At 36.3% G+C, this 72089-nt stretch overlaps 1 long non-coding RNA gene across 1 annotated transcript; it reads left to right on the top strand.

The window, feature by feature from the left end:
* Positions 1-30854: 30854 nt before the first annotated feature.
* On the top strand, positions 30855-63640 carry LOC129044314 (uncharacterized). The gene is made up of 6 exons (XR_008504649.1): positions 30855-30967; positions 31213-31414; positions 35219-35421; positions 48692-48864; positions 49403-49601; positions 63295-63640. It is a non-coding gene; the product is annotated as an uncharacterized LOC129044314 (long non-coding RNA).
* Positions 63641-72089: the final 8449 nt, after the last annotated feature.

Here is a 72089-nt window from a genome sequence, read left to right as displayed (position 1 = left end):
TTCAGGATTTGTGGTCCAATTCTTGCTCAAATGCCTTCATACGTGTTAAGTCTAGTCTGATAATAGTCTTTGCAACTAAAAATTTATTGTAAAGTAGAAACACTCTACATTTCAACCAATTAGATCAAAGTGAAAATATGTTGGTCTTCATTTCTCATTGATTATGTATCTATAATTTTTACCAAACCACATTTCTCCCAAGAGATCCCTAAGGAGTTTGGCAAGTAAAATTTCCATGCTTCACTACCCACTCACAATGATACCAGTTTTCTCCTCCAGTTCCTCTGGAAAAACAAGTCCGTCCTCCAGTTTTTCTCCTTCAAGGCTTCCTATTGATTTCCCTCTTAGGACTGCCTCTCTTCTATTGTTTTTCAAGGTCTCCACCGGAATAAACTATGTAGGAGAAAGAACTTATTATCTTTCCCTCATGTGTGAGGATGATCACTCAATTAAAATGGGGAAACTGAAAAATCATCACACTGCATTAGATAAGCAGTTTCTTTATTGCATTATCAGGTTTGCTTCAGATAAAATTATAGCTATCACCAGCAATGTACTTGTTACCTACATGGCAAATGTTTCCAGCCAGTATGTAACAGTAAAATATGATCCAAATACATTGTTTAAATTCATATTAATATTAATTTATTCTACATGTTGACTCTTTGTCAAACAAAGGTTTGGAGAAATTATTCGTCTGCTGGAAGTTCTCAGCTGGACTTCAACTATTTATTTTCTATTCATTTTTAAAAGGATTTACTCTGAAAGGTTTCCTTTTTATTTAAAAAACTTTCATTCAGAAGCATACTGAATGAGGGAAGAAATACGGTATAAAGAATTTTGAGCAGTGTTTGTAATTTTTACTAAATGATAAATATTAATTATTATTTTAAAATACAATAAAAAGTTAAAGCTCTTAGTTTCTAACTATCGTGCATAGCAATCTACCGAGTTAATACAAATTCAATTTGTAATAATTATTTCTGTAATACACAAATTATATGGTACAATATAATAAGCGATAATAGTACATATTACAAAATGGTCTGACATCTTAACAAAAAACATCCTAACACATGGCTATTATACCGGAGGAAAATAGTATTGTGAAGTAGCTACACTTGCAATTCACATAGAAAATGAACCTTAATGCATTAACGCCTTTGAATAATTTGCAAGTAAATGAACCAAAAAACTACATGGCACGACATAGGTACTTATGTTATTTGAGGGTGAGGAGGGGTAAAGGTAAGGGGGAGAAAAATTAGAATAAGATCTTGTGTTAGTAAGTGCTTACATGTGTGCTAAATCATCTTATAATATTTAACCAGCAGATGTCTGAAATGCAATTACTTTCTATTTATTATTTTGCTGATTTGTTTGCTAATAAAATGTTATTGCCCAAATGACAATGTTGAATTAACTACAAAATGATGCTCTTGAAGATTAGCTAGATTAAATCGTAGAATCCAATAACTGAAGAATTACTTCAGAGATCGTCTAGTCGCTCCTAAGTCTCCCAGTAGCAAAATCCCTTTACATCATTACATAAAGATGACTGTACATTCTGTCTATAGCAAACCCTCTATCCAATATCTGGATCTCTTCCTCACTAAGAAAATCTTGAGCTTTATCAAGGTTGCAAACATGCCTAATTAAATCTTCACCATCAACCTTGTAGTTTAGATTGGCCATATCATACATATCTAGTTTAAAAGATAAATAAATAAGCAGGAGTCTCTTAGAGGCTTCTGGGAAAGCATGTTCTTTCCTAACAAAAAAAGGATAAGTACCTTATCTCTACCTCAAATACTGATGTAATGGAGGAAGCTACTATGATAACCATTTTGTTGCCTTGAGAGAAAGATCAAAAGAATGGCAGAGACTTGGATCCTGACATCCTTGGGCCCTAAAACAGCATTTAACTACTCCCAAGTAGTTTGTTATGTAAAAACAAAATAAAAATAATCTATTTTTTAAACCATTTATGATCTGGATTTCTCATTCTGCCATCTAACATTCTTGGCTTATAAACTACCATTAAAATGTTCTAGAAGTGGTATATCCACAAAACAACATCAAACATACATTATTACTAAAGTTCTTCCACCTGGACTTCTATAGATACTTTCAACTTCATATGTCAAAAATTAAGATAATCATGGTCATCTTGAAATCTTGTTTTTTATTTTATATTTCCTGCCTTGCTTAAAGGAACTGCCTTCCTCCACATCACTGAAGTTAGAAACTGAAAGTCCTAACTTCAGATTTGTTCCTCATAGGCTCAGTGCATTTTCTGCATTAGCTCATTTAATCCTCTTATGAACCTGACAAGTCAGGTATTCATATTATTCAATGTAAGACCAAAACATGGAGGTGCTAAATATTTTTCCAAGTTTACACAGCTATTAAGTAACAGAGCTGGGATTTGAACAGAGACAATTTGATAACAGAATTCAATTTTGATACATCCTTGCTTCTCTCTCATTCACTCACCATCTTCAATAGTTACCAAATCCTGATTTCGTTGTCACAATACCTGTCAAGTCTGTCTGCTTTGCTCCCTTCTGGTTAGCACTGATGTGTCCTCTATTCAAACAAAAAACTACATTACAGCAATAAATAATCCAAACAAGAGGAAAGGGAATGTTTATGTGAAAGCACAAGTGGGAAAGGAAACTAACACTTATTGAGTCTTTATATTATACAGGGCTCTGTATTAGTTCATTAAATTTTCATGTCTCTATGAAGTAGTTATTGTTGTGCCTATTTGATAGATGAGAAACTAAGTTACACAGGTAGTCATCAGCAGACCAACTGGGTTGAAGGATAGTGATAAGAGGTAAATGATGAAGGTGTCATGATATTGTTATTGATTGGTTTTAAAGGGTATCAATTGTCCACAAAAGGACAGTAGTTTAGGATTTTTGATAGTGAAGTTATATAATTCTGTGGCCACTGATTCTAAGTCTCACTGGAGTCAATTGAGTAAATATATAAGACTGATCACAGAAGTTTAATTATCTGAGCAATTTACCCACAACATGTTTTAAATATGTCATAGTAGCAGCTTCAAAATATTCTCTAGAAGACAAGCTTAAATTGATCCATGTAGGTCCAACTCTAGTCACAACATTTCAGAGAGAAAGCAAAATCCTAGGCTGCTTGATTTCTAAAATTTAGAAAACATTGCATTATAAGACTGCTTTTGAAATCTCAGTAAGAAAAATGTTCGTTGAGAGCGAAATCAGATAAATGGTCTGGTTTTCTGCTCAGTTGAATGATACCAGTCGCTTCACCAATTTGCTAAATTTTAATATATTTGCTAACTTTAGTCCACATATTTTTTCTTTTTCCACTTCTCTTCCCCTCTGCTGCTTTGTCCTCTTCTCTTTTGTGTCTGATTATAATATAATAAACATACCACAGAGCTGTGCTATTCCTCAAAAATGTAAATGCAGAAAATAAAATCGTTGTTGAATGTTAGACTCAGGCAGCTTCCTGCCATTTACAAACTGCTAGGCTCATTTTCATATGAAGCCCTGGAAATAGAGGGAGTTAGACCGCAAAATGAAATGTCCTCACAGGCTATTCCTGCATGGAGGACCACTGACAAATTTTACGGCCTTGGATCCAGAAATAAACACCATTCGGTGACTGTTTGTACAGTCAGGCCATTAAGTGCAATGATTTGTAAGTCCTCAAGAGATCCCTTAAACTACAGTGCCTTGTGTTTGCAGCAGCTTGGCAGGAGTTGTATTTTTTTTTAATCCTGCAGCTCACTGGCCAATAAAGTGTGTGCATGGCACAATACCTCTCCAGTAAATATGAAAGAAAAACATTGCAACTGCAGGGCTTCACAGAGTCTCTGAGCGATGTCATGTATGCAAAGAGCATTGAAGTCTCATCTATTTTGTTTTGTTAAAGCAACTTTCTTCATGGATGAGGATGCTTACCCTGCATTAAACATCCTGTAATCTGGAACTATGGCCAAAATAGTCTAATAGTTATCTCTAATACTTCTTAAGAAGGTTTTACAAAGTAGAACCTTACAAAGATAACAATGTTCTGATGATAATGGCTCAATCAAGATTCTAAAATAAAGATTACCAGTATTCATGAAGGAATTTTCTTAAGCAAGCAAAGATATTTACAAAAATATATATATTCAGTGGGGTAACCTCTGCCTAAAAATTGGTGAGTCCGTTCTCCAGTTAAATAGTGGGCATTATTTTCTAGCATTGTCTAATCTGTGTTCGTCCTATTTTGGGTGCCCTGTGCTGTTTATATAGTTTGTTAGTTTGTGGAAATTTGCTTGTAGGTGCAGGTTTTATTGTTGTATTTGCTTATATGATTGCTCAAAATTCACTTTAAAATTTTCTCACTAAATCAATATAGAGTTTTTCCTTCCAATTCTCTCTAGAAAATCCCGGATGCCTGCTTTGCATATTACCCAAGTAACGGCTTTTTCTGATTGATTGATTGTAATTCTGAGTCTTGCAACCTTTTTACTTTCTGATTACTTTATATGCTGATTTCTGAGTGTCTTCAGTATCATCTAACAAACTGAAGTCAGGAAAACTGAAAATACTTTGGATAGAAATAATTTTAATTGGGGTCCAGGCTGAAAATGGGTTTTCAATATTGGACAGAAATATATACCATCAAATACCATTACCTCTCTTTCTCCCTTCTGTTCTCACCCCCAACAAGTGAAGCTCAGGAGAATATTTCTAACTTAAACTGTGTCATGTACTGGGAGCCCAAGTTCACGGACGTACAACACCTTACATACAGTTGGAATTGAATTAAAGTGCTAAAATTTAAATGTGAAAGTATTTACTAAGCCACAATTTCAAAATGTATCAGTCTTTTCTTTGAGTAGCTATTATATATTAGGCACTGTGCTAGGCTCTAGGGATGCAAAGATAAGGTCCATGACTCAACGAACTTACTGTATAGTGAGAAGAAAGATAGATAAATAGAGTGTCAATTGCTAAAATACATACATATAAATCTAATGACTGTCTAACTTTTAACTCTATTCTTTTATTGGGTGCACAAAAGAATGTAATTCACAGAGTGAAATGAACATGTTTATAAAAAGGGCTACACTACTAAGAAACAAGGTAAAGTAAGACATCGTATGTGGGTGTTGGGGTGGGTATTTTATTTAAAACTTGAAGAAATTGAATGAGTAAGCTTAACCCTCTACCCATCAATATCTCATAAGTGAAAATAAGTCAAGAAGTATGAAGAAAATTGCATAGTACAAGAACAGTGTCCAGCAAAAGCTTAAGCTTGTAATACAACTATAAAAGTGGTCTGGCAGTTGATAATGAAAATGCAAAAATTTAACTTAGATGAAAATAAATAGCATAAACATTCAATTGATAATTCTATTGTTACTTTGGTCCTTAAGTTTTAAAAACTCTTAGTGGAACATATATTTATAAGCATTTTTTAAGCAACTCCTCTGTGTAAAACACAGACACATGTGCAAATATTGATGCCTTTAATACAAGTGTTCTGCTTTTCTTTTTCTTGATGGAATCAATATCTTTATGGCTGTTAATAAGAATTTGCCATTGGCTAGTCATAGTTTTATTTCAGTTTTCATATGTTAAACGTGAAGGCTACGTCTCAGTGTGGTTTGGAATTTATAGCTCACTTTGTATCATGTAACATTCACATTCTCTCCTACAAGACCCTTAATTGCTTCCTGTCTCATCTTGTGCCTACCACCACAATCCTTGTGAATTTTTGCAGCCGTCACACATTTGTTTTTGTCCCTCTGCCCTCCTCCATCCCAAGTTCATTCAACGACTTCTTGGAGTCCAGCACTGCTTCAGAAGGTTGAGCCATGGAGCGGATTCTACGGTTGGCTCTGGAAATCTCAACTGATGCATTTGAGCTTTCCTTAAATGCACTTGCCTGTCATGTGTAGCACTTAAACAGCATCTCATGTGAGGAAATCATACATAGTTTATTTAAAAGCCCCTCAGCTCCCTTGCAGCAATAACCAAGCACAGGCAGCTAAATCGTTGAGTGCCTCTGTTGTTTTTTACAAATCATAACATCAAATACAGCATGAAGTACACGGAGGAGCACCCAAAAATAATTTATGCTGATGAACCCCAGCTATCAACATAAGTAGCACTGTCTCTGCCTGCCTTGTTGAACATTAGATTGGGCTACAAGAGGAGGGAATCAGAACTGAGCAATAGCTTAAGTCTCTAATGGGTTTATGGGGTATAATTACAGCAGGTATGCATATATAAATCATGTTTAACACTTTCAAAGTACAATCACATTTGGTATTTTCAAGAGTAGAGAAATCAATAAAACAGAGATACTAGGGATAGGAATAGCCCCAGGAATTACAATTCTCCATTATGATAAACAAAACAATAACATTGATGAAAGTGAGTTTCTGACCTTTTCGGGGTTCTAATATTGAACTGAAAGTATGACTATTTTACCAAAATAACAACTCAAGAAATAAACCCCCAGGTGTAGAGTTGTATATGTGATAGCTACTAAGCAAGTTCAAAAATCAGCAGAATTTTACACTTTTTCCCTCTCCTACTCTTCCATTGAAAGATAAATGTCCAAGCCATACATTGTCTATTTAGGCTACAATAGGAAAGGCTGACCCAGGCATAGCACTAATTAATTAGAGAGCTCCATCAGTGTCAATTTCTCTAAGTCCATTTAAAAATCAGTTATCTCTATAGTAGCAACCAGAAGTCATGTAAGTCTAAAAAAAAGAGCTATGAAAATATGTTCAGAAGAATGTAGTGCCATCAAGGTTCTGAGGTCATATTGTCTTGGAATCAATACTAATAGATTTTGAAACAAACAAGAAGTGAGTCACATCTGACACAGTAGGTAAGATGTCATATTGTGTATGAGTGAGTTCTTGATTTCATATCAGAAGGCTTCACTTATGTCCTTTTATTAGACATATCAGATTCTAAGTTGTGGAAGAAAACACACTATTGGAAATGAGGAGAAGGTATGCCAGCAGGGCCATGGAAATAAGTTGTTGTATGAAAAAGTGAAGAGTCACAGGGGATAGTATGCAAACATAATTTTTAGGAAGCTGAATTAAGTTGTGTAACTAGAACTCACTTAGAGAGAAAATCCTTCATTTATATACACTGTAAAATCTATAACCCAGGCATATTTAATTCCTTACACTTAAAAAAAATAGGATTTAGAAATGCTTCAACATATTGAAAATTTGAGCTTTCTAAACACTCTCTTAAGAAAGAAAACAACACATTTCCAAAGCATGTTCTTGGACTAGCTGTGCAGAAGAAAAATGACTAAGATTTAAACTACAAGTCTCTTTCTTTATTCTTTAAACATGAACAGATTTTCACCCAGAAATACAGGACAGATCCAAATGTTGATGTTCAGGATTATAAAATTTTGCTAAGACTGTCTGCAGCATGAACCAAGGTTATGGTTTGGTTCATACTTGTTTTCCTTTATGCAATAAAAAGAGACATCAAAAATTATAATAGCTTGCTTCTTTCTTTCTTTCTTCTTTTTCTTTCTTTCCCCGCTTTTCTTGCATTTTTTCATCCTTTTTTTTTATTCATAAAGATGTCACATTCTCCCTATATCTTCAAGTTTCTCCATGGCCTTCCCTTGGGAGAATGTGGGGTGTTCCAAACAACAGGAACAACATCCATCGAATATATTTTTATTAAACATCCATTTGTATTTAATCACAAGGGATACAGAAGGCTGTGCTGCTATCGCACTGGGCCCAGAGGAAAGAGTATAGAGCCAAAGAGAATTACGTTCTTTAGCCTTAAAATATAATCAAATTTGCCTTGCTAGGTTTGGACTTTCTAGGAACCTGCGACCCCTTTCTTCTTTCTAATTTCTCCTTTTAGCTGGGAATGTTTATCTTATGCCTGTGCCATCATTGTATTTTGGAAGCACATACTTGTTTCATTTCAAACAAGATAAATCATACCTCAAGTTCACCTCTACCTGATTTCTATAATATTTAGATGAAACTTTGATTAAGAGTTTATGCTGGAAGAGGTTAGTAGTTCCTTGGTATTGCTCCTCATATGACATTCATTGATATCATTGTGGTGTGGCCTTGCTACCATTAGGGGGTGGTTAGTGGCCTAACTGTCCACTTGGCCTCCTCTGATATCCCCCTACTAGGGAGGACTAGAGATGATTTATTATGGCTAGAAAGGAATGTCCTGTCTTCATACTCAGTTGTATTATGGTCTGTTGAAAGTGGAAGCCTATATGCCCACCTGTCTTTACTGGTGGGAAGGGGGTGGAACCAGACTTCTTCTGTGGTATTTGGAGTGCGTTAAGATTTTGAGGGCTGTTGGAATGGGGACTAATGCATTTGATTGTGAAAAGGATATGAATTTTGGGGGTACAGAAGGTAAAGTGATATGAATTGAACTGTTTCTGTCACAAATTCCTACCTTGAAGCCCTAACCCCCAATGTGACTATGTATGAAGATAGGACCTTTAAAGAGAAAATTAATATTAAATAATGTTACAAGGTTGGGATCCTAATCCAATATGACTGGTATCCTTATAAGAAAAGGAAGAAATACTAGGGATATACACACTCAGAGAAAAGGCCAAGAAAGAATGCAGGGAGAAGGTGGCCTCCTGCAAGCAAAGGAGAAACAGGAGAAACCAGACCTTTTGACACTTTGATCTAGGACATCCAATCTCCAGAACTACGAGAAATAAATTTCTGTCCTTTAAGATAGTCTGTGGTATTTTGTTACAGCTGACTAACACAGTCTGAAAGGTGGAGATAGGAAAGCAGAGTGGCTAGGGATCTTGGGGTGAAAGAATCAATATGGTAAAGTTGACAACATAGGAATGCCAGTGGATGCAGACAGAAATGACCCAACAAAAGCTTACTTTCTATAGCTAAAGGACCAGGAGAGGGGTCCTATAGCTAAAGGACCAGGAGAGGGGTAGTCTGGTCTCTTTCTAAATATATTTTAAAAAACCTTTTAGATAACTGCCACACTCTGGCCAAATACCACAGAAAAATCTGGTTCCACCCTGTCCCCACCAGCAAAGGCAGGTGGGAACATACACTTCCACCTTCATCAGGTTGTAACAAGGACATTTCTTTCTAGCTGTAACAAGTCATCTCTAGTTCTTCCTAGTTGGGTCATATCAGAGGAGGCCGAGTGAATACTTAGGCCACTAGCCACCACCCAACGATCGCAAGGCCACACCACAATGGTATCAGTGGATGTCATATGGGGAACAGTATCAAGGAAATACTACCTTTTCCAGACAAGGCGGTTTTATCAGAGGCCTATAGGGAGCCAGTATTCCTACACTCACCAAGCAGTAATGAGGAGCCCTTCCTTCCTCTGGTGTCAACAGTGACCAACTCTAGAATATTGACTTCTATCCTCTATCCCAACCTGACATTAATGAGGCAGTATTCCTCTCTACTCCGCCATAGCAGTATCAGAGGAAGTCAAGTGAAACTGAAGTTCAAATAACATCCAAAGTCTTTTAACTTAATACCTAAAATGGTCATTTTTAAACAGAAAATCACTCATCATAAAATGAACAAAGAAAATGTCAAATTAAATGAAAAAAGACAAAAAATGGACACTAACTTGGAGAGTACAGAGGTTAGTACCGCCTGATAAATATTTTAAAGCAGCCATCCTAAAAGTGTTTCTAAAATCAATTACAAAAATAATTGAAAAAAATCTAAAATCTCAATAAATAGAAAATATAAAGAAAAACCAAATTAAGAATTAAGAGATTAAAAATACAACAAATAAACAAACTCACTGTGAGAGCCCAATAACATAATAGAGGACACAAAAGAATTAGTGAACTTGAAGAAACAATAGAAATTATTCAATCTGAACAACAGAGTGAAAAATAGACTGGAAATGAAATAGACAGACACTCAAGGACCTGTAGGACCACAGTGAAAGATCTAACTACATATCAAAAGAGCCCTGGAAGAAAAGAAAAGGTAGGCATGAAAAATTTTGAAAAATAATGGTTGAAGACTATTCAAATTTGGCTAGAGAGATAAATCTACAGCATCAACAAGCTGAGTGAACTTAAGACAAGATAAACCCAGAGTATCTACATAAAGGCATATCACAGTCACACTTCAGAAGACTAAAGAAGATAACAAAAATATATCAAAAACAGCAAGAGAAAAATGCTACCTATATAGGAAAATAATTTTAATAATAGATATCTGATAAAAATAATGAAGGTCAAAAGTAAGTGGCACAATATTTTTCAAGAGCTGAAGGGAAAGAATTCCCAACTCAGATTTCTGTAGGCAATGAAAATAGCTTTCAGAAATGAAGGGGAAATGATAACATTCTCAAATAAAGAAAACCTAAAAGAATTTGTCCCCAGCCAGTATACCTTAACAGAATTTTCAAAGGGAGTTATCCAAACACAAAGAAAATAATAAAAGGATTTTTGTAGTATCAGCAATGAATAAAAAGCAAGAACAGAGTAAAAATATGGGTCGATACAATATATTTTACTTTTCCCTTCAGTTTTCTAAATTATGTATAATAGTTGAAGCAAAAGTTAGAGCATTCTGTGTTGTGGGCAAATATATGGTTCTAAATAAATGTGGAGGATATATTTGAAATGATTATAAAGAGGGGAATTAAAGGGATTTAAAGAGAATTAAAATTTTATACTTGAACTGATAAATTGCTGATACTCATGGATTCTGGTAAGTTATGTATAATACCTAGAGCAATAAAAAAATAAGAAGGTATGCAAAGATATATACTCAAAATACTGCAGATAAACCACAATACAGTTCTAAAAAATGTCCATGTTATTCACAGTAAGACAGAAAGAAAGAGAAAAATAAAAACAAAGAGAACAGGGAATATAAAATTAAGTGGAAGAATTAATCCCAAACATAACAATAATTACATTAAACGTAAATAGTTTAGTTACATCACTTAAAAGGCAGATATTAGGAGAGTGAATTAAAAAGCAAACATGACTCGAATATAAGAATCTCACTTCATACAAAATGATATATGTTGGTTAAAGTAAATAAATAGAAAAATATATATCCTACAAACATTAATAAAATCAAGCAGAAAAAAGTCTACTACTTTATCTGATATGAATATAGCCTAAAATGGGTCATATTCTGGGTCATAAAACAAACCTCAAGAACTTTAAAGAGTTGAAGTCTCTAGGGAGTACTTAGTGAACTGAATAAAAAGTACAATACAACATAGCAAGAAAATTATGACACAGCTGAAGCTGTGCTGAGAAAAAAATTATGTCATTCAATGATTACATTAGAAAAGAGGACATCTCATGTCAATAATCTAATGTCTTACCCTAAGAATCCAGAAAAAAATAAAAAATAAATACCAACCTAGAGAAGAAAGAAGAGAACAATTATCAGAGTACAAATTAATAAAACTGAAAACAGAAAAATCAATACAATCAGAAATTATTTCTTTGAAAAGATCAATAAAATTTAAAAATACATAAAAAGATTTGACAAAAATAAAAGAGAGAAAATACACAAATTACCAACATTAGGAACAAAATAAGGATTATCTCTACAGACCTTACAGACATCAAAATTATAAGAAAATACTATGAGCAACTTTGTACACAAAAGTTTGAATCTTGGATAAAATGAATTTTTTTTTTTTTCTTTGAGACAGGGTCTCACTCTGTCATCTGGGCTGGAGTAGAGTTGCAGGACCTCAGCTCACTGATACCTCTGTCTCCAGGGCTCAAGTGATCCTGCCACCTCAAGCCTCCTGGGTAGCTGGGACTACATGCCACCAAGCCTGGCTAATTTTTATTTTTTGTAGAGATGAGGACTCACTATGTTATATGTTACCAAGGCTGGTGTTGAACCCCTGGGTTCAAGCCATCAGCCTACCTTGGCCTCCTAAAGTGCCGGGACTACAGGCATAAGTCACTGTTTCTGGCCTAATTTTTAAAATACACACAGACACACACACACACACACACACACACACATACACATAAACTACTATAACTTACCCCAAATAAGATGCTATTTGAATAGTCCTATAATTATTAAAGAAATAAAATTCATAATTTAAAACACGTCAAAAAAGAAAACGTCATGCCAAATGGTCTTACTAGAGAGTTATACCAAGCTCTCAAAGAAAAATTAATATTAATTCAACGCAACCATAGGGACAGTGGCATCAGCAGGATGACAGACTAGGAGGTACCAACTCACAGCTCTTTCACCAAACAATGAATAAACAACTACATACAAACAAACAAAAATAGCTCTGGGAAATGTTCACACTACAACCAAGAAGCTCAGAAATCTTGTGGAGCACAAGAATTGAGGATGGCCACACAGAAAAGAGTAAAAGCATCTGTTGCATCATCACATGCTTCATTCCAGAGAGCTCAAAACTGAGAGAAATTTCTCCAAAGGGGTTTTCCTTGAAGGAAAATAAAAGAGAGCAGGTGAACCCCAGCAATCTTTCTTGCTGCTACAGTCATCTGCAGCTTTAGCCACCAAGGACCTCTGCAGTCTTTCCCAATGCTGAGGCCAGCTGACAGAGCTGTCCAAAATCCATGCTGGAGTGTTCTCTCAATAGAAAGAGCCACAGGAGTACCTGTGTCTTGGATCCCTGTGCATTCACACTGCATGGAGGATGGTATAACAGACATGATACAAAGAGAATTCTCCCTGGCCAGACCTTCCCCCACTGGGGAAAAAGACAAGTGCTGGGACCACAGTAGACTTTGCCACCAAGGATACCAACAGCCCTAGTAGCCACCACTGCCACAGACACTCATAGCCTTAGTTTCTGAAGATTCCTACAGTCTTTACCAATGTTGACCTCAGCTGACAGAGTTTCACAGAGACCACACTATTGTGCTCTTTCAGAATTGGAAATGCAGCACCCCAACCAGGCAATGCCCTTGCAACTTCCTGCAGGTGAAGTCTTTCTCCATTGAAACCAGTTTGATAGGCTGGATGAAGTGACTACTCTCTCAAATGTACAGACATCAATGCAAGGCTACAAGAAACACAAAAGTGGAAGAAAACATGATCGCACCAAAGAAACACAACAATTTTCCAAAAACTGACCTAAAAAATGTAAAGATCAAAGAGTTACCCCCCTCCCCAATTTAAAACAATCATTTAAAACTATCTCAGTGAGATATAAGAGAACACTAATAAACAACTCAAAGAAATCAGGAAAGCACTACATGAACGAATTACAAAGTTCAACAAAGAAATATAAATCATAAAAAGAAAGAACCAAATATAAATTCTGGATTTGCAGTGTACAATAAATGAAGTGAATATTCAATAGAGAACTTCAATAGATGACTCAATCAGGCAGAAGAAAGAATCTGTGAAACTTTAGGACAGATGTTTTGAAATTATCCAGTCAGAGGAGAAAATCAAGAATTTTGAAAAAAGAATGAAGAAAGTCTATGGAAGTTATGGGATACCATTAAGTAAATCAGTACAAGTATTACTGAAATCCAGAAGAAAATATAGAGAAAGGAACAGAAAGCTTATTTAAAGAAATAATGGCTGAAGAGTGTCCAAATCTTGGGAAAGATGAAAATATCCACATCCATGAAGCTTAAAGTTCCAAAACAGATTCACTCTAAAGAGGACTTCACTGAGACACACGATAATTAAATTTTCAAAAATCAAAGAAAAAGAGAATTTTGTAAACAGAAAGCAAAAATTAACAGGTCACATGCAAGGTAACCTACATAAGGCTATTAGCACATTTATCAGCAGAAACCTTTCAGGCCAGGACAGAGTGAGATAATACATTGAAAGAGCTGAAAGAAAAAACTGCTAAGCAAGAATACTTTATCTGGCAAAGGTGTCCTTCAGAAATGAAGGAAAGATAAAGATTTTTTCAGACAAATAAAAGCTGAAGGAGGTCATCACCACTAAACCTGCTTACAGAAAATGCTAAAGGGAGTTAGTTATTCAAGTCAAAATGAAAGGGTGTTAATTAGTAACATAAAATCATGTTATATGAAAGCATTAATTTCACTGGTAAAGGTGGATATATACTCAAATACAGAGTACTCTAATATTGTAATAGTGGTCTGTAATCCACCTTTAACTCTCATATTAAGGTTAAAAGATAAAAGAGCCCAAAAGAGCCATAGCTACAATATTTTCTCAATGGATATACAATACGAAAAGATTTAAACTGTGACATCAACAATATTAAATGTGTGGAAGGGTATGAGTAAAAGTGTGGAACTTCGTATGTGATTAAATTTAAGATGTTATCAACTTAAAGTAGAATGTTACAACTATAACATATTTTATTTAACCCTTTAAGGTTACTACAAAGTAAAACCCTATAATTGATATAGAAAATATGAAAAGTAAAAAATTAAAACATACCATTACAAAACATCATCAAAAGGGAAGACAGCAAGAGAAAAAGACGGGAACAAAAGAACTATTAAAAAGTCAGAAAAAAATTAACAAAATAGCAATTAATAATAACATTCAAGTTAATTAATTAAATTCTCCAACCAAAATACATACAGTGGCAGAATGAATTTTTTTCATTTTTAAGGAGTCAACTGGGGCAGCAGGGCCAAGATGGCAGACTAGAAGCAGTGGTGATCTGAGGCTCCCATGGAAAAGATCCAAAACAGTGTGTGAATCCTGCACCAGCAACCGAGGTATCCAGGTTCTGTCATTAGGACTGAGTAGGCGGCTGGCATGACCCAGGGAGAAGAAGGAAGAGCAGTGTCATGTGGCAGCCCACCTGAGAGCCACAAAGGTCAGGGGAGCCCCCAACCCCAGACAAGGGAGGCAGTGAATGAGCATGCTACCAAGCCTGGGAAACCATGCTTTTTCCACAGAATTGTGCAATCCAAGATCGGAAGATCCCACTCATAAGCCGACACCACCAGGGCCTTAAGTCCCAACCATGAAGCCCTGCAGATTCTCACTCAGCTAGAATTGGCCTAAGCCAGTTGAGTTCCCATGGGGAGGGGCAGCCATCACCACTGCTGCGGCTGCCTGCTGTCTAAGCCTTCTAGCTCCTTCGGGGAGGTGCAGCAGCCAACTTTGAGGCTGCAGGGCCTGCCTGCAGGAACTGTAACTCCAGCCAAGGGCTCAGGGATAGAACTGTGATCTCCCTGGGCCTGAGCCACTACAGGGAGGGGTGGTCATAATCTCCATGGACCAGCAGACTTAGTCTTTCCTCCTGGTAGCTCTGAGGAATCTGGGCAGCCCAGATGAGGGGGTTTCCCCTCAGTGCAGCACACCCCCTCCACCAAGGGGCAGCCAAAGTGCTTCATTAAATGGGTCCTGCTTCCCATGCCACCCAACTGGGTGAGACCCCTCAACAGGGGTTGTCAGACATCCTATATAGGAGCATCCCTATTGGCATCAGGTCAGTGCCCCTTGAGGTCAGGGATATGAGAGGAAAGAGCAGTCAGCCATCTTTGCTGTTCTCCAGCCTCCTCAAGTGACATCTCCAGGCGTGGGAGTGAACCAGATGAATAGGGCCTGAACTAAACCCCCAGCAAACCACAGCAGCCCTAGAGAAGAGGGACTTGACTATTGAAATAAAAACAAACAGAAAGCAACGAAAAATGTCCCCACAAAAACCTTATCCAAAAGTCAGCAGCCTCAAAGATCGAAACTAGACAAATTCATGAAGATGAGAAAGAGTCAATGAAAAAACACTGAAAACCCAAAAGGCCAGAGTGCCTGTTCTCCAAATGTTTGCAACACTTCTCCAACAAGGGCAGAACTAGACAAAGGATGAGATGGATGAACTGACAGACGTAGGCTTCAGAAGGTGGGTAATAACAAACTTTGCTGAGGTAAAGGAGCATGTTCTAACCTAATGCAAAGAAACTAAGAACCTTGATAAAAGGTTACAGGAGTTGCTGACTAGAATAACAGTTTAGAGAGGAACATAAATGACCTGATGAAGCTGAAAAATGCAGCATAAGAACTTTATGAAGCACACACAAGTATCAATAACTGAATCAGAGAACTTCATGAAGCATACACAAGTATCAATAGCTGAATCAATCAGGCAGAAGAAAGAATATCAGAGATGGAAGACTGTCTTGCTGAAATAAGGCAGGCAGACAAGATTAGAGAAAACAATGAAAACGAATGAACAAAACCTCCAAGAAATATGTGACTATATAAAAAGACCGACTGGAGTACCTGAAAGAGATGGGGAGAATGGAACCAAGTTGGAAAACACACTTCAGGATATTATCCAGAATAACTTCCCCAACATAGGAAGACAGACCAACATTCAAATTCAGGAAATACAGAGAACCCCACTAAGATACTCCATGAAAGATCAACCCAAAGATCATCAGTTCACCAAGATCAAAATGAAGGAAAAAATATTAAAGGCAGCCAGAGAGAGAGGCCAGGTCACCTACAAAGGGAAGCCCATCAGACTAACAGCGGATCTCTCAGCAGAAACCCAACAAGCCAGAAGAGAGTGGAGGCCAATAATCAACATTTTTAAATAAAATAATTTTCAGCCCAGAATTTTGTATCTGGCCAAACTAAGCCTCATACGCAAAGGAGAAATAAAATCCTTTTCAGACAAGCAAATGCTGAGGGAATTCATCACTACCAGGCCTACCTTGCAAGAGCTACTGAAGGCAGCACTAAATATGGAAAGGGAAAACTGGTACCACCACAGCAAAACACACAAAAATATAAAGACCAATGACACTATGAAGAAATGGCATCAACTAGCGTGCAAAATCATGATATAACATCATGTTGACTGGGTCAAATTCACACATAATAATAGTATCCTTAAATGTAAATAGGCTAAATGTCCCAATTAAAAGAGACAGACTGGCAAATTGGATAGAGTCAAGATCCATTGGTGTGCTGTATTCAAGAGATCCATCTCATGTGCACACACATACATAGGCTCAAAATAATGGGATGGAGGAAAATTTATCAAGCAAATAGAAAGAAAAAAAAAAACAAAGATTGCAATCCCAGACTCTGAAAAAAGAGCCTTTAAACCAACAAAGATCAAAAAAGACAAAAAAGGGCATTACATAAAGGTAAAAGGATCGATTCAACAAGAAGATCTAACTATCCTAAATGTGTAAGCACCCAATACAGGAGCACCCAGATTCATAAAGCATGTTTTAGAGACTTACAAAGAGACTTAGATTCCCACGCAGTAATAGTGGGAGACTTTAACACCCCGCTGTTAATACTAGACAGATCAACAAGACAGAAAATTAACAAGGATATTGAGGACTTGAACTTAGCTCTGGATCAAGTAGACTTAATAGATATCTACAGAACTCTGCACCCCAAAACAACAGAATATACATTTTTCTCAGTGCCACATGACACTTACTTTAAAATTGACCACATAATTAGAAGTAAAACACTCCTCAGCAAATGCAAAAGAACTGAAATCATAAAAAACAGTCTCTCAGACCACAGTGCAAACAAATTAGAATCTGAATTAAGGAATTCATGCAAAACTACACAACTATATGGAAATTGAACAACCTGGTCCTGAAAGACACCTAGGTAAATAATGAAATTAAGGAAGAAATCAAAAAGTTCTTTGAAACCAATGAGAACAAAGAAACAATGTACAAGAATCTCTGGGATTCAGCTAAAGCAGTGTTAAGGGGGAAACTTATAGCACTAAATGCCCACGTCAGAAAACTAGAAAGATCTCAAATAGACACCTTAACATCACAATTAAAAGAATGAGAGAAGCAAGAGCAAACAAATCCAAAAGCTAGCAGAAACAAGAAATAACTAAGATCAGAGCAGAACTGAAGGAGACAGAGACACACAAAACTCTTCAAAAAATCAATGAATCTAGGGGCTGTTTTTTTGAAAAAATTAATAAAATAGGCCACTAGCCAGACTAAAAAAAGAAGAAAAGAGAGAAGAAGTAAATAGACACAATAAAAAATGATAAAGAGGATATCACCGCAGATCCCACAGAAATGCAACTACCATTGGAGAAGACTGTAAACACCTCGATGCAAATAAACTAGACAATCAGGAAGAAATGGATAAATTCCTGGACACATACACCCTCCCAAGACTAAACCAGAAGAAAGTCAAATCCCTAAGTAGCCCAATAACAAGTTCTGAAATTGAGGCAGTAATAAATAGCCTACCAACCAAAAAAGGCTCAGAACCAGACAAATCCACAGCCAAATTCTACCAGAGGTACAAGGAGGAGCTGGTACCATTGCTTCACAACTATTTCAAACAATTGAAAAGGAGGAACTCCTCCTTAACTCATTTTGTGATGCCAGCATTACCCTGATACCAAAACCTGACAGAGACACAACAAAAAAATAAAACTTCAGACCAATATCCCTGATGAACTTTGATACAAAAGTCCTCAATAAAATACTGGCAAACTGAATCCAGCAGCTCATCAAAAAGCTCATCCACCACGATCAAGTCGGCTTCATCCCTGGGATGCAAGGCTGGTTCAACATATGCAAATCAATAAACGTGATACATCACATAAAGAGAACCAATGACTAAAACCATATGATTATCTCAACAGATGCAGTAAAGGCCTTTGATAAAATTCAACATCACTTCATGTTAAAAACTCTCAATAAACTAGGTATTGATGTAACATATCTCAAAATAATAAGAGCTATTTATGATAAACCCACAGTAAATACCATACTGAATGAGCAAAAGCTGGAAGCATTCCCTTTGAAAACCGGCACAGAACAAGGAGGCCCTCTTTCACCACTTCTATTCAACAGAGTGTTGGAAGTCCTGGCCAGGGAAATCAGGCAAGAGAAAGAAATAAAGCGTATCCAAATAAGAAGATAGGAAGTCAAACTGTCTCTGTTTGCAGACGACATGATACTATATTTAGAAAACCCCATTGTCTCAGCCCCAAAACTCCTTAAGCTGATGAGCAACTTCAGCAAAGTCTCAGGATACAAAATAAATGTGTAAAATTCACAAGCATTTCTATACACCAACAATAGACAAGCAGAAAGCCAAATCATGAATGAACTCCCATTCACAATTGTTACAAAGAGAATAAAATACCTAAGAATACAGCTAACAAGGGACATGAAGAACCTCTTCAAGGAGAGCTACAAACCACTGCTCAAGGAAATAAGAGAGGAAACAAATGGAAAAACATCCCATTCTCTTGGATACAAAGAATCAATATCATGAAAATGGCCATACTGCCCAAAGTAATTTATAGATTAAATGCTATTCCCATAAAACTACCATAGACATTCTTCAAAGAATTAGAGAAAACTACTTTAAAATTTATATGGAACCAAAAAAAAGCCCACAGAGCCAAGACAATCCCTAAGGAAAAAGAACAAAGCTGGAGGCATCATGTGATCTAACTTCAAACTATACTACAAGGCTACAGTAACCAAAACAGCATGATACTGGTACCAAAAACAGATATAGGGACCACCGGAACAGAATAGAGACCTCAGACATAAGACCTCACACTTACAACTATCTGATCTTTGAAAATCCTGACAAAAGCAAGCAATGGGGAAAGGATTCATTATTTAATAAATGGTGCTGGGAGAATGGGCTAGCCATATGAAGAAAACTGAAACTGGACCCCTCTTTATACCTTATACAAAAATTAACTCAAGATGGATTAAAGGCTTAAATGTAAAACTCAAAACTATAAAAACCCTAGAAGAAAACTTAGACAATACCATTCAGGACACAGGCATGGCAAAGATTTTATGATGAAATTGCCAAAAGCAATTACAACAAAAGCTAAAATTGACAAATGAAATCTAATTAAACTAAAGAGTTTCTGCACAGCAAAAGAAACTATCATCAGAGTGAACAGGCAACCTACAGAATAGCAGAACATTTTTGCAATCTACCCATCTGACAAAAGTCTAATATCTGGAATTTACAAGGAACTTAAAAGTACAAAAAAAAAAAAAAACCAAACAACCCCATCAAAAAGTGGGCAAAGGATATGAATGGACACTTCTTAAAAGGCGACATTTATGCGGCCAACAAACATATGAAAAAAAGCTCAACATCAGTGATCATTAGAGAAATGCAAATTGAAACCACAATGAGATACCATCTCATGCCAGTCAGAATGGCGATTATTAAAAAGTCAAGAAACAATAGATGCTGGTGAGGCTGTGGAGAAATGGGAATACTACACTGTTTGTGGGAAAGTAAATTAGTTCAACCACTGTGGAAGACAGTGTGGCTATTCCTCAAGGATCTAGAACCAGAAATACTATTTGACCCAGCAATCCCAATCACTGGGATTCCTGGGATAACCAAAGGAATATAAATAATTCTATTATAAAAATACATGCACACGTATATTTATTGCAGCACTATTCACAATAGCAAAGACATGGAATCAACCCAAATGCCCATCGATGGTAGACTGGATAAAAAAAAATGAGGTACATATATACCATGGAATTCTACACATCCATAAAAAGGAATGAGATCATGTCCTTTGCAGAGGCATAGATTAAGCTGGAAGCCATCATCCTCAGCAAACTAACACAGGAACAGAAAACCAAACGCCACGTGTTCTCAATCATAAGTGGGAGGTGAACAATAAGAACACATGGACACAGGGATGGGAACAACACACAACATGGCCTGTCAGTGGGCAGGAACGAGGGGAGGGAGATCATCAGGACAAATAGCTAATGCACGTGGTGCTTAAAACCTAGGTGATGGGTTGATAGGTGCAGCAAACCACCATGGCACACGTATACCTACGTAACAGTCCTGCACTTTCTGCACATGTATAGATTCAATGCTATTCCGGAACTTAAGGTAAAAAAAAGAAAAAAGAAAAAGCCAACTCTATGCTGGCTGTAAAGGATTTACCTTAGCTTCAAAACCAGTAATAGGCTGAAAGTGAAAGGATGGAAATATACATTCCGTACAAATAGAAAACAAAAGATAGAAGGGGGTATATAAACTTATGTCAGATGAAATAGAAGTCAGTCAAAAAGCGTACCAAGAGAAAAAGATTACTCCATAAGGATAAATGGGTCAATCTATCAAGAAGACATAATAATTATAAATATATATGCACCCCAAAATGGAGTGCCTAAATATATAAAGCAGAAGAGAGATACAGCAACATGATAATAGTAGGGGACTTCAATACTCCACTTTCAACAGTGGTTACATCGTCCCGACAAAAAGTCAGAAAAGAAACATTAGATTTGAACTGTAATTTAAATCAGATGGACCTAACAGACAAATATCAATCATTTCTTCTAACAGCAGCCGAATGCATATTCTTCTCAAGCGCGCACGAAATACTTTAGGATAGGTCATACCTTAGGCCACTAAGCAAGTCATAACAAATGTAGTAAGATGAAAATTATATCAAAATTATATCAAACATCTTTTCTATCCAGTAAGCTTTGAAAGTAGAAATCAGTAACGAGGAAAATTTACAAATATGTGGAACTTAAAGAATACACTCCTGCACAAGCAACAGACAAAAGAAAAAATCAAACAGGAAATGAAAAATTATATTGAGTTAAATGAAAATGGAAATGCAATATACCAAAATGTGTGAGATGCAGCAAAAACAGTTCCAAGAGGGAGGTTTATACCTCAAGAAACTAGAAAAAGAACAAACTAAGCCCAAACAAACTAAGCCCAAACTTAGCCCAAACTTCTTTTCCAAAGGAAAAAAATAATAAATATTAGAGCAGAAATGAATGAAATAGAGAATAAAAAAAGATAAACAGAACTAAGAGTTTGCTTTCTGGAAAGCTAAAAATGAATAAAATATTAGCTAAAGAAAAAAGCTATGTCTTAAGTAAAGTATAAATGAAAGTGGAGACATTACAAATAAGACCACGGAAATGCAAAGGATCATAAAAGACTACTATGAGCAATTTTATGCCAACAAATTGAATAACGTAGCAACCAATATTTTATAATAAATCTCTCTCTCTTCCCCCTCTCTATTTATACCTGTACACAAATATCTATATTCTATTATTTCTGTTTCTCTGGATAACCCTGATTAAGACAAGTTTATACATTTGAAGGCAGTTTACCATAGTCTTCGGGCCCGAGCTATTGCTGTGGAAAAATTTAACTCTGTCCTGCTTTCCAATGCTATAACTGCTTGTGATGGTGGTGGCGATCATTTGTTTTTATGTAGAATCTAACAGGATTATCTTTTAATTTATGTTTTTTTGAAATGTCGTGATAATGTGTCTCTGTGTGAGTTTACTTTTATTCAATTCTTCAGCATTGGAGGGGCATTTTCAATATAGCATTTTATGCACTTTAATTATCAAAATTTCCTTATGCAACCTTTTCTCCTCTGTTTTCTCAATCTTCTGTGCAAGACATCATTAGTGTAATTACAGATGGCAAATAGGAATGATAAAACCAATAAGAACTCTTAAAACTTGTGCTCAGAGGGGGAATACATCCATCCCTTCTGTTCATATTTCATTAGTCAAAGCAAATCACATAATCAGGGTTTATGTCAACGAGGTGAAATTAACCATCCTTCCACCAGGAATGGGTCTGGTGGGGAGGGCCAGTGAATATTTTGCCAATAATAAAATGTACTACACTCAGTGCCTGTTCATATTCGATCGTTGGCTTTGCAGGCACATCTTAGAGCTGATAGGTTAGCTTCACTGTGTAGTCATTGAATGAGGAGTCACGTATTTAACAGTGGAGAATGCACAAGTTAGTACATAGGGTATTTTCCCCCTATGATTATCCAGTTTCTTTAGAAAGGAATCCTTGACTCCTGCTTCATGTAATTTTGCCTGGCCATAGTTGTTCCAGAAGCAAAGAGGACTAAGTGAGGAGGCCTTCAATAAAATATCTTATTTTAGTTACACATCTTGCTCCTGTTTTTCAACATACATGAGTCTATAGTTTCCAGCTTCTTCTACTAAGTTTCCTCAGAGAGTAAACCTTTGCTCTGCCTGGGAGCATTCATCTGGTTAGGTGGCATTATGGAACAATCTGGATTTAAGTCTTTTATATACAGATGCACAAATAATCACTCCATTTTTGGTTCTGCACTCACTAATCTTCCTAACTGGGAAGAGTATCTCTGATCTCTGAACTTTTTAAAAGTCCCCTGCCATGAAATGGTTTGGCTCATTATCAGCATTCTCCTCACCACGCACTTAAGGTTTCAGTTCTTTCCAGCCAGTTGGATTTGTTATAACTTTTCCATTTGGTTTCTAACTGATCTCCCATTGTCTCCACTTCCATAATCTTTGTCCACGTGGGTTTTACCATTTTATACTCTTTAGTGTCAATTTAGTGGCCATTTGAGAGGAAGCAGAGATAAGCACATGTGATTTAAAGTCGAAGTGTAAAGGTTTAAAGAGTATAAAAGGGAGTAGAATTGTTGAAGAGTTTTGAAACACGTTGGAAGAAAAGGTTAAAATATACTAGAACAATGTTCGAATGAACCCTGAGACAAATCAAACTTGAGGGTGATGAGAATGAACAACGAAGAGGGAAAAGAATAAATATAAACTGGAAAAAAGGAGCAAAATTCCTTAACATAATGAAATGGACATAATAAATGTGAATAACCAACAGGTCATAATTAATATGGAAGATAAAAATATAATAAAATAAGTAAAATAATACCTTAATAATAACCTTAATGAGCTCTTATATATTTGTTTTTAAACACGAGATGAAGTTATATTTAAAAAAAAAAACCTGTAATAAGATTTAGACCCAAGGGTGGAAAATATGTTTTGTTCACTTTTAAATTTCCACTCCCAAGCAGAGTGCTTGGAATGTAATTCAATTGCTGTTGCTTGAAGGCCTTAATGCCTTCACGATTTAACATAATTGAGGGTCACAATACCAATTTAGCAATTTTAATTCAGAAAATTTGTGCAATAAGAATCTGGCATCTGCAGAGTTCTTTAGGCAGTATATGAAAACACAACAAGGCTATATTTGGTAAAGGATCCCATGTTCAGGGAAATATGATAATATTTACATGAGTCTTTCATTTGCAAAACATTTTATACTCCTTCTAAAATTGCTCAACATTATTGTTTAATAATTACTGCCAGGATTTGAGCTAGGACCACTTATGTAAGAGAAGTATAAAGTTTCATAAACTTTGAACAAAGTTATAGGAACTTAGATTTATTTGTTGTAGACATATGTGTTCATTCAAAAATATATATATTGAACACCTATGTTTCCGGCACTCATCCATGTTTTAGTTGTAGCGATGAACAAAACAGTGAGGCATCCTTTTTCTAGTGGAGCTTATATAGTAACGGTGTTGACAGCTGTTGTGAGACCTCGGTTCTTGTCTTCTAAGCTTAAAAGAACTTAAATAAGAGATACACGGCAAAGGAGATGCAGCATAACTTATCGTGAAAGAAAAAGAGTTATTTTGAAAGTTAAGTGCAGAGTAGACAGTACACCCGGAGGGAGTTCAGGGTGGGCTACTCATAAGGAGGAGACAGCAAAGAGTGGCACTAGGGAGACTCCTTTTGTGGAAGTCTTACATGATTAATCATAAGGAGGTGGGAAGAGGTGTTACTAGTAAGCATGTTCTGGATGGTCATCTGGGTGCACATGCGCAGTAGCTGTACATGCTTGTTTATACATTGCGTGTCTCATTAGCATCTTAAATCTCCACCCAGGGGTGTGTTTTTTACCATCATGATGAGCAAAGGGTCCGTCTGAGGACAGGTAAAATCAAAGTGTGCATGCTCTCTACAGGGGAAATTCCCTACGGAAGATAGCTTTGCTTGAACGCACATAACTACAATGAGAATGCTGAGGCTTATTGTGTTGATTGTAGGGTCCCACGGTTGCCATGTCCCAACGACATGGTCACTTCCTTGACTACCTATCCTGCCTCAACAGTGGTAGAGGCATAATGAAAAAAATCAGTAAAATATATAGCATATTGAATTGTTATAAAATTTATGGAGAAAACTAAAGTAGGAGAGGTGGAAAATGTTCCTGAAAAGTTAGCATTTGAGTAAAACCCAAACTTGATAGTGAGGGAAGAGTATTCCCAAAAGACTCGACAGCAAGTACAAAAGCTGTAAAGTGCTACAGGTTTTGTATTTTTGAATAATTAAAAGAAGAGAAGTTTGACCTATGTAGGATGTGAGTAGGGAAAAGTAGAAGTTAAGTAAGATAGGTGATAGGGAAACAAAGTGTAAAAAACTTCTCGGGGGCCATTAAAGGGACTTTGGCTTTTACTATAAGTGACATGAAAAACTAATGAGGATTTTGAGTAGGGCAGTAAAAGCTCAAAAGGAATTCCTTTTTTCTGAGTTCACTACAAGTTCTAATAAAAATATTCAGTGACTAAATAAAAGTATCCATTTTAGCTGTTCTTATACATGTTTGAGGCTGAGCTTCTATTATTATCATTAAATGTATACTGTAAAAGATAAATGGCATTTGTGGCATCAAAAATTTTAATCCAGCCCATATCCTATCCCTTTACCATATAAACTTACATGGCTTCCCAAAGTAACACTGCATGTGACCACATAGTTTCCTTTTGGCCACATGGTCAAAAAAGTTCACTTACTTTTAAAATCTATTAATACAATACATAAAATTAAAATGTCAAATGAGAAAAAACAATGCTGTCATCTCAAAAGGTCCCCAAATGAACTTAAAAAAATACAAACAATGTTTTGTTTAACAAAATCCTTCAGAAAATAGATGAATATAAATATGGATATTTCCCAACATAATAAAGGATATTAAATTTAAGCCAAGAATTTATATTATAAACTTACTGTTGCTTTCTTATTAAAATTACAATGAGTTGAGTATCCCTGGCAGTCAGAATTCTACAATGGCCTTCAAGTTTCATGACCCCGCTACACCCAGTACACACATACACACACACACGATCTCTTGTATAATCCCCTTCCATTGAGTACAGATCTAATTTATGAAAATGATGAAATATCACTCCCATGATTAGTTTACTAATCAGTTGACCTTGGGTTAATAAAAAGGGGTATTAACCTGGCGAGTCTGAGCAATAGGATTTATGACCTATTGAAACCATGAGATAATAATTGCCTGTTGTTTTAAGTTGCTATTCTGTGGTAATTTGTTATGCAGAAATAGAAAACTGAAACAGACTGCAAAATATCACCATTGTGATATTACACAAAAGAAAGCATATTTAAGGAAAATTCTGTGGTAATTAAGTGAAGATTATTTGAACTAATATAAGTTAATGTATATATACATGTATACACAAGTATAAAATAATAAGCTCAAAAATGGACTCATTTCTTGGTAGTAATAAAATAATTCTAAAAACCTAAAACAAGCTAACAAAAAATACAATGGGTCCATATGTTTAAATGCATGTGGCATTTCCTCTTTCAGTACCACATACTCTTCCTACAACCTCTCAAGCTTCATTTCATCAGAGACGCCTTCCCTAAAGTTTATTAGATTGAAGTCAATCTCTATATGCTCTTGGTGCTTAACATACCTCTCTCGTTTTATTAATTATGGTATTAAAATTATATCTTTATATTGCTTGTTCTTTTGTTATTATTTTCTCCAATGGATGACATGAAAATCTCTCTTTGGCTCAGTGTTTTTATTCAGGACTTCTGTAGAGGTTAGCCCTCAAAAATTGTTATGAATATTTATAAATGATGAGATAGAACATAAATGTTAATTATTCCTAAGTTAGTTTATAGGTTTGGTAAAGTATCAGTTAATGAATAGCACAGGTAGCCTGTAACAGAGACCCTTCATTATGTAGTGAAAATAGTCAACAAAAGATGAAGTAAAAGAGATGTTTAAATGTGTGTACCTGTGTGTGTTTCTGCATTTATCGTATAGCCAAGTTAATTTCTGAATTATTGCATGTTACTTTTTTGTTGGCAAAATAAAGGCTGTGTGGTAAAGAAAAAATTGTGATCGAATTTGATTAACCTCTATTTAAAGATAAGACAATATATAAGTATTTAGTCACTCCCATCTAATGTAGAGTCTCAAAGGTAGGGCAATACCTTTGATTATCTTTAAATCAATATCAATGATTTTATTCTACTGGAGTTAATAGGTATTTATGCAATTAAATAAATCAAGGATATGAACTCTTAAAAGATTATCACCCTTTTATAATTACAGGTAATTACTTACTAGTGTTAATTCTCACTATAGTTAATAATTTATTCAACAAATAGAGCAGACCAATAAGGCAGGACTTATGATGACATATAAAATCAACCCTAGGACACTTGATTAAGGAAAATGACCTTTTAAGGACTGAGAGATCAGTAGTGCCACCTGCAATACCTATGAAGGGGACTATACTGTAGAGCCAATGAATGAAAAAGCAAGAAATGATGATAAAGAGGATATTTTCTCATAAGAATAGAGAGCAATAAAGGTAAGGTAAATGTACGAGAAAACAAAGGAAGTAAAAGCAAAATTAGCAACTGAGAAAAATGTGAGAGATGAAAATATTAATCATGGGGAAAAAAAGAAAGGGAAACATTCAAATATGAGGAAAGGAACAATGTCCATTATAGGAGAAACAGAAATTTATCATAGAAGGGAGAAAAATATCTGAGTAAAAAATATGGGAGGATAAAGATAAACATAAAGGCAATAAAAAAGTGAGAGGCAAGAGGTAATGTAACTGAACGGTACGGAAAGTAGAAAAGATGGTTAGAAAAGAGTGAAAATATTGGAATGCAAGGGAAACACACAGAGGAGACAGACTGAGAGAGGAAAAATGAAAGTGAGAAGACCCAGGATACAGTAAGTCATTTTAAGAGAGAAAGAAAATGGAATGAGAAGAAAAGTGAAAGTGGATGAATATAAAAGACAGTAGGGGGATATGTGAACATCAACAGGATTAATATTTCCAAGCAATTATTGTAGAAGCAAATAAATGTTCTTAAAATTCTTATTCTACTATAAGTCATAGGTATTCAAGTAATTAAATAAACTAAGAACATTACCCATAAATATAATCACCCGCTTTTACAATTACATGTAATTACATATTAGTGTCAATTCTGATGGTGCTTAGTCATTTATTGAACATATAGAGCAGGCCAATAAATGAATGTAAGAAATGACAAAGTCAATTCTGTGTGTGCTTGTGCACAGTTGTGTGTGCATGTGTGTGTGTGTGTGTGTGTGTGTGTGTGTGGTGCTGTCTCTCCTCACCTTCCTTTACAGCCCTGTTAGGAGGAACTCATTGTAGAGCCTACATCACAGTGTGAGGAACTGATGATTAATGAGGGAGAGTGTTTTCAAATCTAAGGTTCTTCATGATCGCTAAACAGTAAAACCACAGGGAACAACAGCACACCTGTGCCAGTACTACCTAAAAATAAAAAATGAGAAGAGTGTTGCTTTTTCCTCCTTTGTCTTTCCATAGGAGAGAAAAATCTTTCAAAAGTTGATGGAGATTTTGACGTCTGGTGCTAAGCCAAGGTCCCATAACTATTCCATAAATATGCTTCAAAATTTAACATGCTCTCTAGTTAGGTGCCTGGGAACTTTCCTGCATCAAAGTATTTATGAGTGATAGATAAACTACAGTTGTAAAGATGTTTATGGCTGTTTTCAAAGATGGTTTCATGTCCCCCTGCCAGATTTCTATAGGTAACCGAACATACTTGGTGCTGCATAGCAACCTGTATTACTAAATAAAAATAAAATTCTGAAATGTTGTTTCAAACATTCACTGAAGTCCATGTTATTTCCGTTAATGCCTTTGTCTTTTTAATGCAGCCCTTAGATTTCCAAATCAATTTTCACCGACTTTCTAATTTGGACTTCAGTAATATGCAGCAATCTCATCAGAAAATACATTTAGCAGATGGCTAAATTACTGGGTTGGAATTTCATTTTCTTTGGCATTTTAAGATAGTCTGAGTAAACTGATAGTAAATGCTTTGGGGACAATAGACCTCTTTTATCAGTGTACAGCTCTCCACTCAGTGTTAAATTATTTCTTGAAATGGGTAGTTGGAGAGAATAATACTGAGAAGAGAAACATTAAATATGTTTGACTAAGCTAAGAGCCCCAGAATATATTTTAAATTAGTAGGTTCAGTATTATCACCCTTAATTTAGTTCAGTCACAAATATACTGTGTTGTGGGATAGCACATTTTTCAAATAAACAGGGACCAGAGCAGCAGAATTAGCTGACGCTAACTGAATGGCAATTTTAACGATTTATTCTTCCATTGAAATGAGCTCCTAGCGATAAATGTAGAAGAGTCTGGAAATGCACTGGTACAATTCAGAAATCTACAGAAGCTCCCTGACTTATGATGAGGGTGCATCCTGATAAACACATCATAAGTTGAAAAGACTCTAAGTTAAAAATGCATGTAATGCCCCTAACCTATTGAACATCATAGCTTAGCCTAGCCTACCTTAAAAGTGATAAGAACAGTTACTGTAGCCCACAGTTTGGCAAATAATCTAACACAGAGCCTATTTTACAATACAGTGTTGAATATCTTTTGTAATTTATTGGACAGTGAGCTGAAAGTGAAAAAGCAGAATGGTTGTATGGGTACTCCAAGTATGGTTTCTAATGAATGGGTATTGCTTCCACACTATTGCAGTAAAAAAATTGTGAGCCAAATAATAGTAAGTTGGGGGTCATCTGCATTTTTCTATATTTTGGTGACAAATTCTTGGTTTAAAAATAAAAACACCTAGGTGCAGACTTAGAGTGAAATATCAGGGCTGGAAGGGCAGTAGGGCATGAGGGTGACATACACCCAAGGACACATTTTGAAACCTCACATTCTACTTCAACCTAGCCTTTCCTTTTTATTCCTCTTCTTCTCCTATGTGAAAGAGGAAACAGTCCCTAAAGCCAATTTCAGCCCCTCCTCATGTTAGTTCTCAGTACTTCATCATCGTTTAAAATGTGTGATCTTTTCCCATCATTTCTAAAACCTCCTAGATATCTCACCTTTTTACTGTTATTGCAATCTCTCCGGAAAATTGCTGCTGACTTGTAACCCATTCTTCCTCATTTTTTTTTGTCTTTCCATTGGCAAAGTCACATGGTATAGTTGTGAGTCAATACCATAATAGAACATTAACATACATATGCATATCAGGATATTAGAGAAAATATGAAGAATAGAGCAACTGTATAAATTTGCAGCACCATCCAAAAAGTGGTAAAATTTCCACCACTGCTCTCTTACATAAATATATTTTTAAAGATTAAAAGCATGTGGGAAGATATACTAAACCAATCTGTTTTATCTAAATCAGTATGATTTACTTTGTCTACATATTTATAGCCAATTTTTAGTCAATCAAAGTTATTTATACATACACAAACACACACACTATATATATATATATAAAATACACACACACACACACACACACACACACACAAACGAATTCCTCAGCTAAGCATATTGCTATATAGATACAGTGTAATGGGTTTTGAAGGATAAACAGTTGTTCCTTTAGGAAACAGAAGAAATAGCCCAATTTTCAATCTACTGCATATATTTTAAGTGAAATTAGTGGGATGTCTTCATGCAAAAAAGATCCACTAAGAAGGGCAATGGTTGATATTTGGTCTTCATTCAAAAAAGTTGCTTTGACCTCAAGTGAAAGTACTGAGAAGAACAGAAAACAATACTGTATGTTATATTGAGGATCTGCAGCACATTTATTGTGACATTTGATGATAGTATAACAATGTGCCTTGGTACCATATTATTTGGTGTGCCATTCTCAGATCTTATGTTGCCATAACGACAGAATATGTGTGTGTGTTTAGTAGAAAGACAATCCTTTTTTTTTCCAGTCAATTTTTTCTTTGATCTATAGAACTTGCTTCTTTTCTCTGAAGTTTTCACAATACAGCATGATAGAAGGAGCACAGGTAATAATTACAGAAACTTCAAGAGAAAAAGAATACATGTTTTAAATGAAAGCGTTAAGCCCCTTGCCTTATGTCCTAAGACACTTAAAGATGATTGAAGTGATTCCTGTCTGTATCTATCATAATGCCCTTTTCCCCTTATCAGAGACAAACTAAAGATACAAAGGTTATGGCTTTCTTGATTAATCTGTGTGACAGGGGCAAATTGCCTGTTTTCTTTTGTTCCTTTTTTTTTTTTCCTATAGAGTGCCAGAGGCAGGGAATTCTTATGCTTCACTAGTGACTTATAAGAAAACTTAATAGAAGGTCTCTACTGCCCACTGGCCCTGCAGTACCTGATTGATGTGGTCCCAAACTAAAGTAGGCTAACCTTCATTGAACCAAGCACTTCAGAGGCATGGGAAGAAGTATGGGGGAAGGAGTCCTTGTACTCTGGCAATGAGGAAAGTAAGTCTGCTATTTTGCTGTTAGTTGTGTTATCTATATTTTTGAAGACAACTTTTTGTTATCATTGTTACCTGTAGAGTTACTGTATTTTTGTAGTAACTGTATTATCTGTAGTAACTGTATTTTGTAGTTACTGTATTATCTTAGTAGTTAAAAAATATAGGTCTCCGTGAAACCCTCAGTTTTCTAGATTGTAACATGGATTTAATAACAGATAATATTTTTGGTGAGAATTATGTTAAATAGTCTATGCAAATGTTTAAAAGGCTACCTACAAAAAACTTTGAGCATAATCAATGATAATTACCATAATTACATGAAGGGATGTGGAAAACACTGAAGGGGCTCTTTAGGCTACTGCTGAGCTGATGACATATATTCTTTACCCCTAAAGTCACTGTTCCCCTTTTCCTTCAGTATAGAAGAGTTCATCAAATTTGCATTTGATAATCCAGTTCACATTTGATAATCTTCTTGCTAACTATCACCCATGACCCCAAGCCAACACAATAAACTACTAAGAGGCACTATGCTAGGTATGTAATACTTTGTAGCATTTACCATGGTGATGTTGGGCAGGGAGTTACTTATAAAACCATTATTTTAGATATTTTACAATTTCAAAGAAGCATCACATGTATTTTCAGTAGCAAATATGTACACACATTTAATATTTGATATGAATATCTTATCAGTGGTCCTCAAATCCAGCTGTGCATCAGAATCACCGTGGAGAGTATTACAAATGTAGGTTTATGGGCACCCCAACACTGATGTTATGATTTGGTAGGAAAAAAGTAGGGCCACAAAACCTACATCTTGACAACTTCTAAGACTATTCTGATATAAAATCCAGTTTGAGAATCAGAGTTCTGTAGTAGTTACAGTACTTAAACTTATATTAACTTTGTGGTAAACACACACACACTCACACACATACACACACACGCCCTATTTGCTACCTTAATTTTCCTTCCCCTCATGTATGTACAGCAATGCTAAGAAAGAGACAATATGATACCCTACATAACAAAACATAGGATGTACCGTATTTGCTTTTAGTACTATTGAAAGACATGCCAGAAAAGAAGTAGACCTGAGAGAAAAATATTCTGTAATGCTTTGCAAAATTATCAGTATTTTAGTCATGTAAAAAGGACTGAATTTAATTTTTGCAAGTTTTTCTTTTCTTTGCATGTTAAGTATTGAAATATCTTCAATATCGTGATCTCTTCCAATTTATCTCAGCAAAAAGCAAGGGCTATATTCTATCATTGTGGCCTATCTTGGTATTTCTATTTATGAGGTAGGCCATCATTATAATGTTAAGTAATTAATGAGATATGAACAGTGAAATTATTATGGGGCTTTAAATCATTTAAAGTCTATTCAGTATTATTATATCTTTGACAAAGGAAAATAAAATTCATGATGAAAATGAGACTTACAACCTCATCTAAACTAATCTAACTGTGGTTTTTAAATATCACTTGGATCAACTCATTAGCTCTCCCTGATAACTGTCAGTCTCAATATGTGGGTGACTGACCTAACTTTATAGTATTCACCATAACTCCTTAGCTCCAGCTGACAGTACTGAAAATTGTGTGGGATTATTTCTCCTCTAATGTGGTCCTGCATATTAACATTGGCTAGTTGAATGCATGTTCCCTAAAAGCATCCCTCCTTCAAAATTGAGCTCCCATGTAATGTGTTTAGATTTTATTTTCTTCAGTTTCAATTAACTGGCCAAATCCAACCTAATCTTGTAGAGGAAACAACTAGTAACAGTGTTATCAAAGGACTCAAACAGGCATGCCTGTTTAGACATTTGGTATATTCTGTTCCGCTTATGTACAGGAGATGGTTCATGAAGCCATTTGAAAAAGTTGCTTTCCCACTTACAAGCTAAACTCTGTGTGACAATTTTTTTAAGCTATCCCCATGCATTCGAAGCACTTGCGGCTTTTCTTGCATTCTACATTTTTCAGTATGTGTGCCAGCTTGTCCTCTATCCTCTGAATTCACCCAGTTCAAGTCCTGGTTTTAAAAATTTTATTAATTATACTCTTTTAAAAGAAGTTGTCATAAATTCTATGTAAGAATAAATACACAGTCATGACTGCCCATTTTATTACAGTAACAATGGTACTAAGAAATAGAGAATAAAAGTATGCAAAGTTGGGAATTAAAATGACTTAGATTTTACTCCATAAATCTGTGGTAATCTTTGGCCAGTTCTTATTACACTAAGCCTTTGTTCCCTCATATGTAAATGGGAATAAATATGCTTACCTTCTGCTTCACAATGTGGTTATGAGTTTAAAATAAGGCAATTTATGTGAGGATGCTTTGGAGTTGTGAAGCGTTATATAGAAAAATTATGTTATTAAAATAAGTAACTTCCAATTTAATATCTCAGTTGTACAGAGTAAAAGATTGAATAGGTTTTTGTATATAGCAGATTTGGCCAGGAATCAGTACCATGACTTCTGTGAAATATGGTTAATAATGTCTAAAAGTTAGGACTTCTCTGAAGATTAACAAGATCAAGTTTATCTCTTGACTGCCTCTCCCCTCCAATCTCTACTTCCTAAAACTTATCCTGTTTTCCAAATCCATACATCTCAGGCTTTTGCACCTAAAAGTTTGATTATATAAGTATATATCTGTAAAAATACACACACGCACACACACACACACACACACATGCACACATATATAGAACAAACGAAAATCCTCCTCTCTGGTTTCCCATGGAAGCTATGTATCTCCATCATGAAATGTCACCATGATGATTTTATGTTTTTCACTGACTACTAGGTTATACCGTAAACTCCTTGAAATATAGGACAATTGACTTAATTTGCTTTATATTTTCATGATCTGACACCTCATATACTTAACACTCAATAAACATTTTTAGAATTAAAGTAAGTAGCTCAGCAATGGGCATTCAATTTCACATGAATTCATGTGAAATTGAATGCCCATTGCTGAGCTACTGACTATAGAAACTGTGTTGTAATTCTTACTTATTAGATTAAATCCAACTTCTTCTCTGTTATTTGGAAATAATTTTAAAAAACCCTGATGTTATACTGAGTATTATAATAAGATACATTTTATTCAGAGAAAGTGTTTTTCTGTAATAAGCTGTTTATTACAGTAAAATTCCGTTTAAAAATTCTGGTATGTATTAAGAATGATAACACTATTTATCCTTAAGATATTTGTCCTATACCCAGAGGACATATAGTCATATATTATATTGGAAATATTATTCATGCCATTTAAGTTCCAGAACAACTGCAAGTCCCACCCAAGCAATTAATACATCTTTTTATACAGTAGTCATATAATCCATTAAGTGTGTTTACCCACAGTGGAATTGTAACTGGGATGGATGATATGAAATCAACCTTATAACTTCTCAGAAACTCATAGTTGCACAATAGCAAGAATGAATAAAAAGGGAAGAGTCTCACTCTGCCCTCCTTTTTTTAATCTGTAAAATTTAAAATTAAAAAATTAATTGTTTTCTTCAAGTACAAGTACGGTTTGGAGCTCCCATGGAGTGGCTTGCCCAGCAGCCTTTCATCCTCTTATTGAATCTCTGAAGATATATGCAATGCACGGTGAAAGCACTACCCTCCACTTTCTGCATTTTCTTGGTCTTTCCTTTCCCTTCCCCTCAAAAGTATACAAAAGTAGATATCAGGGATTGAAGGAGGTAATGATCATGATTGGTAACTGAGGTGGGAAGTGCTGCCTATGATCCTAAGAAATGTTACTTTCCCCCAGACAAACATTAACAGTGCAGGGACACAGTGAGAGTCACAGATCCATGGATGGACGATCCTTTTGAGGACAATAGAGGGGGAATTTGGATAAGTTTCCTGAGTGAGAAACCTTCCAGATCGCAATCTGAAAGTTAGTTTTTCCTTCTCAAAACACAGAGCTTTCTCAAGGGAAAGATAACACTCTCTTTCATCAGAGCGAGTGAGGTAAGTTTTCAACAGAGTTATTCTGGAATTGGAAAACAAAATGTGTGCAATGAGTTTCTTGTTGTTGTTGTTGTTGTTGTTTGCTTACATAACATAGTAGAAATACCTGATGTTTTGCGGTTGAGGCAAAACATCCTCTAACACAAGAATACAATGTTTATAATGCACCTGAAGAACTTTCCAATCAGGAATAACAGCACAGAATTCAAAGAGGTCAACACAGACTAGAGTATGAAGCAAACTAGAAGGGGTTATGAGTCTCATGCTCTACCAACTGAGCTAGTCAGGTGACCATAGAAGAGAAACAGGACACAGAAGTGACCCAATTACTTCCCAATCCTCAAACTGGAGTTAGGACTCATCGCTAATAAGGAAAATTGCTGATTATTGTTCATACTTGAATATGGTATGTAGGTGATTATGTATACATTTAAGTTAATCAGTCACTGCATTCATTTAACCATTTTGAAATTGAGTTGTTTTTAATACATTTATTTGATTGAAAAGTTAAGATTAAAACAAATTAAAAATCCAAATGTACATCAGCAATAGATCATTCTTACAATTCTATACAATTGAATACTAATAAACAATAAAAAGAAGAAGCTATAGTCACACTAAATAAGGATCTTCGGTAAAAGAAGTCAAACACAAGTTTATCTAATATTTTATTTATATTAAGTTCTAAAGAAAAAAACTACTATACTGTGGTATAATGGTACATATAAAAATGGATAATGATTTTTATGGGGTGTGTGTGACTAAAAGAGGCTATGGAGGTTGGGGGGCCTCTGGATGATGGTCATATGATTCTTTGATCTAGATGCTGGTTACTAGGATTTTATCACTTTGGGGAAATTTTACCAAGTTATAGAGAATGACTATTCATATGTCATCTTTCATTTGAAAGAGTTGAAAATAAATAAACACACAGGTCATGAATGTAATATATCAAAGAAATACATGGCAGGACAATTTTCTTGTCAACAGCTCTCATATTTGACATCCCAACCAGCATACTCCACACGTCAATGAACAATTTGCCAACTCCAAATATCCTACTTCAAATTTGATGCTTTGGTTCATTTTGTTCCTCCAGCTTGGATGATCTACCATTTCTCTCCCCTGAAGAAACCAAGTTCAATCCACAAAGCCCATATAATATTTCTCTGAACTTAAGAGCTCTTGATCTGAACATCTTTACATCTTTGATTATCTCTAAGTGAACTTTTTTGGTTTTTTGTTTTTTTGTTTTGTTTTGTTTTGTTTTGTTTTTGAGACAGAGTCTTGCTCCTTCACCCAGAATGAAGTGCAGTGCTGCAATCTCAGCTCACTGCAACCTCCGCTTCCCAGGTTCAAGCAATTCTCCTGCCTCAGCCTCCTGAGTAGCTGGGATTACAGGCACACGCCACCATGCCTGGCTAATTTTTGTATATTTTTAGTAGAGACAGGATTTCACCATGTTGGCCAGGCTGCTCTCAAACTCCTGACCTTGTGGTCCGCCTGCCTCAGCCTCTCAAAGTGCTGGGATTACAGGCATGAGCCACCACGCCCAGCCTAAATGAACCTTTTTTGGTGCCTATTACAGTTTGTGTGCTTGTCCTACTCTTTCTCTTAATCATGAAGTTTCCTTAAGTCAGGGGCTATGCTTGCCATCTTTGTATTTCCATCTAAAGTACTTGGCATAGCTCCTGGCCTATATTAGGTACCATAGTGTGTAAATATTTGTACAATGGAATGATACTTAACAGCCATTTTTGACTGCAATATCTTTATATTCCACACAATTTTTGAGGTCATTCTGCAGTTCCTCAGAAGGCTATGATCTTTTAATCTATGGTCAAGGATAAGATTACTTGTAGTACTTCATCACAGTATAACATAACAGCAAACTTTAATTGTTTAATATTTCATTCTGCAAGATCTGCCTAATAGATGGAAAAAAACGGTTCCTTTCTTATCGGAGTGAATGTTCCAGGGAGACTAATATATATATATATATATATATATATATATATATATATATATATATATATATCCTGTAACTATATTGCAACAAAACAAATTATCAACTCCACTCATGCTGGGGCTGAAACTTTCTACCTTGATTTGCATTCACTAAACAACTTGGGCTAAGCCTAGCTCTGAGAATCAAATCATTACTATAAATATAATTATCTGTTATGCTGCTCTCTGTCTTCATGATTGCTGTTTTTCTTCCTTGAACCTGGAACGCAAAGAATTAGGAGAAAGTTGCAAGTCTAGAAGGTGAAATCAAGGATGTATTCTTCATACTATTACAAAAAAATTAAGGAAGCTGTGACAAATTTTTTAATCAGAAGAAGCTCTATCTGCACTAGACAATACTATTCACTTTAGGTCTGTTTAGATAGAGACCAGTTCTGTCTCTTGGTTGAGGGGATTACCATAATTTTCATTTTTTGTTTCAGATGGCTCAATGTCTCTACAATTTCTTTTTGTACCTCAGCAGTCAACTAAGTCATGCAGACAGTTTTTTACATAACCTTCCCACCTGCCACTTGTTTGGCACATTATACTGCTTGGGAGAACAGTGAACCAGCTGTAAACAGGTCCTGAGGAGAAGCTTCCAGATTGCAGCAGTTTAAGTTCTGATTGCTTCCCTCCTGGCTATGACATTGTTTTTCCCTAACATTGAAATACCATTATTTTCTTGATACAAACTTTGTTTACTGCTTGTGATCGTGTTGCCTAGGGTTTCAAAAAATTAGTCCCCCTTAAATAATCCAAGAAGAAAAAAGATCACCTAAGACAAAGCACAGTTACCATGTAGTATCTTTCAAGGCTTGAAGCTGCACCGATTAGAATGCTTTTCTATGGTTACATATCTTCATCTGCCATATTGGCTAGAGACAAAAAAAAAATGCCTTCTCTCCATTTTACTCACACAGATTTCTAGAAACTGACTCTTGTTCTCAAATATGCAGTATGCAGAACTCCTTGAGAAATAACATTGATCTAAGATTGAGCCTTCACAATTGTAAAAAATAATGCACTCATCATCTTGCAAAAGAGCTTTCAAATGAAACATAACAAACCTAACTGGAGAGCAGGAAAAAAAAAAAGGGGGTCAGGGAGACGGGACTAGATTTTAGCAGCAGATAAATATTTTTCATTAAACATTAAAAACAACATCTGTTACTGTCTTTAATAGTGTGAAGATTTCACTTTATTAAGTTTGGGGTGGTTAATGACTTTCAAAGTAATTTGCAATTTAAACATGCCTCTATCTGGTGACTAATTCATGACAGTCTTCAGCGTTAACTATCAATTTTATTAACGGTTTCTCTCTCAAAAGTGAAAAAGTGGTACATCATTTCCTTGAATTGTGATAATAAGAAATAAACGGGTATTCTAAAAATATTTAGTCTGTGACTTTTCTCAGTGTTTCCCATTTCGAAACTTTCCCCTTTTTCTCCAAGAAAGGAATATCTGGGAACTAAAGAACAATTGATTAGTAAAAGCAAGAATCTCTTCTTTTCTCCTATATTATTTGTCTCCAAACTGCCAGCTAATGGTGGTCATTACATTTCTTCTAATGACGACTTTATTCACACAGCCAGGCTCAGCCTAAGTTGTTCAGTGAATGCAGATCAAAGTAGAAAGTTTTAACCCCGCAGTAATGGAGTTGACAACTTGTTCTGTTGCAATATACCTAGAGCATGGGTGAGATGATGAGAACTCAGAGTATGCTGGAGCCACAGTGCTTGCCTGTACATTCCCAACCTTCACTGTGAGTTTCAGCTTCAGCTTTTTATCACCCACTGGGGCTGTGCTCTCAACTCCAATGTGATTAGCTGATGCTCTTAGCAATGTCTTACCCTCAAAAAGGCTGGAAATTATTTCTTATTTTCAACCAATACTTGAAGTCAATACAACAGAAACATCAGTCCAATTCAAACTTGGGCTTATGATGTTCCTCAGGAAGACATGATACCACTGATAACCTCACCTTGGTAGTCAACCTCTTCTCTCCCTGGCTTTGCCTAATGTTAATGAGAGAATATTAACATTCTCTCTTTATCCACTTACCTATGCCAGTTAAGTTCCAGCAGGTTCCAAGTCAGCTTAGTATATCACTAATTTGAAATATATATTTCATTAAAGATGAATATATATATAAAAAATCAATTCTATCCTTTCTTTATTTCTTTATCCAAAACCAATATTTTTGGGAATTCAGAGGAAACACGATTCCACATTTAGAAAAGGTAAGAGAAAGAAGAAAAAGAAGAAAAGGAAGCATTTTCTTTCACATGGAATATTGTATAATTGCCCCTCTTTGTACTATTTATTTTTAAACTGAACTAAGTATGTTCAAATAGACCTCAGTTTCTGAATTTTTTACAAAATGATAATTATATTTCCCTCCAATAGATCTATAAGATATTCAAATGAGGGAATTACTAAGGTCTTCTTTTATAGTATCCCCTAAAGATAGAATTGGTGGAGTCTGATGGGTGAAGAAAATAGTCTAAATCAATCCTGGTATTTCTTTGCAACCTCATATTTTATTTGAAAGATTCATGAAGATTTTGTATTTGACTCCCTAATGTAGGTGAGTGGGTCTTCTGTGTCTGCATTTAAGATTTTTTTTTTTTTTGCATTAGCACAAGTTTTGAGCAACTTACAATATGCACTGGTATAGTTTTCTTCACGTTTCCAATACTTGGGTTTTGCTTAATCTCTTTGTTCTTTGAGTTTATAATCTTCTCTGAAATTTGAAAATATGTTGGACATTATTTCTTTGCTTGTTTTCTATTGTATGTACTTTAAAAAAATACCACAAACTTGGCATTTAAAGCTGCAACCCTTTATTTGTTCACAGCTCTATAGTACAGAAATCCAATAAGGCATAGAGAGGTCTTCTGCTTAAACTGTTGTGTCTGACTGGGTTCTCTTTTTTTCCTCTTTCTTTTGGAGGCTCTGGGAACAGAATCTTCCAAAATCCTTCTTTTTGTTGGCAGAATTTAGTTCCTTATGATTTTGGGACTGGATTCCCCATTTCCTGCTGTCTATAAGCCAGGAGGTGCTTTTCCCCGATGCTGCCTGCTTTCCATGACACTTGGTCCCTTCTATCCTTGCGCCAGCATTGATATGCTGAAGCTTTCTTACGCATCGAATCTCTGACTTTCTCTTCTGCAACCGGCTAGAGAAAGCTCTCTTCTTTCCAACACTTTATGTGATTAGGCGAGGCCCACACAAATAATCTTCCCATTTAAAGGATAGTTGTGCCTTAGAACCGAATCAAGAAAGTAAAATCTACCGTACTCACTGTCCTGGGGATTATATAGGGTGAATACACCAGGGGCTGAAAAATGTTAGGGCCATATTAGAATTCTATCTACCACCTTAGCTATTATTTTGTGCCAAAATCTCTCATCGAGGGATTCTCACTACGTGCATATTCAGACTGCGATGTGGTCCTGCAGCTCACTGACGCTCTGTTAATTTTTTTTAGTCTATTTTCTCTCTGAATTTCATTTCCAACTATTGCTGCTGCTATATCTTCAAGTTAACTACTCTTTTCTTCTACCATGTGTAATCTGTTAATTACAACCAGTGTATGTCTAACTTGTTGTAGTTGTATTTCTAGAAGTTTGAATGGGGTTTTAAATATCTTCCATGTCTCTAACTTTTTGAATGTACATAATATAATTATAATTGCTATTTTTAAGTCTTGACTATTAATTCTAATGCATGTGTCCTCTCTGAGATGGTTTCAATTTATTATTTTCATATTTATATTCTGTATTCTCCTGCTTATTTGTAAGCCTGGTAATTTTTGCTTGGATATTAAGCATTATAAATTTTACTTTGTTGTGCCTAGATATTTTTGTGTTTTTATAATATCATTGATTTTTTTGTTTTGGTTTTTGTGTTCTCTGGGACACAGTTAAGTTACTTGTAAAATACCTCATCCATTTGGACCTTGCTTTTAAGATTTGCTCTACAGGACTAGAGAAGTAAACAGACTAGAACCAGAGAAGTGACAGAAATTAAGAGTTCAATTCTGGATGTCTTAAGCTTTAGGTGCTTGTTAGACATATGAATGATGCTACAGAATAGGAAGTTGAATATATGCATCTGGTTTCAGAGAATAGATTAGTGATGGGAATATAAATTATCTTAATAATGCAAACAAGCAATTTAACACACACATAACTGTGTATTATTTAACTGAAGGAATCTAATCAATAGGACTGGCAGAAAAAGGACACTCTTGACTTTTTATGTCATTGTTGTACCATGGTTCAGTATTTTTTCAAAGTGTGGCCTCTGGATCAGCAGCATTATCACCTGGAAATTTGTTAATAATGCAAATTTGTGACTCTACCTCAGGCCTACTGAATCAGAAGTTTCAGGAGTGGGGCCAGCCATTTTTTAAATAAACCCTCTGGATAAATCTGATAAACTCAAGTTTCAGAGCCACCCATCTTGCCAATAAATGCTAGAGAGTACTTTGTGGATTACTGTACTGCCATCTTAGCTGCCAGGTCTCAAAGAAAGCAGACATTTCTAGATGAGGAATAGAGAAAGGACATTCTATGTGAGAGGAGCAACCTGTGAAAAGGCATTGGGTCTAAATGGCATTCACATCAGTCCCTCACTATTTAGAGTAATTTATATAATCTTTTTTACTTGAAAGAGGCACTCTGAGCATCCCTAAGTGTCAGTTTCTAATCAGGGAATTCAGTGAAAATCCTTTTCCTCCTAAAAATTTTATCTGAGCTTTCTAGAAAATACAATGTTTCAAAATACAATGTCAAAATACAATGTTTCAAAAATCCCAGTTTTACAAAGGTTTGTACTGATGGAATGTGTAAATTGAAGTAATAATTATTCAATTTCTAACCCTATATTTACTTTGAGACTATGGACAAATCAGAAATTCTATTTTCCAGATATTTTTACTACTCTAACATTTCCTACAAGAGCTTAACACATGCCTAATACATGATAAGTATTTAACAAATACTAGCAAATATAATTTGTATTATTTCAAAAGCACTGACTGTTCCCTTGGTGCATTTTGAAGAGTGTCACAGGGGCTCAGTGATTCATAGCTAGTGTTCTAAGTAATCTCTTCCATTTAGGTAGTATGCGTTTGCATACCATAAAAGTAGAGCATGATTAATTGCATTGTTTATAGCCCTAAGAAAGTGCTACTTTGGAATAAATATGGCCTGCCTGTAAAGGTATTATTAAATACCATACTTTCTTCTTTCTCAAAAGTAAAAGATAGATATTACCTGTCTAACTTCTCCCCAGATGGGCTGGATCAGACACTTATAAGGGGAGCATAGTGCTGAGACAAGGTCTACAAGGCCAGAAATGTTAAATTGGCTGTCAGGTACAGGGATATAAGTTCAAGATTAGAAATAAAATATGAAGGCAAATAAAGACAGGAAATGGGGGTAGATGAAGAGTTAAGTAGGACCAAGCTGAGCTAGCCCAGGATTAGGTGAACTGACCTGAACCTCTCCTCTCACCTTCCCAGAACTCCACCTTGATGACTGGTTTTGACAAAATGCTTTACTTAGGATCTGGTGCATGCTGTCTTCCACTTCTTAAATAGATGCCTGTTTAATTCATGTTTCAAGCAATTTCAAAACAAAAATTTCATACTTTAATACAGGAGGTAATCCTGAAATGGATTACAGTTTCCTATTTCTGTCAAAAGCATCATTCTACTCATGCCTGAGCTCAAGATTTTACAATTATACTATTAATTCTTTTTCATTAGCCACATCTCCCTTTTCGCTACTTTTTATTTTATGATTTATGATTTATTTATTTATTGAGATGGAGTCTCACTCTGTTGCCCAGGCTGGAGTGCAGTGGTGTGATCCCAGCTCACTGCAACCTCTGCCTCCCAGGTTCAAGCGATTCTCCTGCCTCAGCCTCCTGAGTGGAGACAGGGTTTCACCACATTGGCCAGGCTAGTCTCAAACTCCTGACCTCAGCTGATCTGCCCACCTCAACTTCCCAAAGTGCTGGGATTATAGGCGTGAGCCACCGCGCCTGGCCTCCATTTTGTTTTTAATGTGGTGGAATACATTACATTTTTTAGTACAATACAAGACACTAAAAAAGCGTAGAAAACTTATGATGCAGTTATATTACTCAGGCACCAGGCTTGGACCCACCCATGGTCTAGGAAGTTGAGTGGTAACCACCTACCATTAAAGTTTTTCATGCCAAAATGATATTTTTCATAAAGTGCTATACAGAAATCTGGGGTTTCAATTTGTTTACTCTTCAAAAACTTTAACAGATTCAAAACTCTGCTGTGGAGAAACCTGTGGGTTGGTTGCAAATATCCTTAGAGGCTACCTCTGTGAGAAAGGGTGACTGCCCTCTGTCTGGGCAAGAAAGAAAGTCAGCCTGTCAACTTTGACAGTAAAATGCCCAACGCAACTTCTTGTTCAGCTTGTTTCTAAAACATATAAATCCCTTGTTAATCAATAACACAGCACTCAGTCACTAATTTCAGAATAGAACTATGAATAAGCTGTGACCCAGCATTTCTCAAAGACTGCTTAGAACATCTAATACTTAAGAAAGATAGCTTAATAGGCATGTAAATCTTTTAATTCTCTAGGTTCAATAAATTCTATCCTGACATTTAGATAACCAGAAATAAGTTACTAGAGTAATATTGCCTCAACTGTCCTTAGGAATCTCTTTGTTCATGAGAACATCAATTATGCACTGAATGACGCAAGAAGTGAGAGATACCATTCTGGGTACTTTGGAATCTCAGATTCCAAAAGAAAAGGAAACACAAACCATTTAAGATGGCATGTTCTGACTGCAACTCTTAGAGAGGGTTAATAGCAAAATAGAGAGGGTTAATAGCAAAAATTTTCATACATAGAATGTTTGTGTATTTTTTAAAATCAGTATTAATTAATATTAATTAACATGTATTTTATAATCGATGTTGAGAAAAAAAGCACAATAGTTCTTATTCTTATTTTTATCCCACAGACTAATTTAATAAATATTTATTGATTGACTTCCATGTATAATAGAAATATGACGGGAAACCAGGCAGACATAATCCCCATCTCGAAGAAAAATATACTAAAGAAATCTTGGGAAGATTACAATTAAAGACATAGCCATATTAAAGCTTTAAGACCATTTGAAAAATTGTACAATAATCAATTATAGGTAATGAAGCCTGAAGAAAATAATGGGAAATTCATTACACCTAAAAACTTAGCCTATTGTAAGCTATTCTTTTTAAGGATATAATTTATCTTTTATCTTCCTGATACTAATATTTATTCTGAAAAAGACTGAAAAGTTCATATAATTCCTTCTTATGGGCAATGATGATGACTTTATTTCTCAAAATACAACTATTTACTTTAAAAAAGTCAAATGATGAGAAATCCTTTACTAATCCTATTTCTTATTAAGTCACATAAAATGCAGAACTCGTTGTACATAATAATTATCTCATCAGATGACCTCTATTTCTCTACTCCTGTTTTTTGTTGTGATTTTATATTGTCCATTTTTAGGTTACCTTCCTTACTGTATGTGGTTTCAAACTTGCAAAGTCAGTTTTTGGAAGAAGCAAAGCATAGCAAACTTTATTAAAGATGTGCAAACACGTTGAAAATACATTCCACATATTAGGTAGAAATTCTCCATTCCATATTAAGTGTAGTTTTTTTCTTAATTCCATATGAAGGGCAGTTATTTCCATATTAAGTGTAGTGGCCACCTACAACATTCACAGAGTTTATTACTTATGCCCTTTAAGAGCAAGCACTACCCATTATATATGTATGTATACTTTTGTGTGACCTGTGAAAAACTCTATTAGGACCAACATCAGTTTTCCACTTTCTCTTTGTTAATGAAGAGACTTGATCATGATTTGGTGACGTAGGTTTTGTGAGTGGCAATGCACAGAGGCCAGGGCAGTGTATCATGTATATTGTGTCCTCGTTCTCTATATTCATAGCCTTCATTTCAGCTGGGGCTGGACATGTGGTCCAGTTTTTGCCAATGATGACAGAGAGAATCTGATGAGAGGATTTCTAAAAACCTTTTTCTTTCTTATAAAAAGTTCACAGAATTGTCAGGCACTGCCTTTTCCCCTACCTTCATTGATTAAGAGGCCATGTCAAAGATATGACATATATTTTGTGACTGTGAGACATTACCCAAGATGGAAGCCAACAGCCTCAGAATGTTGGAGAAAAGTTCAAGATCCCAGATGTCAGTGGGTAGAGGAAATGGGGAGATGTCAAAGGGTATGAACTTCCAGTTATAAGAGGAATTAAGTTCTGGGAATCTAATGTACAATAAGGTGACGATAGTTAATAATAATATATTCTATACTTGAAATTTGTCAAGAGAGTAGATTTTAAGTATTCTTACCACATATGCATAAAAGAAAATTATGTGATGTGACATATATGTTAATTAGCTTGATTATGGATAACATTTCACAATGAATATGTATATGAAAAAATCATGTTGTACACCTTGAATATATGAAATTTTTATTTGTCAATTATACCTCAATAAAGCTGAAAACAAAATACTGATGTTATCTCATTTTTAAGAAGCTGAACCAGCACTAGGAATATCTGCTATGGTCTTCTTACTATGTAAAAGAGATGAACTACCATATATTTAGAGAAGTATTAGTTGGGGTTTCAGTTTATAACTTATGCACTTTCATACCTTTTCATTAGTAGTACTCAATAAATAATTTTTCAAATTGTTCTTTAATCAAGATGTCATGTATGTTACTTGTCACTCTCCCACTCGAGTGATCTAAATTAGTTGCTCACTAATTTTTTCCAGAGCTAGTCAGTAGACCTTTAATAACTATTTACCAAATGAAAATGAATAAAATTTTTATAATACTCATTTATGTTTTCTTGCTACATAAATTTCCTTCTCCTTCCTGTAATCTTGAGGTCAATTTATTTTTCCAGATCATAATTTTGATCATGGCTTTTTTCCTGTTTATGTATGTTAAATGGCTCCCCAGAGTCTACAGAAATCCAAATTTGTTACTCCATTATTTGAAATCATTCAAAATCAACCCTTAATATTTCTTTTCAATCTAATTTCACATTATTGATTATAATCCAAACAAATGGCTGTCGCTTTTTCTTACACAGCTTACCAACTTTGGGGAGGGGATACTAATTATTTTGCTGAAATGACTGACCACTCCTCATTTGTGCCTAGCAATCATTTGTTTCTCTTTTCAGTTCCATCTCAAATTTTATCTCCTCCAAAAAACCTTTCTTCACTCCTCAATTTAATCTACCTCCATCAAAGTGGAAGCAATATTCTCCTACTCTGAACTATGAAACAGTAACTTATTTGTGATTTCCTAATAACTTATAAATGCTGCTGAATATTATAGGTTTCTAAGTACAAGGCTTTTCTACTCCACTGTATTTGGGATACTGTCTGTGCTTTTATGAATTTTGTTGCAGTGTAAAACACACAGAGGTAATGTAATATATGCATTATAATATATATACAGAAACTATAAAAATCACCAATATAGAATCTGATGAATATTTAGGCACATGAATACTGTTATATAACTCCCACTTAAATGAAGATATAGAACAAAACCAGTATATCCAGAATCCTTTCTAATGTTTCTTCCCAGTGACCATCCCCTGTGAAAGGTAATCACTCCCCTGATTTCCATCATCATATATTAGTATTGCCTGTTCTTGAACCATATGTAAGTGTTATCATTTGTTATGGATTCTTTTTGTGTTTGGCTTCTTGTGTTTATGAGCTATATTCATGTTGTTCATATGAATGTAGTTTTTTCCCTTTCATGAATATAGTATTTTGTGTGAATGTACCATAACTTTTATCCATACATTTATTTTATTCAAACATAACTTTTATGTTTGTTGGTAAACATTTGGTTTGCTTCCAGTTTTTCACTATTATGAATAATGTTGCTATAATCATTCTTATACAAGAGTTTTGGGAGCACATTAGATACATTTCCACTGAGTATATATCTGAGTGTAGAATTTCTGGCAATAGTGTGCATGTAAGTCCAGATACTCTGCTTTACAAAGTAAAGAGAAAAAATTCTCCACTTGCATCACAGATGACTGTATATATGTGGATCTATTTTGGAGCTCTCCATTCTGTTTAATTATTTTCTTTGCCTGTTTTTATGCCAAACATCACACTGTTTCAATAACTATAGCTTTATAATAAATCTGAATGTCTGATAGGGTAAATCTTCCTTTTTTTATTTCTTAATTTTCTCTACCATTCTTGTCAATACATTAAAAAGACCATAACTGTTATAAGTACATGCAACTATTTATTACAGATTAACTTAGGAACATTTGGCATTGTTACAATTCTGAGTTTTCTAATTTATGGAAATAGTATATCCCTTCATTTATTTAGGTCTTCTTACATTTTTTGTCATAATTATCTTGTAGTTTTCTATGTTGAGGTTTTGCACCTGTTTTCCTTAGAATTGGTTTTTTTTTTTTTTTTTTTTTTTTGAGACGGAGTCTTGCTCTGTTGCCCAGGCTGGACTGCAGTGGCGCGATCTTGGCTCACTGCAAGCTCTGCCTCCCGGGTTCACGCCATTCTCCTGCCTCAGCCTCCCGAGTAGCTGGGACTACAGGCGCCTGCCACTACGCCCGGCTAATTTTTTGTATTTTTAGTGGAGACGGGGTTTCACCGTCTTAGCCAAGATGGTCTTGATCTCCTGACCTCGTGATCCGCCTGCCTCAGCCTCCCAAAGTGCTGGGATTACAGGCGTGAGCCACTGTGCCCAGCCAGAATTGTTTTTATTTCTTTTACTTGCCTTATTGAACTTGAAAAAACTCCAAATGATAATAAATTGAAGCAATTATAACTGGAATCCTTGTCCTGCTCTCTTTCCCAATCTCTGTCATTCAATATTTTATTGCTAATGTGACTTTTGCTGGAGGATTTTTGCATATATGCTTTATCGGATTTTTTTAGACTACGATTTCTGGTTTAATAACAGTTTTTAACATGAATAGGAAGGATTAACCTTCTAATCATAAGTGTCTGGTACAGAAGTTATACATCCACAGTAAACAAATTAAAAGCTGGTCAAAATATATGAAATGACTGTTTTTAGCTATTGAGACAAGTAAGTAGTGTTGGGCTGTGATTCCTCATAAAAGGGAAACAAATTAGATGGTCCCTATTGAATTTTCAGCTTTCTTCATGGTGGCAATTTCCAGACTCCAGTGCAAGGAGGGGAAACTGAAGGAGAATAAGGCGGTTACATTCAGTTAGAGCCTGAGAGTAGAATTTGGTTAGGCTGAAGCAGCTGGAAACTGTGGAATGTAATACCAGAGAGGAGACTGCCACACAAAGAACTCCAAAAATGTGAGCAAAGATCTCCTGTACTCTGTTGTCAAATACTAAGCTGTGCATCAACAATGTTGCTGCATTATTTGTGGATATGGCCAACACCCCAAAATATGGTGCTTCTGTCTCTCCCAAAGCATAGAATGAAGTTGTTCTCCGGAGTCTCCTTATCTACCTAAAGTCTGGACCTGTCACAGAAGAAAACGATGACCTCTGGTCACTTTCCTAAATTTTCATTAACTGAACTCTTATCACAGGATGAGAGACTGAAGTCTGGCCACATACCTGGGCACACTTTTGTCACTAACCACTGTCTCTTCTGTGAGCCCAAAAGACTTCCTTCCGGCCATCGTATGTTCTTTAAGCTCATTGAATTTCCCTAACAGTCATTTACTACCCCGCTAAAATCATCCACACTTCCCCATCTCACTTTTCCCTAAGAAGGAGAGCATGTAACCATTTGTATCCCATTGCATGGTAATCACTCTGTGGTTCTCCTCCAGGTACATTAATAACTTTGTATGTCTTTTCTCCTATCAATCTTCCTTTTTTTCAGTTTGATTTTCAGCAAACCTTCAGAAGGCAAAAGGGAAAGTTTTCCCATGGGCCAGCGTGGATATGTGTCTGTAATAGTCTGCTCAGCCTTCTACAACAAGATGTCGCAGACTGGGTGACTTAAACCAGGGATCCTCAAACCCCAGCCATGGATCGGTACGGGTCAGTGGCCTGTTAGGAATCAGGCCACGTAGCAAGAGGTGAGTGGCCAAGCAAGCATTACAGCCTGAGCTCTGCCTCCTATCAGATCAGCGGTGGCATTAGATTCTCGTAGGAGCACAAACCCTATTGCTAACTGTACTTGCAAGGGATCTAGGCTGCATTTTCCTTATGAGAATCTAATGCCTGATGATCTGAGGTGGAATAGTTTCATCCAAAAACTGTCCTCCACAGTCCCCTCCATGAAAAAAATTGTCTTCCGCAAAACTGGTCCCTGGTGCCAAAAAAGTTGGGGACCGTTGGCTTGAACAACAGAAATTGGTTACTCACAGATTTGGAAACTGGGAAGTCCAAGATCAAGGTACCCACTAATTTGGTTCCAGGGCTCTTTTCCTGGTTTGTAGATGGCCATATTTTTATTGTATACTCACATGACCTCAACTTTGTGCACGTGTGGGGGAGAGAGAAAAAAGCTCTCTGATATCTCTTCTTAGAAGGGCACTTAATCTAATAGGATCAAGGCTCCACCTTTAAGACTTATAGGCCCTGTCTCCAAAAAGTAGTCATATTAGGGGTTAGAGCATCAACATATAAATCCGGGGAGGGGGTTTGCAGGAGGTACCAATTTTGCCCATAGGAGTTTCTGTTGTCTGTTTCCCTCCCCTTTCATGTGTCTTACTGTACCTGGTAATTTTTGCCTGAATGTCAGAAATTATACATATATAATTGTTATCTCTGGGCCATATTCTCTTCTACCACCAATGATTCATCTTCCTCTAGGAGGCAGCTGGAGTATGAAACAGATTACCTTAATGCAATCAAGACCAATCAGATTTACGGTTGGTTTATTGTGGTTATAAGGCTCAGATGCTTTTTAATTTGCCTCCACTCCTAAGACATAGCTCTGCAAGGTCTCTAGCTGGAGACCTAACTCCAGTTATTGTTTGATCAGATACTTGTGTATGCTGAAAACTCTTCTCTCACTAGCAGCAGCTTTCTGTTTGGCTTCTTAGCCTCTTTCCATGTTCACCTTAAAGTATTAGGATATTCCTCAAAAGAAAATATCCAGAGTGTTCCCTTTTCCCCATCTCTGAAAACTCTGAGACCATTGTCCCCAAGTCTTACTTGTTGTGTCCTAAACAAAAATTATTCGCTAGCCCCATGCAATTACCAAAACCTGCTCAGCTTATCTGTTTTGGTTATGGTCCTTTGTCCTGTTTTTCAGATTCTCACTTTCCCAAGACCATAACCTGGCAGATTCCCTGAGGGGAAAATGTCTTCTTATCCTCTGTTTTTGATTTTCTGCTTCCTCATTTCCCTTAGCAGCAATATGGTCTTTTCAATTTGATTTTTAAACATTTTATCAAGCTTTTCTAAATGTATTGACTGAAGTATTGGTCTGCCATGAGTTGCTGCATCAGAGCCAGAAGTGAAAGTATGACTCTTTGACATGTCACTTAGTACCTAATACATAATAAATGTTAGCTAAATCTAAATATTTAGTGACTGAAAACAAGAATAAACAAATGAACAAATTAAAAAATACTTTTTTTATTTAGTAAAGAGACCTTGATCAAAGTGCTGAATCTAATATTAAATTTTCTTGGAAATTATAACAATGTTCAAACTATCCTATCAACTGTTGCATTTTTTTTCTTTTTTTGGGGGGGGGTGCATGGGTGTTATGTTACAGAGGTTATAGTAGAAAGAAATTCTGGGGACAGGATATATAAGAATATTTCACATTTTCTTCTTCCACCAATGTAATAATTGAGAACTGGAAATATTAGTTAAATTAGTGTAAGAATATGTAGAGAAGCTTAATGTTTTCTGTTAGTTACTATAATTTTACAAAAGGACAAGAAGTATATTAGGTTAAAATTTCTTAATGTTGGGTTAATTGTAATAAATAAGAGTTCTTTAATTTTAGAGCACCTGATTAGCTTTATTTAATGTATGAAATGCTAATCAATGAAAATTAAAAAGGGTTAATGTTTTCACATGCATATTTCATTATTTAGCCTTATATTTCTAATATTTTCAATGCATATTAATAAAATGAGTTGAGAACTCGGCATTTCTCCTACAAAGAATAAGAAGATAGACAGTACATGAAGATTATGACCTCCTATTCTAGTTTTCCTCCAATTTAAATTTGGCAAATCTCAGTTTAATATTTATAGATAAATGATGGACTACAGGTAACTTCTAGCTACTGTGGAGTTAACATGATTTTCAGATGCCTATTTAAGCCATGATAAATGGAAAATGTCTAAACCTTAATTTCTTTCTTCTTCTTCTTTTTTTTTTTTTTTTTTTGAGAGAGGGTCTTGCTCTGTCACCCAGGCTGGAGTGCAATGGCACAATCTCAGCTGACTGCAACCTCCACCTTCCAGGCTCAAGTGATTCTCCCACTTCAGCTTCTCAAGTAGGTGGGACTATAGGCACATGCCACCACACCCAGCTAATTTTTGAATTTTTTATGGAGACAGGGTCTTGCTATGTTGCCCAGGCTGGCCTCAAACTCCTTTGCTCCAATGATCTGCCTGCCTTTGCCTCCCAAACTAGTGATATTACAGGTGCAAGCTACCGCCCCCAGCCTAAACCTTAATGTTAAATCTACTCTCTTACTTTAATTTACAATTGAGCCTAAAGAATCAAGATTAAGTATAGAAAAGTGTTGATGGTCTTTGATTTGAAGAGGCTATAAGTGTAAAAGAAAAATTGCACTGGACAGAGTTAAACAAGAAGACTTTATTCAAGACGACTGCAGTAGGGAAGAGAGACTGAACTCAATCCCAATGAAACAAAAGGCAGGAGAGTTTTTAAGCACTGGGATGAGCTAATGAAAAAGAACCAGAGAACTATAGGCTGATGTGGTCCACTGTGCTTATGGAAGTTAGGTTCCTAGCCTCCCACCTAGACTGGGAGATAGGAGCCCTATCTTCTTTGATGATTACATTTCAAAGGAATAGTTCCCAGGTCCTTGAAGAAGAAATGCCTGGATTGTAAAACTGGAAAGAGGTTGGGAGAAGATTTACATCTCAAAAAGTCAGGAAATTATTTACAATAAAAAATTGTCTGAGGTAGGCAGGGAGCAGTGGCTCACTCCTGTAATCCCAGCACTTTGGGAGGCTGTGGCAGGTAGATCACTTGAGGTCAGGAGTTCTAGTCCAGCCTGGCCAACATGATGAAACCCCAATTCTACTAAAAATACAAAATTAGGTGGGCGTGGTGGCAGGAGCCTGTAATCCCAGCTACTCTGGAGGTGGAGGTGGCAGTTAGCCAAGACCGCGCCACTGAACTCCAGTCTGGGTGACAGAGCAAGACTCCATCTCAAAAATAAATAAAAAAAAATTGGATAAGGTAAATTAGGATGTCAGGGCCCCCTAATATCAAGAAGAGACCTATTTAATGTTTAGTGAAGCTGAGGGGACCATTAAGGCCTTCTTGGTCACAATGTAGCACAAAACCTGTGGGATCCCGTATAGAAACTCTGTCTCTCTTTTTTCCTCAGTTCATATTTGGAATAACAACAATATAACACTCCTTTGGTAGTTATATTTTCTCGCCTTCTTTACAGAAGAAGAAATCCTTACTTAGAAAAGGTAAGTAACTTGACCCTAATGACCTAGCCGGAAGTGACAGGTCTCTGTGAGATTCAAGAGTCTATTTTCCTAACCATTGTGTTACAGAGATGAAGTAGACCTAATTGTGACATCCTTTTCCTCTTTTGTGCCCTTTTTATTTATCCTTATGTTGCCTTTATCCAAATTAATTCACTGGGGCAGTCTAACAAATCTAGTTTACATTTCATTAATTATGTGCATGTTAATAACAACTCTTAACCCCAAATATTACCACAGTTCAGTGACAAAGGTTATTAAGGAGGATATAAATTCTCTATATGTACTGGATGGCTCCCAAGGAAATAGGATTGGCATGTTTTACTGACAGTGTTGTCAGAGTCATGTTGTAGGCAGCTCCCTTCTATCAAGTCAACAAATAAAATAATGGTAACTGCCTTTTTTCACGGATAACATGTTAGCCTCTGTGCTAAGAAATTTGCATAACTTTTTTCATTTAGCTGACCTAGGATCTAGAGAGATAGCAATGTTCTCCATTTTAAAAGTGAGAAACCTGAGTTTTAGAGAAGCTAAGTAACTTGCACAAGGAGAAGTCACTTTAGCAATATTCATAGTTATTACATTTGAATCTGGAATTGAATTTGCATTAGCTCATTCCCGTGGCTGTGCTCAAGGGCTACCCTCTACTGCTCTGGTTCTGGGCAATATGTCAGCTTCTTCCCTCTTTTCTTTCTGAAGGAGATTGCAGAATGTCACCCCAAAATGTGGCACCTTAGTATGCTTACGTATTTTGAAATAAAGGCCCTTGGAGATCAGCAGGTGCTAGGAGAGGCTTTTCCCCTATCTGCAGAGGGACTGGGCACACCCAAAAAGAAAACAATTACCTTCTGTCCCTTCCCTGAGTTTTCATTAAGTAAACTCATATTGTAGGGAGTGGGGAATGTAACTACACATGGACAAATTTATTTCATCAGGAGCCACTGTCTATTCCCCTAGACCCATTCAGTTTCCAAAGAAACTAACCATTGGTTAGGAACCATTGTCTGAGCGTTGGGCCTATTCATTTCCCCTAACATTGTTTACTCTAGATTTCCTAATCTCCCTTCCGCTGTGAAGAAGGTTTTAAAAGCTTATGCACTTCATTTGGTTTTGGATAATCATTCTACTGTGATTTTTTTTTTTTTTTACCCACGCATAATAAAATAAATTAGTATGCCTTTTTCTCCCATTAATGTGACTTTTGTCAGTTTATTTTCAGCAAATCTTCAGACTACAAAGGAGAAGTCTTCCCCCTTCACTCCTATGCTTCTTTCTTTTCTTCATTTTTTTTTTCTGCCTTCCAATTTACCTTGACTACCTTTTTGTCAATTATCTCACAATCTTGAATAAATCAACATTTAGTAGTTATGTAGTTAAGCACTTTTATATTTGAGCAATGTGAATAATGTGATATAGTTGACTTCTTAAATGGAAGGCCTTCCCTTGGGCTTTTACAGTAATTTTAAAAAGATAAAAAAATAAATTTTTATAAATGGAAACAAATTAAAAATATTTTCTGTCACAGGTGTAAATTTATACTAAATTTCAATTAAAATACATCTACTTATATATTTCATAAATTTGTGGTAGAGGGCATTGATAATCAAATATATTGGTGTTCAGAAAAGAATACCTCCAAATTTGTCACTTCGGACTTCAAACAGAGCAGCTGAAGAGCAGCAAAGGCAGGGAAAGGGCTTTCTCTGATCTACCCTTAACTGACTAAGGTAAGTTCCTCCAGAAGACGTACAATTGTCAATCAGGGAAGATTAAATCAGGAAAGGAGGCTACAAGTCTGACACCTCCACTGAGAGACTTTAACCACAGCTACCATCAATTCCTCTGAGGGCTACTTCTGAGAAACTTTATCTGCATAGTAAGACAGCCTTTGTTCCCAGTGCACTTTCTCCCCTGACCCTCCCATGGCTTGTCACCATCTCCCCCTGAAAAGCCCCCAGACCCTATTCTTTCTCTATGATATAAAACTTCAGTCATTTGAGGGCATAAAGGTATAAAATCTTTAATCATCGAGTCTTTCTTCAAGTCTCACATTTTATGGGATGCCCATGCATGTTGACATAATGAATTTGTTTGCCTTTTTACCTCTTAATCTGTCTACTGTCAAGTTTATTCCAGAAATCTAACTTTCAGGGGGTAGAAGAGAATTTTCTTTCACTCCTACAAGTGCATTCTTTAAATTGTACTTTTACACCTTCAATAAAATGCTTAGGAATTCCTACGTCAGTGCTTTTTAAATCCCGGCTAAAGAATTGCCTAAGGAGTTAAAAAAAAAAAGAAAAATATATTCAAACCCTAGCACATAGCCACTCTACAGTGTCAGGTGTCTGTGATTAAAAACATCCCCACTATTGATTCTGATATATAGCCTGGGATTGAGAATCTCTGCCCAATTTGTTTTTATTAACATTTTAACACATTGATCAGTTTAGCTTAAAAATGATTTAAGAAGTATTTATTTTGCTTCTGTGCTATATAAATAGCCATGTTAATGTTTCTGGATGTTCATCAAATATTTTCAGTTCTGTCTTCTGGGTATCTGATTGGATTGTACTTCCCAGCTGTCTTGTTGTTGAGAGGAGCAGTGTGTCTAATGAAATTGTACTTCTGGGGCAGAACACTTAATTGCTAGTTTAGTTAGGCCTGAGCTACTGAACATACACTAGGCAGTGCAGCAGCAGCACCATCACTTGAACTCTTCTTAGAAATGTAGAATTTTCAGGGTCTGCCCAGATGTACTGAATCAGAATCAACATTTTCATAAGATCCCCAGGTGAACTCATGCAAGTTAAAATGTGAGAAGTCTTTCCCTAGAGTTCTAGCTTTCCCTTGTACTATGGCCAGCAATATTTGAGGTGGTAGCTGATTTCTTGGCCCAGAACTCTGAGTGACTATGGTGGGCAGGACTTCCTGCCAACCAGGAATGGGCATGTAGCATGAGCTAAACCTTTATGTTTTCAGATGTTTGTGTGACTTGCCTTTGTAGCATAACATATCTCATGCTAACTAGATACCTTGGATATACAGGATTTCCTTGCCTTTCTCTTCAAGCTCACTTATAAAACATACAGCGTCAAATCTAAACCAAAAATCTGTAAAAATGTTCAATTTAAACACAGATTTTTATCACAAAAGGCAGAGATTTAGATTGATAGGAAAATAAATTCAAGACCAGAAAGAGATAGGACAGGACAGGAAGGGTTCCTTCAGATCGTTGAGGAAATAGCTGAATTGAGCCTATAAGCAGCCAAGAAGAATGGCTGCCTATGTTTTGGTATTTGAAACTCTTTGGTATTAAAACCAAGGCCAAATGTGTGAGTGAGGGGTTGAGGGGATATTTTCACAATTTGTCAGATGGGCAACTCTGTTTACCAAGCAAAGGAAAAAGCAGGTGGATTAAAAAAGAGAGAGCAGGAAATGGAGAGAAGAGAGGAATACAAATAGTAACAAAGGTTTCCAGCTTACCACAGCTTGCTCTTTTATTTCAAACCTAGAAAATAGCTCTGGGCACGTTAGCCTTGATGAACTGGAAAAGTTCCACACATTAAGGCCAGCAACCCTGACATAAGGCCATATCGAGAATGAATACATCTTTTCGATGAAGGGCTAATCTTGTACGAACACATTGCAGGGTGTTTTCAGGTCCTCTAATGACCCCCAGACTCTCTCTCGCACCATATTGTTAATGGAGAAGATATTTGTGTTAAACATTGTGCAGATTAAACTGGTGGATTATTTTCCCTGCATTTAAAAATATCATTGTGCCCCGTGGCCAGACCATTCCTGAGAAATACAAAATGCAACTGAATTTTTCTTTGCTTCATTAAAGGAAGCTTGAAAAAATTTAAAGGGACTGTTCAAATGTCTTCCTTAAAATATGCCTATTTCTAGGGCACCCTATGATACCAGTGGCTTCAGAATAGGAATGAGATTATTATAGACTAGATGACAAATTTATTTAACCATTGTGGTATCCATTTATTTAAAAACTGTGTGCATGCTCTCTTTGTACCAGACACTGTATTAGGAGCTGGTGACATAGTGGGATACAAGGACAAAGCCATGCTCTTACGAAGCTTACATTCTAGGATAATTCTTCGCCATAAACATAAACCAAACACTTCCACTAGAAATACTGACCAATTCCTGGATTCTCTGGTAAGTTTCATGAACTCTCCCTGCTTGGTTGCATGACATCATTTTATGATATACTAATTTCTACCTTGCTTGACATATCAATGTCTCTATATTTTTTACTTACTCAATTTTTTAACAGACCATTTATTTAGCACTTCCTGTCATAAAACTTAATCTTTTGACAGTGCTGCTTTCCCAATGCATCTTTATCAATACTGTTTCCAAAGAAGTGGGTAAAACAACACAGTGACAAAAGAAATTTGCATATCAGTTCTTGGCTCACACTAAAAATCTATGCCACATCCACAAAGGATGCCAGCTATTGACAATACCCAGGAGGCAGTCCTGGGACCAAACCAAATGGGCCCATTACCAAGAGTGCTGTTAAAATCAAACTCCAGGCTAGTAGGAAGGAATAATGTATTGATGGAGAAATTAAGCAAGTGGATCATGTATGGATGATTTGTGGGTGGGAGAAAGATAAAGAAAATAGACATTCGGGTGGAGTGAGCTAAGATAATAAATACATGTGAGTTGGCCAAGTGCTCATTTGAAATTAATGTTGCAAAGATTGAGTGTTCATGCATCAAATAATTTTTGTACAGTTTTATTGATTCCCGTAGGCCTGGATGTTTCCTTAAAGCCATGAAACTAGATTATACAAATTAGCTAGTGCGAGAGTACAGATGGGTAAGATTGCAATGCCAAATAATTTGCTAGCGTATCCACAACAACTGTTGCTTCTCTTATAGTGCTGTTGAAAGAATCAAAGGAGAAGATATCTATGAAAGTGTTTTACAAACCAGAAAGCACTTTACTTATGAGAAGTGGTGCTATTGTTTGCTATTGTTATTATTACTGTGCTTGTTTTAATGCAACCTAGACACTGAGGTAGTGTGTCCAGAATTGGTTCCTTCCGGTGGGTTCTTGGTCTCACTGACTTCAAGAATGAAGCCGCGGACCCCTGTGGTGAGTGTTACAGTTCTTAAAGACGGTGTGTCCGGAGTTTGTTCCTTCAAATGTTTGTGGTCTCGCTGACTTCAGGAGTGAAGCTGCAGACCCTCACAGTGAGTGTTACAGCTTTTAAAGGTGGCCCGTCCAGAGTCGTTCATTCCTCTCGGTGGGTTCGTGCTCTCGCTGACTTCAGGAGTGAAGCTGCAGACCTTCACAATGAGTGTTACAGCTCTTAAAGGTGGCACGTCTGGAGTTGTTTGTTCCTCCGTGTGGGTTTGTGGTCTTTCTGGCTTCAAGAGTGAAGCTGCAGAGCTTCATGGTGAGTGTTGCAGCTCATAAAGTTAGTGTGGACCTAAAGAGTGGGCAGAAAGATTTATTGTGACCTAAAGAGTGGGCAGGACGATTTATTGTGAAGAGCAAAAGAACAAAGCTTCCACAGTGTGGAAGGGGACCCCAGCAAGTTGCCCCTGCTGGCTCAGTGGCCTGTTTTCATTCCCTTATTTGGCCCCACCCACATCCTGCTGATTGGTCCATTTTACAGAGTACTGATTGGTCCGTTTTACAGAGTGCTGATTGGTCTGTTTTTACAGAGTGCTGATTGGTGCGTTTACAAACTTTTAGCTAGACATAGAGCACTGATTGGTGCATTTACAATCCTTTAGCTATACAGAAAAGTTCTCCAAGTCCCCTACCTGATTAGCTAGACACAGAGTGCTGATTGGTGCATTTACAAACCTTTAGCTAGACACAGAGCGCTGATTGGTGCATTTACAATCCTTTAGCTATACAGAAAAGTTCTCCAAGTCCCCACCCAACCCAGAAGCCCAACCAGCTTCACCTCTCAGTAGCGTGGCTTTTATGTCACAAGGTCACTGTTTCCTGGAAAAACTCATTCTGATTTTGTTGATGCTATCATTCAGATATATTTGTGATAGGTAACTCTGAACTTTCATTGTTCTTAATGCTCTTGCCCTGCTGAGCTAAAAGAGGGCAGTGTGCCTTCTGCCCTGCTTCTCAATGAAACTGCACATGTGGGTTATAAATTGAGACCTATTTATGATGAAGAAAATAGGAGGATGAAAATACAGTGCTTATCAACCTGTCACAATAGGAGGAGGCTGGAAAGTAAAGTGTCATTCTCATGCTATTCTCAGGAAGAAAACTGATTTTCCTTTCAACAAATGTCAAAAGGAAAACTTTTAGGCTGTCACGTATGGCCTGTATTTCTAGAACCTGGCCCAATTTGGCTACTGCAAGGCTTTGTGAACACAGCCATCCAGAGAATGCTGTTTAGAGGGAAGGAGGTAAGATATTACCAGGATAGAATGGTGATACGCAAATGCGGGACCAGAGGACAAGAAAGCAGATACAAAGAGAAAACAATTTTGGTTGTCAAATCATTATGTTAAGTTAACCCATGAATACTTATACTAACTAGAAATACATAGGGCTACTTCTCTGTCTTTGTGTGTCCACACTCCTGCTTGCAGATACATGCACTCATGCATTCTGTCCTAAATTAGATTTCTCTAGAAGGAGGTCCTGTAAGTAGGATCATGTAAAAGAAGTTTATCTGGAAAGTGGTCCTAGAAATTACCAGTAGTGGAGTAGGAAGACAAGAAAACCTAATCAAGATATGTTTGTCGGCTGGTCACTGCTGCAGGCAACTCAGACTCTGTATTTTTGGCAGGGACTCCATATCTTGCACACCTCTGGACAAAAGTGCAAAACACACATATAATCCCACATGAGGGGCAAAGAAACCAGGACATTTATTTATCGATTTCTATTTATCTTTGGTTAAAGGCTATCCTTTTTTTTTTTTTCATTTTTATTATACTTTAAGTTCTGGGATACATGTACAGAACATGAAGATTTGTTACATGGGCCATGGTGGTTTGCTGCACCCATCAACCCATCATCTACATTAGATATTTCTCCTAATGCTATCCCTCCTCTTGCCCCCCACCCCCCAACAAGCCCCACTGTGTGATATTCCCCTCCTTTTGCCCATATGTTCTCATTGTTCAATTCCCACTTATGAGTGAGAACATGCAGTGTTTGGTTTTCCATTCCTGTGTTAGTTTGCTGACAATGATGGTTTCCAGCATCATCTATGTCCCTGCAAAGCACATGAACTCATTCTTTTTTATGGCTGCATAATATTCCATGGTGTATATGTGCCACATTTTCTTTATCCAGTCTAACATTGATGGACATTTGGGTTGGTTCCAAGTCTTTGCTATTGTGAATAGTGCTGTAATAAACATATGTGTGGATGTGTCTTTATAATAGAATGATTTATAATCCTTTGGGTATATATCCAATAATGGGATTGCTTGTCAAATGGTATTTCTAGTTCTACATCCTTAAGGAATCACCACACTGTCTTCCACAATGGTTGAACTAATTTAAACTCCCACCAACAGTGTAAAAATGTTCCTATTTCTCCACATCCTCTCCAGCATGTTGTTTGCTGACTTTTTAATAATCGCCATTTTAACTGGCATGAGATAGTATCTCATTGTGGTTTTGATTTGTATTTCTCTAACAACCAGTGATGATGAGCTTTTCTTTCATATGTTTATTGGCCACATAAATGTCTTTTTTTTTTTTTTTGAAAAGTGTCTGTTCATATCCTTCTCCCACTTTTTGATGGGGTTGTTCGGTTTTTTTCTTGTAAATCTGTTTAAGTTCCTTGTAGATTCTGGATATTAGCCCTTTGTCAGATGGATAGATTGCAAAAATTTTCTCCCATTCTGTAGGTTGCCAGTTCACTCTAATGGTGGTTTCTTTTGCTGTGCAGAAGCTCTTTAGTTTAATTAGATCCATTTGACAATTTTGGATTTTGTTGAAATTGCTTTTAGTGTTTTAGTAATGAAGCCTTTGCCCATGCCTATGTCCTGAATGGTATTGTCCATGTTTTCTTCTAGGGTTTTTTGTTTTAGGTCTTACATTTAAATCTTTAATCCATCTTGAGTTTTTTTGTTTGTTTGTTTTTGTTTTTTTTTTTTTTTTATAGATGGAGTATCCCTCTGTCGCCCAGGATGGAGTGCAGTGGCATGATCTCCGCTCACTGCAAGCTCTCCTTCCTGGGTTCCCGCCATTCTCCTGCTTCGGCCTCCCAAGTAGCTGGGTCTACAGGCACCTGCTACCATGCCCGGCTAATTCTTTGTATTTTTAGTAGAGATGGCGTTTCACTGTGTTAGCCAGGATGGTCTCGATCTCTTGACCTCATGATCTGCCTGCCTCGGCCTCCCAAAGTGCTGGGATTATAGGTGTGAGCCAACGCATCTGGTCCTTGAGTTGATTTTTGTATAAGGTGTAAGAAAGGGGCCCGGTTTCAGTTTTCTGCATATTGCTAGCCAGTTTTCCCAACACCATTTATTAAATAGGGTATCCTTTCCCCATTGCTTGTTTTTGTCAGGTTTGTCAAAGATCAGATGGCTGTAGATGTGTGGCGTTATTTCTGAGGCCTCTGTTCTGTTTCATTGGTCTATATATCTGTTTTGGTACCAGTACCATGCTGGTTAGGTTATTGTAGCCTTGTAGTATAGTTTGAAGTCAGGTAGCATGATGCCTCCTGCTTTGTCTTTTTTTTCTTAAGATTGTCTTGGCTATAGGGGCTCTTTTTTTTGGTTCCATATGAAATTTAAAGTAGTTTTTTTCCAATTCTGTGAAGAAAGTCAATGGCAGCTTGATGGGAAGAGTATTGAATCTATAAATTACTTTGTGCTGTATGGCCATTTTCATGATATTGATTATTCCTATCCATGAGCACAAAATGTTTTTCCATTTGTTTGTGTTATCTCTTATTTCAGTTAAAGGCTATTCTTTGAGACAATAATATCCAGGCCCCTTCATCTTCTGTCCTCCTGGGTTGGAGATCCTCTTGCTATTAGAATAATCTCGAGGAATTGTCTGAGTGTTTTCAGGAGGAAGCAGGCAGTGTGTACTGAATAATGAATGAGAGGAAATATGGGGAAGTTATTGAAAGTTTCTGCTATGCAGACCATTGTTCTCAGACTCTGTGATATTTACCTGTGATTTTTCCTGAAGTCAATCTTTATTATTCACTTTCACCAAATATCACCTGTGGAAGGGCACTTCACACTCCTGTATTGGATAGGGAGGCTTTTCCTCTATATTGCTACTTTCCATTCAAGAAGCACTGTCTAATAGAAATGTAAGCCACCAATGCAAGCTATCTAAGTATTTTTTCCAATAGATTTTTTAAAAAAATAAATACAAAACAGCTAACATTAACTTAACACTACATTTTATTTAATCCAACATAACTAAAACACTGTTTCAATATGTAATCAATACAGAAATACTAATTAGATATTTTACTATTGTCTTGCAAAGCCTTTAAAATAGATGTGTATTTTACACTTAACAGCACATTTCAATTCTGACTACTGCATTGCTAGTACTCAATAGCCATGTAAGGCTAGTAGCTATCATATTGGACAGTGAAGACCTGGGTCCATCTCACTCTCCATCTGAAATATGGGGAACTTATGAGTATCTTAATACTTTGGGGGAATGAAAGATGGCATTCCTGCTGGAAATTAAGTGAGAGATGTACTAACAATGTCCATGATAATTTGTCATCAGTTTTCAAGGTGGCTATATAATAATCCCCAAAATCAGATATACGTGCCCTTTTAAACATCCTCTCTCTTCCAAAACAAAACAAAACAAGAAAACAAAAGCCAAACCTAGACTTGGTACTACATAAGGATTCACACACAGCTCTAGGAATGAGTGTTGAGGAAAACCTTACATTCATTGTAATTACGTTTCCACACTTTGGCAAACTGAGAAGGGAAAATACATGTGTCCTCTCCATGACCTATCTTTCGTATTTACACTCTTGTGTAGTCGCCTCTTATATTGTATCAGGATTGGTCTGTGTGGACAGAATAAAGCATAAGTAATAGTCATTTCTAAGGTCAGATTATAAAGAAAAACCTTCTTGCTGTCACTCCGACAGCTCACTCTAGGGGAAACCAGCTGCTATATTGAGAAAACAGTCCTATGGAAAGGGCCATGGAACAAAGAACTGACTTCTGCCAACAACCTCATGAGTGAACCCAGAAGTGGCTCTTCTAGTCCTGGTCAAGTCTTATAGACTGTGGCTCCAACTGATAGTGTGACTGTAACTTCATAAGAGATGCTGAACCAGACCACCCAATAAGACACTCCCAGATTCCATACTCTCAAAAGTTGTGTGAAATAATCACCCCTAGTTGTTTTAAACTGCTAGGTTTTGGGGTAGTGTGTTACATAGCAATAAATAATAAATACAACATCCAAGAAATCAATTTCTATGATAAATAAATATGGAGAGTAGATCTCTGTTTATAGGCTGAGATTTGTGTTCATTAGAGTCCTATTGAAAGGAATAAAGGTGAACCCAAGGTTAGAAGATGAGGCCACACTGTGACAGGAAGAGAGAAAAATGTGAAAAACATTACAGAAAGAAAAGTTATATTCCAGAATTTCTTTAAACAGAACAAAAATACCAAAAAAAAAAAAAAAAAACCCACACTTATTTTCATTGTTTCCTAAACTCTTGTAAATCATAGGGTCAGGATTGATTTATTACAAGGAAGTTCTAGGTCTAGAAGTCATCCCAGTGTTATCCAGATCATCAGCAATTAAGACAATAAAAGGAAAATGGGGGAAAAAGTTCTTCCTCATAGAGCTGAGGACATATTCTGAGACTATATAGCAGAGTCAACTGAAAGTAGCATTGTAACCCCTGCCTAGAATTTCAGCTAGCATTGAAGGAGGCTTTGGTTCTCCGTGGGGCCTACATTCCAGAAATGTTAACTGCATTTCTAAGGAATGTTAACTACATTTCTTAGGAAGCCATGCCCTTTGGGACTTAGTGTACAGAATGCTTTATGTGAGCTTCATTAATCTTATTAAATAACATGTCTTTGCCATTCATTGATTAGACATACAAATCATTCATCCCCAGAAGGAATTGCAAAGGAATCTAAAGTCACTCAAATCCCAGGCTTGTGCTGTCTGTGGTTGTCAAGGTAACAAACGTCTGACAATTCCAAGCTACCAGACCTCGGCAGACTATTTTGAAGCCACCACAGGTATTAGCCAGCCTTCCACCTTCCACTTCATATAACAGTTTCCAGAGGCATTCTCAGGAGAACTAATCAAGATATTAAGTTTATACAGACAACTAGAGTGCCAACACCCTGTAGAAAGTTAGAAGAAATAAATAGGATATTCTTTATGTTCAACCTTGGATGCTAAGTTCTTCAGCACTGAACCAGAGCCCCCTATGCTCTCAGTGCTTATTATAGCAGCTGTATTCTGAGCAATAACTAAAAAGAAGTGAACAAAGTCTGGAAATGCTAATTCTACTTGCTCCTTTTTATTGAGCACAGCTGTAATTATAGACGGTATTATTTCTTAAATGTTTAAAATAGGGCCAGATACTTTAAATATTACCTCCTGTTTTAAATATTACCCTATGCAAAATGGGTATTCTCATGCTGGTTTTAAAGATGAGAAAATTGAGGCTCAGTGCGTGGTTAAGTTCTTACCAATAACACACAACTACCCGGTGACAGAGCCTGGATGTGAACTGAACACTGACTTCAATGGGAGTTCTCATATTCACTGTGCTTTTTCTCACTTCCACTTTGCTTCTTCCTGAAAGTGAATCTATCTCTTCCTATTTCCTTTTTAAGACCATATTGATTACTAAACATTTTCTCCTCATGTCTGCAAATATGCTATTAAAGACATGTAAGAATTGGTGTGGCATGGGTGAAACCCTGTCTCTACTAAAAATACAAAAAATTAGCTGGGTGTGGTGGTGGGCACCTGTAGTCCCAGCCACTTGGGAGGCTGAGGCAGGAGAATGGCGTGAACCTGGGAGGCGGAGCTTGCAGTGAGCCAATATCACGCTACTGCACTCCAGGCTGGGTGACAGCGAGACTCCGTTTCAAAATAAATAAATAGAATTGGTGTGGCATAAGGGTTGAACAATCAGCATAGATCCCTTATATCTTAGTACAGGAAAAGGTGCCAGAAGACACTGAAATGCCACGGGTTGGCATTCAGTCTCAGAACTGAAGGGTCTTGAGGGAACCATGGAGAGGAAAGCAGGATTCTCAAGGGCTCAGGACAGTCTTTTTCTATTTTAATAGGGGGTGTGGTCTTATCAGTGCAGGATGGCTGAATGTAAGCACTGACTGCCTGAACAAATTAATAATCGCAAGACAGAATTCTGACCTTATGAACAAGCATTTTGCTCCAGAATTCCTACCAGAAAAAAATGTGGAAGAATTTGTGCATTCTGTGGGAATATATATTTAGTTTCTCACACACAGACTGGTCATATTAGTACTAAGAATATAACACAGCTGAAAAGACAGCTAGTGGTTTTAGCTACATAACCTCAGATTCCTCAGAGATGAAAAATTCTGTATTGGATACTAGAAACTTATAAATAAGTTGCTTTCATTGTTAGTTTCTTATGTTGCATGTATTTTTATATTTTTTTTTATTTACTTTTGAGACAGGGTCTCACTCTGTCACCCAGGCTGGAGTGCAGTGGTGCAATCACAGCTCACTGCAGCCTCGACCTACTGGCTCAAGTGATCCTTCTGCCTCAGCCTCCTGATTAGCTGAGACTACAGGCACACGCCACCACACCCGGAGAATTTTTGGATTTTTCATAGAGACAGGGTTTTGCCATGTCGCCCAGGCTGGTTTCAAACTCCTGGGCTCAAGTGATCCTCCTGCCTTGGCCTCCCAAAGTGCTGGGATTACAGGCAGGAGCCACCCCACCCTGCCCTATGTTGCATGTGTTTTTAAAGATAATGTCACATGTATTTTTAAAGATAATATTCACTGAAGAATTTTTAAAAAATAAATAGAATTTGGTCTTTTAAAATGAGTTTCACATTTTGAGAATAAATATATTAGTATATTACTTTGCTGGTTCAACAAAAGTCAGGTCACTTTGTCATGATCTTCTTTGATAAGCAAGTAGTACAATAACGCTGCATTTGAGATAGTTGGCAACTACATGGGAAGAAGAAAAAGAAGGAGAGAATATTCCAAATGTCTCAGTGATATGCACTGAGAAAAGTTGTTGAAACTAACCTATACTCTCAGGCAAATGAACACCACTTCTTGGGAGAGTCCATTAGTGAGGCAAAAAGTATGAGAATCTGTTGTCAGTGTATTTCCTTAAATAATGCAAACAGAAAGTCCTACATCATTAGTAATATCCTAAAAAACCTTTATTAGATTTAACTTACTATTAAAAATATCTAAAAACATTTTATATCTGATTATACAGCTGTGAAAGGATAAACAAATAAGCTATAAACAGGTGAAAATAACTTAGAAATACCTTTAAATAAAGTAATAAAAAACCATACTCGCCCTTTAAAGATTTCTGTGCAATTGAATACATTTTAGTGTCCAACATGAAGCATTTCTCTTGCAGGACTTTGCTGGTTACTAGACATTTCAGGCTGACCAAGGGAATAAAAGTAAGCATTATTTCTTCTGGGCCCAGTGGTCTCCATTTAATAGAAACACACCCATTGACAAACAATAGTTAACACTATCTTAGGCATTTTGCTAACTGATTTCTAAATTTTTGGTTAAGCCATTATTAATTTTAACATTTGAACTATTTTTTATACAATGAATCTTACATCATCTTGTCACTGCTGCTGCTCCTGCCATTGTACCCGAAGAACCTTGGATAGCCATGATTTTAATGGAAAATTGCCTTGGACACTGTGGCTGCTAGCTATTATTGTCTCTTCTCATTTTCTTTTCCATGCAACTTTGTGGTCCCCTCACAAAAATACAATTTGTACATCCTTGACCTTTTATCTCAGCCACACACTTGCTTCGGTCAAAGGCATTTGGGCATAGGGACAGTTTGCCAGTTCCAAGTTTAGCTTTTGAGAGGCCTCACCTACTTCCAATCCGCTTCTCATGCTCCTGTCACTGCCATGAAAACAACTTCCTCTGTCTTCATCATGGCCCCCAGACTGAGCACACATGGAGAAGAGCTGCCTTAGCAAGCGCAATCAGCCCCACAGCCATAGTTGAGCTGCCCAGGCAAATCCAGCCTACATGAGCAGACCCAGCACAATTACAAGTGAGAGAAATGAATTCTTATTGTTAAATGACTCTAAGATTTTGCATTTGCTTGTTACATAAAATTTCTGGCAATAGTTGACAGATACAATAGAGGTGGCTTTTTTGGAAGGAATTAATTAGAAGTGGTATGGTAGTGATCCGAATGACCTTATTTTCTTCCTGATATAATCTTGCCAGTTTTGCTCTCTGTTCAAATTTTGTAAACTTTATTTTATTTATTTAAGACGGTATCACTCTGTCGCCCAGGCTGGAGTGCAGTGGTGTCATCATGACTCACCGCAATCTCCGCCTCCTGGGTTCAAGCAATTCTCCTGCTTCAGCCTCCCAAGTAGCTAGGATTACAGGCACGCACCACCATGTCCAGCTAATTTTTGTATTTTTAGTAGAGACAGAGTTTCACCATGTTGGCCAGGCTGGTCTCAAACTCCTGACCTCAGGTGATCCAACTACCTTGCAAATTAGGGAAACTTTAAACTCCTTAAATGACAGTAATAGAAAGGTAACTTAATTTAATCTACAAAAGAAAATAAAAATAATTTTAAAACTATAGATTTAATGTTGCTAACCAAATATGTAACAGCTAATTTAACTGATTTTTATTATCGTTTCAGCTTTTTGGGTAACAGAAATACTATCACACTATTTTAAAGAGAAATGTCTAGATTTAAACAGAGAAGACACTGGAATTGAGTAATTATAGAGGGCTTCAAAACTTACATATTCATATTCTTCAATTTGATTCTATCAAATTATTTACGCATTTTCTTGAAAGAGTCCATTTGGGGGATAAAAAGTAAAGTATAAGTTTCCTTCTCTAAATATTAAATGTATCCAGTTTACTACAACAATGCAATGATACACCTTATTAATTCACAAGCCTTATTTGTGAAAATCATGGAAATTTGCTTTGGGTCTAAATATTTTAAATGGTCCTTCTTTCACATTATATTTGGGTTACACAAACTGTAGCTTTATATATTACATGCAGATGTAGACATGCCTCTCTCTTCTCAGCACAAGCCTGGAAATAATGCAACCTGCCCCCAAAAAAATGCTTTGTGTCTCAGTGTAAGTTTCTAAAGAAAATAGCAGAGCTCTCAAATTTCTTCACTGTAGAAAAAGGTTAATGCAGTTCCAGACAGAGGTCAATGCATTGATCAGTGTAGCTTCAAATAAGGAGGGAGGTCTTTTCATAGTGTTTACAGTATGTCTCAAAATTATCAAAACATTGTCCATTTTACCGTGGTTTTTTTATTCATTAAGCAAAAATTTCTATTGAAAAATCTTCTGCAGAACAGTAATTGCTGCTAAAAAATTCCATGTGTAGCTACATGAGATATATTTATTTTAATGGCTCCTAAGAAGTTTTGTTTTATAAATGCCATATAAAATACATTAATTTTATGGTTATGATATAAAAATGAAGGACTGTGAATACAATCAGTTGGAACTGAAACTTAATAGAAATCTAAGGATTTATGGGAAGTTAAGACATTTTTCTTCCCCAACTCCCACCTTCTGTCTTTTAGTGACTCTTAGAATGCCACCATTCTCCTGTTTTGCAACTCAGCAAACAAAGGAACCAAACTCTTATCTTAGTTCACATTATTGAAATATCTCTGGATCAGTACCAATGTCTTTCTTTAAAAAACATGTTTCTACCCATCTCTTACTGTCTCTGCTTTCACTAATCACTTTTTCATTAATTTTTCATTCAACAGCTATTTATTAAACACATATTCTTTTCTAGGCACTGCCTATAAAGCAGTTTATAAAGAAAGACATGGGCTTAGCACTCTTGGAGTTTACAGTATAATAGAGGAGATAGATGCTAAGTGCATATATATGGAGATAAAGAAATAACTTTAAATAGCAATTAATGCAGTGAAGACAAAGAAATTGGGTTCTCTGAAAAATAATTTAAAAATCTAAACTTAAAATTTAGATTGGATGCTCAATATATAAAGAATTAACATTTAAGCTGAGACCTGAAGTATACAAAAGAACCGGCCACATGGAGACATTTCCAGGCAGTGGAGAAGGTGCATGCAAGAATCCTGTAGCAACAGACAGATCTGTGCTATGTATCTGAAATTTTGGACAGAGTTCCTTCTTACCTTCATTTGACTTTTAGGTCACGGTACTTTATATTTTTATTTTCTCTTAAGGTATATGTTCTGTTTTCAAAGCTGCTTAAGGGCAAAGTAATTGTTTAGAGCTACCGTGAAACTACCCTGCTTTCCAGCATCACAAACTAAAATGCCTCCAGAGCTAAGATTGGAGGAAAGCTGATGAAGAATAAGCATTTTATTCTTAATTGGGAGGAGGAGATTTTTATTTTCTCACTGAATCAGTCAAGTTTTCAGTCAGGAAAACAGAAGTCATTTTGTGTATTCTGGGTATATAATACAGCTGCTTTGAACGTCACACCCGCTCAAAATCTACCCAAACATCTATCTCGCCTTTCTGGAGATGTTGCTCTTCTTCCTTCCAAATCTGATTCTGATACCTCTCTTTAACAGATCAGAATCTGCATTTCACAGGAAAGTACATTCTGGGAAATATAGTTCTCAACTTCTCTTCTTCAATGCACCTTTTCCACTTAGCATTTATATTTACCTTTGGAGCTGTTTGTAGGCTTCCAGATTGCAGTGATAAAAACAATACTCTGATTCTATCCAGCATGGTGTGATTATGCTTTAATCAACCAAAAACATGCCTACCTATTCTCAAAAATTAGAGATGCAGATTCCATGATGCCTATTATGTATTCATCTTTAGATAATGTTCTGTTTTTTTATCTCAGTCATAATTTCTCTTTGATATCCTTTAATTTAAAGATTAAATTTACAGTATTAATTGCTGTTAACATCTTTAACAAACCTTGTAATAGTATGGGAAAGAGAAAGTAGGAAAATGGTTGATATAAAAATATGCACATAACCAAATAAGCAAGAAAAATACCCTGTTATTTCCCATCACAATCCCTATTTTTCAAGTGGTAACACGTCATAATTTCTTCCACTACTGCCCACTCCATGTTCCCTTTGCCCTGAACTAGTACCTCAATGTATTGGGGTTCTTTATATGGTGACCCAAATCACCATTCAAGAAAGATCTGAAGTACAGTCATGCACTGTATAATGATATTTCTGTCCATGACGGACCACATATGTGAGGGTTGTCCCATAAAATTACAATACCGTATTTTAATGTACCTTTTCTATGATTAGATACATAAATACATACCATTGCTACCATTGCATTACAGTTGCCTACAGTATTAAGTACAGTAGTATGCTGTATAGGTTTGTAGCCCAAGAGCAATAGGCTATACCATATAGCCTAGGTGTATAGTAGGCTATAACATCTAGGTTTGTATAAATACATTCTATGATGCTGACACAATGACAAAAACACCTAATAATGAATTTCTCAGAATGCATCCCTGTTGTTAAACAATACACAATTGTGTTAGTGTTCTTGCCTAAAACGGGTTTTTGTATTTAATGTTCTATTAAATGTTATTACTGGACATAACACTACCATGAAGTGTCTTGAGGAAACCTCTGACCTCCAGACCATCTCCTCCATGCCTCTGTTTTGTAGGTAATTAGAATCAATTATTCAAGTCAGAATAGTAATCCACTAATTTGCCTATTAGTTTGGTGGCAGAAAAAATTCAATGACCAGGTGGAATTCTCAGCTTCCAATTCAGTGGAACAAGTGTTGTGTCTCCAGATGAAAGCATCATTGTTATTAAGTCCTTTGTGCAGGCAGAAACTGAAGTTTTGGGGACAAGAAGCGAAAATATTTTTACTGAGTTATTAGGGGAAATAAAGAGAGAAGCCACTTCCAGTTCCACACCTTTGTTCCAGGTCCTGTGTATTCTGACAGTGGGAAAAATGTCACCATTTAAACATTAGTCAGAAGTTGAGAAAGTATGCCACATCTTGTAGCAGAATACTTCATCTCATGTGGTTACTCAAGTATTGCCATAACTAAACCTTCAATACACTGTCTTCTCTGCTTCCACTAGGCCACTGTTTTAGATGTGATAAAGTCAACGAATGAATTCCAGTGGTGTAAGTGCATTATCTTATTTCTTTTGTTGTTAAATGAGTACATTGTTCAAAAGCAGTGTTTTGTGGAATACCTTGATTGTAACAAAGCATTCAGTAAATGCTGGTAGTGGCATTTGAGACAGAGAAGGCAAATCCACATACAGAATAAGAATCCATTCCAGTAAGGACAAATTGCTGCTATGTCCGTGATTGAAGAGGTCCAATGTAATAGACTTGTTCTCATGTGATTGGTCCTTAACTGCCATGGGGATTAATTCTATATCAGGAGTCTAGTCTTAGTTTCTGCTATTGGCGGGTAGGCAATGCAACTGTAGTGGTAGCTAGAAAATTCGTATCAAGGTAAGTTTGTTATGAAAAAAAAACTCCATCCCTGCTACCACGGTCACTTTGTGCATGAATGCATTAAACAGACACAAGCTGGACATTTCTTTCCACATTGACAGAGAATGTTGTGGAAAAAATTCACATAAGATACAGGTATCTTTATTCTCTCTTCCCCTGACGGGTACATTGACATCTGTCTTCACCAGCATTCAAATTA

This window comes from Pongo pygmaeus, chromosome 13, assembly GCF_028885625.2.
Source record: "Pongo pygmaeus isolate AG05252 chromosome 13, NHGRI_mPonPyg2-v2.0_pri, whole genome shotgun sequence".
In the NCBI taxonomy this organism is placed as follows: domain Eukaryota; kingdom Metazoa; phylum Chordata; class Mammalia; order Primates; family Hominidae; genus Pongo; species Pongo pygmaeus.
This window is presented reverse-complemented; position numbering and strand designations above follow the sequence as displayed.